This window comes from Saccopteryx leptura, chromosome 8, assembly GCF_036850995.1.
Source record: "Saccopteryx leptura isolate mSacLep1 chromosome 8, mSacLep1_pri_phased_curated, whole genome shotgun sequence".
In the NCBI taxonomy this organism is placed as follows: Eukaryota; Metazoa; Chordata; class Mammalia; order Chiroptera; family Emballonuridae; genus Saccopteryx; species Saccopteryx leptura.
Window position 1 is genome coordinate 41,680,450 of NC_089510.1, and position 72,089 is coordinate 41,752,538.

The 72,089-nt window shown below is 37.4% G+C and overlaps 1 protein-coding gene across 2 annotated transcripts; it reads right to left on the reverse strand.

The window, feature by feature from the left end:
- Positions 1-3,024: 3,024 nt before the first annotated feature.
- LOC136379605 (cell surface glycoprotein CD200 receptor 1-like) lies at positions 3,025-49,788 on the reverse strand. Of its 2 annotated transcripts, XM_066346999.1 has the most exons (8): positions 49,508-49,788; positions 20,839-20,916; positions 12,038-12,085; positions 8,368-8,682; positions 8,003-8,251; positions 6,398-6,503; positions 5,828-5,873; positions 3,025-4,363 (listed from the first exon to the last, which is right to left on the reverse strand). In XM_066346999.1, the coding sequence occupies exons 1-8, from the start codon at positions 49,572-49,574 to the stop codon at positions 4,238-4,240; spliced, it is 1,035 nt and encodes a 344-aa protein (XP_066203096.1). In that variant the 5' UTR covers positions 49,575-49,788; the 3' UTR covers positions 3,025-4,237. The 2 variants fall into 2 exon arrangements, with proteins under 2 accessions (XP_066203096.1, XP_066203097.1); XM_066347000.1 differs by lacking the exon at positions 12,038-12,085.
- Positions 49,789-72,089: the final 22,301 nt, after the last annotated feature.

A 72,089-nucleotide genomic window follows, 5' to 3' on the forward strand; every position in this document is an offset into this window, starting at 1 on the left:
GAAAATATAGTAAATGAGACATAAAATAAGATTGTAGAAATATTACCAAATGTAACTAATCACAACAAATATTCATGGTTTAAATTCTCTTATTAAAAGTTAAAAATTTTAAATAACTTATAAAAGTCAGCTATATCACCTTTGTAAAAAAAATTAAAAAGCTATAGTTTCCTTGTAAGTTGTGTCTAAAATAAAATGTCACAGAAAAGTTGAAAAGAAAGTGACAGATGATGACACAGTACAAAATACTAACCAGTCAAGGTGTTGAGAAAATAAGAACTAACCATTAAAAAAGAACTAATCATTTAGCTACAAGGAATGTAATTAGCAGACGGCCTCAAATTATTAATACCTTCAGGATCCATTTTAGCTTTTGAGTAGAGACCAAATTCTTCCCAGCCATTGACTAAGCATGAATATGTATCAGGATTTGACCATTTCTGCTCATGAAAATGACTCTTCTTAGAAGCAATCTTGGCCCTGGCTGGTTGACTCAGTGGTAGAGAGTCAGCGTGTGGATGTCCCAGGGTTCCATTCCCAGTCAGGGCACACAGGAGAAGTACCATCTGCTTCTTCACCCTTCCCCCTCTCCCATCTCTCTATCTCTCTCTCTTCCCCTCCGGCAGCCATGGCTTCACTAGAACAAGTTGGCCTGTGCACTGAGGCTGGCACCATGGCCTCAGCTCAGGTGCTAAAATGGCTCCAGTTGCAACAGAGCAACGACCCAGATGGGCAGAGCATTGCCCCCTAGAATGCTTGCCAGGTGAATCCCAGTCAGGCATATGCGGGAATCTGTCTCTCTGCCTCCCCGTTTCTCACTTAAAAAAAAAAAAATCAAAAGGTGAAGCAATCTTTTCTCCAGGGCTTGTCATTGGTTTGGCCAAGACTTTGCCCACTCTATATAGTGATCTTAGGCTTTCCCTCTTCTATCCTGCTTCTTCCCCTTTTTCCTTTCACAGGTTTTATTCAGATATGCATCATGGTCTGAAGGCTTTCCCTCATGTATCCTGCTTTCTGCCCCTGTAATCTCTCACAGGTGTTAACCTCTCTCCTATATTTAACCTTTATCATGCTTAACTAAGTCTATTAAGCCTCTGCGGGCTGGAGGACCTGATTCCCCTGGTCCAATCTCTAGATTTCTCTGATTCAGCACATCTAAAGTGGATTTGGGGGATCTGTAGATAGTAATCCCCCTTTTCTAAGGTTTTTCTTTCCTCTGTTTTAGTATCCATGGTCAACTGTGGTTCAAAAATATTAAATGGAAAACTCCAGAAATAAACAACTCATAAGTTTTAATGCACACTGTTCTGAATAACATGATGAAATTTTGCATTGTCCTGCTCCATCCCTCCTAAAACATCCCTTTTTCCAGTGTCTCTATGCTATATAGTCTATAGCCCACCTGCCTGTTAGTCACTTAGTAGCAGTTACTTTTCAGATCAGCTACCTTGGTACCACAGTGCCTGTGTTCAAGTAACATTTATTTTACTGAATAATAGGCCCGAAGCACAAGAGTAGCAATGCTCACAATGTAGATGCGCCAAAGAGAAGCCGTACAGTGTTTCCTTTACTTGAAAGGGTCTGTATGTGGAGGAAAAACATAGTGTATAGGGGATTCAGCACTGTCCACAGTTTTAGGCATCCACTGGGGTCTTAGAATATATCCCCACAGATAAAGAGACCACTGTAATATTTTATTTCCCTACATGATTCTGATGTACAACTGCATTAACACCCCTGTAGTGGAAGATTTTAATAATTCTCTTTTCTGTACAATGTAATTTAAAAACCACCATGGGCCCTGGCCAGTGGTTCAGTGAATTGAGTGTTGGCCCAGTGTATGGATATCCCGGGTTCATTTCCTGGTCAGGGCACACAGGAGAAGTGACCAACTGCTTCTCTACACTTCCCTCTTCCCTTTCTCTCATCTTCTCCTCCCACAGCCAGAGGTTTAATTGGTTCAGGCATGGCCCCAGGCACTGAGGATACTCCTCAGCATGTCAGCCTCAGGTGCTAAATACAGCTGGGTACTCAAGAACTGATCCCAGACAGGGTTGCTAGCTGTATCCCAGAGTCTGCCCTACTATCTCACCTCCTCTCACTTAAAAAGAAAAAAACAACACAGGACTATTTTGAAATCTTTCATATGGTATCATTTGACATGGCTGTTTTGACATTAAATTTAATTTTGTTTTCTTTTTAGTAATATTTAAACAGACATTTTTGTACCTAACTTTGAGCCTCATCCCAACTAAGGAGAATTAAGAAGAGGTCCAGGACCGAGGTATGATGTCTATTGTGCACACAGCTTCATAATTACATGGAATACTTAATGGATTGTTTATTTTGGCCAACTCAAAATAGTGTCAAAATGATTTGGTCAAATATTGTAGGGAAAAGCTGCAGTTAGGCTTGCTCTCTTGTTTTTAGCTGCAATCACTTGCATAATTAGTGATGTAAGCACTTGGCAGAAAGCCACTTCTGTGTGTGCCCGACGCCTGTATAAGGCTATGGGTACATTCCCTATGAGCAGTTTTCCCGTTTGCTCTCCTGCCGCAGCAAGAAGAGGTTTCCCCTGCTTGTTCACGCTCCTGCCGCCTCCTTGAGAATCCAGTAAATGGGAATGGCCCCACTGTTCTGTGGTCTGCCCAAGTCCAGTGTGAACCTCCCTGGCCTCAACCTCCTGTATTACAAACATCATGTACCAGGTGCTATTATATTAATTTTACATCCAAATATTTAAGAAAATTTTTTAAAGAAAAAGCCTAGAATAACTAAAATGTCTGGAGGGATGACAATATGTTAAGACAAAATAGCTGTCTTTAATGTTTCATATGCATAATTGAAGAATGAATATATTGTTTTAATTTCTATCATGATGAAAAATTTTAATGTTTTTCCTACTGTGGAGAAACAGGCTTATTTTTTCATAAATAAAATATATTTTAATAATGTTGAAAATGATTAAAATACATATTTTTAACATTTTATTCCATAGAAAATAGAAAAGAGAGTTCTCATTCCATGGCAATTCTCGTAGTACGTAGACCATATTTTACAGATTTCCAAGTCCTCTATAATGCATGTTTAGTTGCTTGTAGTCAATAAACATTTCTTGTTTGATAACTACAATGCAATTGAATGTATACTATAAAATACACATTTTTAATTAATATCTGCAAAATTCTTGAGCATTAGCTATCAGATCACAATCTCTTTAGAGATAAAATGAACTAAAGTCCTTATATATGTTCTCATTCTATTTCTGCCTTATCTCTCTCATAACATGACAAATGTAAATCTGGCTTATTAAACAGTATAATTCTTATTATAATTCTACATCATATTAGCTAACTGGTTGATTAAAAATAAACGGAATTTCGCAGATATTAAAATAACAGTATAGGGAAAGGCCCAAACACAGTTGGAGAGAATGTAAATAGATACAATTTGATAAATCAATCAATAATAAAAATGCACAAGCCCTTTGACCTGGAAATTCCACTCAAGGGAATTACTCTATAAATATACTCAAACAAATACAAGACTATGCACAAGAAACATTCTGTAGGATATTGTTTATAATAGCAAACATAAAAATAAAACAATATAATTCTCCATTCCTACAATTGTGGTTAATTAAATTACAACACAACCATACAATGAAATTTTTTGTAGCCATTAGAAAGAATGAGGTAGCTCTGTTTATGTTGATAAAAGATTCCCAAGATATACTGCAGTATTAGCTTTCTATAAGTACAGAACAGCACTGTAGCATTTTCTCATTTGTGTATTGTCAAGTACATGTGTATGTATATGTAAACAGACGTATAAATGTACACATAGGCCATGGATAGATAGATATGCCACAGACACATAGAAATTTTCTGAAAGAATACATAAAAACTCTTAATGATTGTTCCTTTTGCCGAATTATATCTTGAGAAAACCAGTTTTCATTATCTACTGTACTGAGCAATTTGAATATTTTATCATGACCATGTGATTTCTTTGTGACAATATCAGTTCTTCAGAAAACTAACTGGTAGCAGCTAATAATCTAAAATTTTAATTGTGTAAGAAAATGAATGCAAATCCTTTGGAATGTTTGTGTTTTCTAAGAATCTTTAAAAAGCTAATTTTAAAGCTAGGTTCTTCCATTCTAGAATTCTAAGTAATCAAAACAGGAACTCTATTGTAGCTTGGTTCATTTTTTCCAGGGCTAGATTCCAGAAACTTATAAATTATGGAGATTTGCCACATCAACTTCACTTGGTAACACCTGAGATGTCTTCACCGTCATTGTAGTATCATAGAGTGGGTTGCTCTTTTCTGTATAGCTGGCATAGGGCTGCATTTCATCCTAAAAAAAATTTCAAAGTTAAAATCAATTCAAAAAGGTAAAAAATTATAACAGAAATTACCTATGTTTTTGTAGCAGATGCCCACAGCGTTAGTGTCTATGAATAACTTATAGTGTGTCTCTCGGCTTACATGAACATAGAACAAGACTTTTTTCTGATGTTTCATCAAAAAATATTTATTAATTACATAAGTCTCAGTGCCCGATAATAAAGGTTGTATGAAAGCAGGAATGGATAAGAATGAAGTGATATAAGAAGTATGTCTCAGGAGAGGATCAAAAACTTAGCCTGACCAGGCAGTGGCGCAGTGGATAGAGCGTCGGAATAGGATCCAGAGGACCCAGTTTCGAGACCCCGAGGTCGCCAGCTTGAGTGTGGGCTCATCTGGTTGGAGCAAAAGTCTACCAGCTTGAACCCAAGGTCGCTGGGTCCAACAAGGGGTTACTCGGTCTGCTGAAGGCCCGCGGTCAAGGCATATATGAGAAAGCAATCAATGAACAACTAAGGTGTTACAAGCGCAATGAAAAACTAATGATTGATGCTTCTCATCTCTCTCCATTCCTGTCTGTATGTCCCTGTCTATCCCTCGCTCTGACTCACTTTCTGTCTCTGTAATAAATAAATAAAGAATAAAGACTTAAAAAAATACTTTAATAAAAAAAAATTTAAAAAAAAACCTTAGTAAGCTACTGGTTATATGAGATTAATGAGTAAGATAGGTCTTAAACTTGGGTAAGATGATATTAAAAAAGGAAAGTCAAGAATTAGAGATGGAGGCCCTGGCCGGTTGGCTCAGCGGTAGAGCGTCGGCCTAGCGTGCGGAGGACCCGGGTTCGATTCCCGGCCAGGGCACATAGGAGAAGCGCCCATTTGCTTCTACACCCCTCCGCCGCGCTTTCCTCTCTGTCTCTCTCTTCCCCTCCCGCAGCCGAGGCTCCATTGGAGCAAAGATGGCCCGGGCACTGGGGATGGCTCTGTGGCCTCCGCCTCAGACGCTAGAGTGGCTCTGGTCGCAATATGGCGACGCCCAGGATGGGCAGAGCATCGCCCCCTGGTGGGCATGCCGGGTGGATCCCGGTCAGGCGCATGCGGGAGTCTGTCTGACTGTCTCTCCCTGTTTCCAGCTTCAGAAAAATGGAAAGAAAAAAAAAAAAAAAGAATTAGAGATGGTTTTATGGGGGAATAAACACCCACTCTGTTTTCCCAAAGACTACAGTTTGAACAAAGCATTTTGTAAGATGCATTCATGAAACAAAAATATGGATTTAAGATGGTATGTAAATAATACTTGGTAGAGAATTAACAAAATAAGTGCACCTTACTATTAGCATTGAAAAATCAGAACTTACTTTTCAAATATTGATGTATTATAAATTATGTGGCTATATTTTCAAACTACATGGCTTAAAATCTGCAAATATTCTTTCAACATTTGGCAAATATTCTTTTAAGTATTATCTTACCTCCTCAATAACTGGAGTAGGTTCTGTTTTTTTCAAATTACATTTTCTGTAAAAATAAAAAGTTGGAGTAAATGGAGGAAATATTATTATTTAGATTGAAAATGGGAAAAGAAAAAATATGCTATTATTAGTTATGATTCATTTTAATAGAAGCCACAATAAACCAAAATGAACTATCAGAATGGAGTGAGGAATGCTGCTAGTTGTTAATGCACTCCAACAAGATAATTCTAGATTTTGAAAAAAGACATGAAATTATGCAACAGGAGCTTGCTGTAACAGAATACATGCAGTAACTCCTCTTTAGCACATGAAATGAATTATGGCAATTCTTTTCCCAAATAGTCAGTTAGCATGCACTGTCTCTCCCAAAATCCTATCCTCAATGGCCTAATTCACTGTGCTTGCATGCTGAGGTAAACTTGCAAAATCCTTATCATTCAGAGTAGTCTAACACATTCAGAATATGGGAGAAATGATCTTAATATCTTCATTTTACTCAGTCAAATCCTATTCCTGATCCCTTCCTAGCTCAAAAAAGCTGAAGAAGAAAAAAGTATCAGTCAATACCTGCAGCCAGTGATTTCCAAAAGCCAAATCAATCCCATGATGATCAAGATAATAAATATAGGGAGGATGATATAGACAATGGGTAAGATTTCTGGTGTTTTGGCACCTGTATATATAGACACAAAAATATATGCTTTAATATTATTTAGCACTAAAAATAAATGAGCTATTAAGCCATGAAATAGACATGGAGGAAACTTAAATGCCTATTACTAAATGCAAGAAGCCAATCCCAAAAGGTTACATACTGCATGATTCCAACCATATCTGGAAAAGGCAAAACCATGGAGAAGAAGGGTTGCTAGAGGTCAGGGTGAAGAGAGAAGTGACTGGGTAGAGCATAGAGAAATTTCAGGGCAATGAAACTGCTCTGTATAGAACTGTAATAGTAAATACATGTCCTTCGTACATTTGTTAAAACTTACAGAATGTATGCCTAGACTAAACCCTAATGTAAACTATTAACTTAGAATGACAATGGTGTATTCATGTAACTTCATCTATTATAACAAAGGTGCCACAGTGGTGTGGGGCATGCAGATAGAGGGCAAGCTCTGCATGCTTTGGGGTTGATGTAGCTGTATAGGAACTCTGTGATTTACACTCAATTTTGCTGTGAACTAAAACTACTCTAAAAATAAGAACTTATTTTTTTTAAGTACATATACATATATAAGGTTCAAGGATGTTTTACAGTACATGAAATTCATTTCTGTGATTTTATTTTAAATGCTTCTGACCTGTTAGTCATTAAAATAATTGTTATAATAAAATTGCTTTCTCAATTAAGACTTGAGGGTTTACAGCAGGACATCATCTTATCTCAGAATTTTGTTGCATTAAGGGTTCATGAATGGCGAATTACTATAGCAGAGATGTAAAATTTTGATCTCTGTTATAATAATAGCAGTGTTTCTCATTTCCAAGATTCAGAAAAAATAGAAAGTTATATGGGAGGTAGTTGGGAAATAAAAACACTAATTTTGAAGTCACTTCTTTACTAGGACATTGAAACTAAAATAAATGCATGACATCGATACTGAATTAGTTATTAATTGTTGGTAGCAATACAAAACTCAATCTGACAAAAGGATAAGTGAACAAAGGAAGTGCCAGGCAGTGGTTTTAAGACTGTGCTTCTGGTGGTGGGTGAATGTGGTGGGGGTCAGCAGAGGGAGGTGAAGTCAGAGCTGAGCAAGCTGGTAGCAGGTTGATCCCTGGTCAGGGTACATACAAGAACCAACCAATGAATTCATAAATAACTGGAACCATAAATCAATGTTTCTCTCTCTCTTTTTCTCTCTCTCTCTGAAATCAATGATTTTTTTAAAAGGTACACGACTCAAGACAATTTACTACCATATAGAAGTGAACATTGAATTCTTTTTATTTTAATTACTAAGGGATAAACCTCATTATAAAATATGGCTTCTTACAACAAATTTCTGCATTATTCTTCTAGATATACCTCTTAGTAAGAGAAGGAGATAACAGAGAGGATGGAGAGAACTTCCTTGAGTGAAATTCTCCGCACATGCCTTTTTTCCTTTGTACTACAATCCCCTGAAAGAATGAAAATATCAACCAAAAACTAGAATCACTTACCAGGATTTAGCTGTATGGACCGACTCCAGTTGCCAGTCTCGTGAGAGACAGAGCAGGACACAAGAGACACATTGCTCTCTGCCCAGCGGCACGTACTCTGGACAGTCACTGTGCCATTGCCCCATATTTCATGCTCAGAGACACACTCTCCCTCTGGGGTCCAGGAGATCTGGGCAGCCGGCTTCCCTGCAACTGCCTTGCACACCGCAGTTCTATTCTCGCTTTGAATCAGGGTCATCTCAGGGGCCACTGCAGAGAAGTAGGGAAAAACTTGAGTCTTAACACATTCGATATGGAATTTAAAGACATATCTTTCAGTCCCAAATCTCGTCATTTGAAACACCACAATGTACCATGTTCCTTACCTAACAATTGGAGGTTATATGCATAATGGAAGTTCCCATTAGGTGTTACCACTGTACACTCGTAAGACCTATTATGAGTGATGGCCACTGGATCAGTCTGAAGGGAAGAATTCTGGCCAGGTCTGTAGGGCCAGATTATTCTCTCATCAGTACAATTTCCTGCGGTCTCATTTTTATCTCTCCTGTAGGATCTGCTGCAGAGAAGCTTGTCTCCGAGGGTTATTTCCCATGTGATTAGAATCACATCTGTCAGTGGGGTAGTAGGGCAAGAAAGCTCAGCCTTTGTATTCACCAATACCTGCAGGGAAATGTTAACTGGACACACACACACACACGCACAAAGAATGATAAAATAAAAGCTCGGTAAGGAACTCAATCTGTGAAATTTTCCACAACATATTACTTAAAGTTGTACTAGAACATTACTCTGCTGGTGGTATTATTCCAAAAATATTAGACTTTATTTTTATTTATTAGACATTAAAAAATTAAACATTCACAAAATATATTTAACAGATTAAATCTAATCTAAAAAGTTAACTCATTCTCCCTTATATTATGTGTTATTAGGTAAGTAGTTTGTATTACATGTGTAAGACATTTTTTAAGTATTTTGAAATTATTTCAGGATTTCAATAAACAAGAAAACACTTCTTAAGTGAAAGACAAACAAAATGAATCTTTTGTTCAGAGACCATTATATTTATATATTTTATAAGTCATGCTCTTCGGAGTAGAAATGGCATAATTAGTGATGTGATTATGTCCTTCTAACTTTTGATGAGAGAGAATATATATATATAACCAATAGTATCAAATCTAAGTGCCTATCTCTATAGGTGGTACTTCAGACAAAAATAAATATGAAAGTAAATGGTATTAAATATAACTAAGATGGCATTCAGGTTGAGCAAGCTACAAATATTTGGAGAATCAGAAATATAGCAAAATAACAGATTTGCTTCCTTCTTTTTTCCTGTTCAGGTAAACACACTCCCAAAGAGTTCAACCGTAAACATTTCACACGGACTTTGTTCCCATACGATCACTCTAATTATGATCATTAAATATAGAAACCGATTCCTTTTGTCGATCTTTTAAAAAATTATTTCCATTGATTTAAAGAGTGGTGGCGTACAAGGAAAGAGAGAGCGAAAAGCATCAACTCCCAGTGCTGTCTACTTATTCTATTTAGTTGTGCACTCATACATTGCTTCTTCTCTGTGTCCTGACTAGGGAATGAACCCACAACATCAGTGTGCTGGGACTATGCTTCATCCACTTACCACCCACCCAAGGCCCTTCTGTCCATCTTTTAAAGTAAAAATTAAGCCCACCTACAAACTAGTATTTTCCAATATGGAAAATTTTGTCAATTTCCCCATAAGTTGACAAAATGTGTCCATTGCTGGTAAGTGTTTGCTGAGAAGTGACTAGGTCTATCTATGACAACTCACCTGTAACGGAGGTGTCAATAATTTCATCACTTTAACATGAGCAGAACCAACTATAGTGGACAAAATTTTTATGTGAATAAAGTGTGCTTGTGCTAAGTTCTGCATTTAATTTCTCTCCTCTCCTCTGTTGATGTCACCTGCCTTTTCTGTGATGTATTCAAGCCTTTGAATTTCACAGTCAAATTAAAATCACATAACCAGATGGAGAAAGAGGGCGGAATTTAAAATAGATCTGAGAGGCTGTTAAACCCATGCTCTTTCCACCACTCCATGTGGCATCCCCTAATAGAGTGAAACTCCAAATCAGCAAAGGCTTATAGGCAAGCAAGAACATAAGAACATGGCTTGTGGGAACAACTAGAGTTTGATGTTAGTTAGCATTCATGTGCACAAGGGAAAGGTGCTGCTAAGATAAGAATAGAAAGAACAGAGGCTGTGAGGAGGCAAGTTGTAAAGGCTCTCCAATATTCTTGGGTGTTTGAACTATATGGCCTTTACGTTTTTGCCTAATATTTATCCTCAGGATCTCATTCTTTTTTTTTTCTGAAGTGAGAAGCAGGGAGGCAGAAAGACTCCCACGTGCACCTGACCAGGATCCACCCAGCAAGCCCACTAGGAAGCGATGCTCTGCCCATCTGGGGTGTTGTTCCATTGCAACCAGAGCCATTCTAGCACCTGAAGAGGAGGCTGTGGAGCCATGCTCAGCGCCTGGGCCAACCTTGCTCCAATGGAGCCTTGGCAGTGGGAGGGGAAAAGAGAGACAGAGACAAAGTAGAGGAGGAAGGGGGAAGAAGTGGATGGGGGCCTCTCCTCTGTGCCCTGGCCAAGAATCAAACCTGGGACTTCCACACGCCAGGCCAACGCTCTACCACTGAGCCTACTGGCCATGTCCTGACTCTATTTTTCACAAAAGAAATTAACTAGCTAGTCATATGAACATGCATTTTAACAGGACTGCAGCATCCAGAGAAGTAACTCCAATGATGAGGAATCTAAGCACAGTGAATATTCTATATTCTTTCACCTTCCTCCATTCTATAACTTAGACTTAATTACCTCTCTCCTCTATAATAACAGTTCTTATGGAATTGCTATTATTTCATCCAGTCTTTGTCCTCCTTTTTTCTTTTTAATGTCTGTAGTGATTATTTACAATGTCCAGTCACTCCCTCACATTCATAGGGTTTAGCACCTAACACAACTCTTACACTCCTGTGATCAGCTAGGGTGATTTCTCCTCCTACATCACTGAAGAGATAGAGGGTAGAGACCCACTTTTGCTCCAGAATCAGCAGTCATAGCCCATCTTTTCTGAGTTTTTTGTTTATAAATATATCCGAGTTTCATCCAGCCTTATACACACAGACAAAGTCTAATTAGATTTTGAACATTTCCCTTCTTTTCACTACCATCTCCTGGTTTAGACCCCATTATCATGAACCTAAACATGGGAAAAACCTCCTAACTTCTGTTTTCTGTCTCAAAACTCTCCTGTCTTCAATTCATAACTTTACCTTACAACCAGGTACATCATTCTATAACACAGATGTAATTCACTCAACTCTAAGACCCTTCAGAGATTTCTCGCTGCCTGAAGAAAACATTAGATGTCTTTGTATTGTCTTTGAAAGCCCTCTTTTTCACATTGACTCACCTTTCCAATCCGATCACTCCCGACTTTGCTCCCACATTTCAGAAAGAAAACACCAAGCGTGATAGCATTTCTCTGTCTTTCCTCACATTGTTCTGTGGTCTGGTAAGCCCTGCACAATGCTCTTTGTCTAATATAACACCCCTTTTCCTTTAAGACCCAGTTCATGTGACGTATCCTCGTGAAGCCTTTTCTGAGCCTTGGTGCCAACAGCTCCCTCCTCTAGACTCCTGGTACATGGGATAGGATAGCTGTGTTTGTGTCTGTGTGCCCCTGAGCTCCCTGAGGGCCCTCTCATAGTCCTGCTCATCTTTGTGTTCCCTGTGAAGCCCAGCACCATGCCTGATAGAGAAAGCTCCATAGTTTTCAAATGGAATTCAGCTGCCTTGTGGAATGAGGAATAGATCATTCAGGTTCCCTCACACCACAGCATTCAGATCACCATATTCTTCTCCTGAGCACAAGGCTGGCCCTCAGACCAGACTATCAACTATGTTTCCCAGGCAGTTCAACATTCCATCCTTCATTACTGGCCTCTGGGGGGGTGGAGGGAGTAAATTACCTTCTGTAAGAGGTTTTGAGTGGTTCTGCTTTCCGTCCACAGGTAAAACTAGAAAAATATTCAGAGAAAACTAAATGAAATCAATTTCAGTTACTTAAACAAAATAGAAGATGCTATTTTTCCACCAAAACTTATGTACAATATGATAGAAAATCGGTTAACCATGACTAAATTACATTAAAAACCTTCTGGAACAAATTAGAATTATTCCATCATTAAATGGAAAAAAATATGTTAACGCTCTGTCCAGTTGGCTCAGCGGTAGAGCGTCGGCCTGGCGTGCGGGGGACCTGGGTTCGATTCCTGGACAAGGCACATAGGAGAAGCGCCCATTTGCTTCTACAACCCCCCCCTCCTTCCTCTCTGTCTCTCTCTTCCCCTCCCGCAGCCAAGGCTCCATTGGAGCAAAGATAGCCCTGGCGCTGGGGATGGCTCCTTGGCCTCTGCCCCAGGCGCTAGAGTGGCTTTGGTCAGGGCAGAGCGACGCCCCGGAGGGGCAGAGCATCGCCCCCTGGTGGGCAGAGCGTAGCCCCTGGTGGGTGTGCCGGGTGGATCCCAGTCGGGCGCATGCGGGAGTTTGTCTGTCTCTCCCCGTTTCCAGCTTCAGAAAAATACAAAAAAAGGGGGAAAAAATATGTTAACATTTGAAAATTATTCATAAGCTATTAATCAATAATTTCCTACTTAAACTTCTGGTCAAGATGGCCACATAGTTAAATGTGGTACTAAAATCCTCCCTCCACAACATCAAAATTACAACTAAACAATAGAACAACCGTAATTTAGAACCACCTGAAATCTAGCTAACTATAAATCCTAAAACTAGGGATTTAAAGAAGAAGCCACATTGAGACCAGTAGGACGGGCAGAGATGCAGAGTGAGCTGGTCCCAATCTCTCTTATGGTGGTTTAACATTGGGAAGACTATCTCAGCTGTGAAGGTTCCCCTGAGGAGCAATGAATTCCAGCCTCACACCAGGCCTCCAAGCCCAGGGTTCCAGAACCAGGAAGAGAAGCCCCCATAATTTCAGTCTGTAAAAACCAACATGTTTTGTGTCTTAGTGAGAGGGAGGGCTGTGGAAGTCCCAAGCAGCTCCTCTTAAAGGGCCCTCACACAGACTGACTCAAACTTAACCCCTCCGAGCTCCAGCACTGAGGCAGCAGCTTGAAAGGAACCAGGGACACACAGGGAGCGACTGGATTGTCTCACATCAGAATAAGAGCTGGGAGGTAGTTTTCTGTCATAAAAAATGTACTGGCAGAGGCCACTGTTCCTTTTCTAAAACCCCTCCTCCCAACAGAGCTGGGAGGTGTGAGCCTTACCTCAGTTTCCATCTGCCTGGCTCACACTATTCATTCTGTCTGGTGATCCCATTTCTAGTGCTCTTTCCATACAAATGCCTTCTCTTGTCACATGCCTCAGACTTTACTAAACTCTCTGAAACAAGCAGCATCTGGGCTCTGCTTACGCTGTACCTCTTGCTAAGTGGTCCCAGGCCTCGCACTAGCAGAAGCCTCCCTTGGTTCACAGCTTGGCCTCTCCTGAGCACCTCCCAGCCCAGCAAAGCAGCAGCCATCTGCACTTGCAGCTTGAGCCAGGTGGCTCCGGGCACAGCTCAGGTGATGGCTGACCTTGAACCTGCCAGGAGACCCCTGAGCCAGTGGGCAGCTTCAGACCATTCCAGGTTACAACCTCACCACCTCCATGAGTGACACTCTCAAGCGGAGGACTCAGTGGGCACCAAAGCCCTACTGAAGTTAGTCCTGCTCTGTAGGGGCGACTCCTGCACAGAGCTCCTCTACTGCAGTCACAGCCAGTCCTCGCAGTAAATCAGCATAGGAGTCAATTCCCCCCAGTGATGCCAACGACGATCAAGGCACAACTACAACAGCACAGTGCACACAGGGGCACCCCGGGAGTGCCCAGCTCGGGTGACAGGGAGGTAATGCCACTAGGCCCTATAAGACACCTACTTCACCAGGCCCTTCTACCAAGTCCAGGAAATGTAGCAGCTCTAACTAACACATAGAAACAAACATAGGAAAGCAGCAAAATGCAGAGAAAAAAACCCATATCCCAGATGAGAAAACAGAAGACATCTCCAGAAAAAACAAAATGGAAGCAAGCAAACTGTCAAATATAGAACTGAAGACAATGGTTATAAACTTGTTGAAGGAACTTAGTGAAGTCCTAAAAAAGAACCAATCAGAAAATGAAGGAGGCCCTAGCCGGTTGGCTCAGCGGTAGAGCGTCGGCCTGGCATGCGGGGGACCCTGGTTCGATTCCCGGCTAGGGCACATAGGAGAAGCGCCCATTTGCTTTTCCACCCCCCCCCCCTTCCTCTCTGTCTCTCTCTTCCCCTCCTGCAGCCAAGGCTCCATTGGAGCAAAGATGGCCTGGGCCCTGGGGATGGCTCCTTGTCCTCTGCCCCAGGCGCTAGAGTGGCTCTGGTTGCGACAGAGCGACGCCCCAGAGGGGCAGAGCATCGACCCCTGGTGGGCAGAGCGTCAACCCTGGTGGGCGTGCCGGGTGGATCCCGGTCGGGCACATGCGGGAGTCTGTCTGACTGTCTCTCCCCTTTCCAGCTTCAGAAAAATACAAAAAAAAAAGAAAATGAAGGAGCTACTAACTAAAATAAAAGAATAATTTGCAGAAACTTAAATAAAGAGCTTCCCAGACAAGAAATAGCTAAGAAGTTCATTATCACCAAACGGGTAGTACATGAAATGTTAAAGGTCTTCTTGGGAAAGAAGAAGAAAAATTAAAAATATGAACAATAAAATAGCAATGAATAAATATCTATCAACAATTGAATCTGCAAAACAAAATAAATGAACAAGCAGAACAGACAAAAACTCAGAGGCACAGATAGCATTTTGAGGGTTGCCAGATGGGAGGGGTGTTGGGGTGGGTGAAATAGGTGAGGGGATTAAGAAGTACAAAGTGGCAGTTACAGAATAGTTATGGGGATGTAGACTACAACAGAGGGATTAGAATTAATAATATTCTAACAACTATGTATGGTGTCAAATGGGTATGACACTTATCAGGATGATTACTTAGGAAGTTATATAATGTCTAATCACTGGGTTGCACACCTGAAACTAATGTAATATTGTATGTCAACTGTAATTGAAAAATAAGAAATGATTTTTTTAAAATCCACCATTGAGAAAATAAAAAGACAAACCATAGACCAGGGGGCAGGGATGTCCCATTAATGAGACAGTTTGTTCTGTGTGAGGTAACCTTGCCTCCACCCCTTCCCTAGCCACAGTGGATTGGCCCATCACTGGCACCGCACGTGAGCTGGGCTGATTACAGTACTTTCTCCAGATGACACCCCTGATTAAAGCTGTTTAGTCCAGCGGTGGGCACTCACCCAGCTGGACAAGTCAGAGTTTTTCTCAAAAAATTTGGAGCCAGATCTGAGAAGAACAGTTTATTCTTCTCCCTTCCCCATTTTTCCTACAGTGATGGTTAATGTTATATTATTCAGGCTGGGCCACAGTTCTTAGATATTGAGTCAAACATTATTCTAGATGTTTCTCTGAAGATATTTTTTAGAAGAAATAAACGTTTAATTCAGTGGACATTGAGTAAAACAAATTAGACTTCATAATATGGTGAGCCTCTTCCAATCAGTTGAAGGCCTTAATTAAAAAAATAAAAAGACTGACCTCCTGGGAAAGGGAATTCTGCCAGCAGACTGCTTTCAGACTTGAATTGCAACTCTCTCCTGGGTCTCAGGCTGCTGGACCACCCTGCAGGTTTTAGACTTGCCAAGCTTCTGTAATCACGAGAGCCAATTCCTTAAAATCTCTCTCTCTCTCTCTCTCTCTCTCTCTCTCTCTCTCTCTCTCCACACACACACACACATACACAATTCTATTGTCTTTCTCTGAGAAACCCCGACTAATACATCTAATACTCTGGGAAGAAGAAAGCAGAGCAGAGTGCGCAGAGAGGAAGAGAGAAAGACAGAAAGAGAGAGAGAGAAAGAGAGGGGTGACAGTCTTCACCTAGCTCAGATTTCTACTTCCATAGTTCCCAAGCCCCCCACCCCCATGCATCCCTTCCTTTGGGTTTTACAGAGTTTCTGGTTTCAAACAATCAAAGTAGTCCTAATCAACTGCAAGTTTAATTTCTGAAAAATGGCTGTTTTGTAGTATTTTTAAAACATAACAATGATTTTTAAAATATTTTTTTTTATTTAAGGGCCTAAAATGCTCTTCCTCTGGGTTTAACCATTCAATATGCATTTACAAGCTCTCTGCTTATAAAAATATACTTGCTCCCCATTCTGATTTTGCACCCAGTATATACCACATTAAGAAATAAAGGAATTTAGTAAAGGTCTTAGAAATAAGCGGCAAACAGACCTCTGAAATTACTTGGCTTTTCTAGGCAACTGTTATTGGCTTGGGATTGAAAGAAGGCAAAGAATGAGATTATAATTATTACATTTAGTTTATACAAGGCTCAAGAATCTACTCAAGAAACAGATAAGAAGTCAGAGCTGACCTCAGAGAGCTTATCCATTAAAGCTACGACTTAGATGTTCTAGAGTCTAAAGCTTTAAAATTCATAACACAAAATATAGCTTAGCCTTTCCAGATTTCTCTCATCCTACCACACCCAGCTTCAAAGTGTTCTGGGGTCTGTCAGTCTCTTCAATTGTCAAATTAACGACCAATCAAGACTGTGTTTGTAATGGAAGAAAATTTAGGATGTGTGTACTTTTGATTATGGTATTGTTGGAGTTTCCATTTAGAAGCATCAAGATGAAAATTTGAAGTTTTATTAAGATTAAGGGGTATAAGTAAGGTAGGGTTGGAGCTCTAGAAGAAAAAATCCAGGATCTGTAAACATTTTTCATAAAGGGCCAAAAAGTAAATATTTGAGATTTGGCAGTCCATATGATCTCTGTTGTAGGTATCCTTCTCTACTGTTGCATCAAGAAAGCAGCCATGTGTAATATTTAAACAAATAGGCATGGCCTTGTCCCATAAAATTTTATAAATATTTACAAAAATATGTGTCTGGCTAGATTTTGCCCATTGGCCATAGTTTGCTGACTCTTAATTTAAAATACAGGGTTTGGTTTGCTCTAATTTCTTGCATTAATCACAATTTAGAACAATAAACATCTATTGAGTATTCTATTTTCTTCTGCTTCCTTTACCATTTGAAAATAAGCTAAATCTCTACTAACAATTCCAAGTTCTCCCTCAAATTAAATGAATTTCTTATTCTGTTTTTACCATAACTAGAAACTTCTTTCTTTCTTTCTTTCTTTCTTTCTTTCTTTCTTTCTTTCTTTCTTTCTTTCTTTCTTTCTTTCTTTCTTTCTTTCTTTCTTTCTTTCCTTCCTTCCTTCCTTCCTTCCTTCCTTCCTTCCTTCCTTCCTTCCTTCCTTCCTTCCTTCCTTCCTTTCTTCCTTCCTATCTAGCAGGAACCTGAAGAATAGAAAAACAACAGATGGGCCATGGCCGGTTGGCTCAGCGGTAGAGCGTCGGCCTAGCGTGCAGAGGACCCGGGTTCGATTCCCGGCCAGGGCACACAGGAGAAGCGCACATTTGCTTCTCCACCCCTCCACCGTGCTTTCCTCTCTGTCTCTCTCTTCCCCTCCCGCAGCCAAGGCTCCATTGGAGCAAAGATGGCCCGGGCGCTGGGGATGGCTCTGTGGCCTCTGCCTCAGGCGCTAGAGTGGCTCTGGTCACAACATGGCGATGCCCAGGATGGGCAGAGCATCGCCCCCTGGTGGGCAGAGCGTCGCCCCATGGTGGGCGTGCCAGGTGGATCCCGGTCGGGCGCATGTGGGAGTCTGTCTGACTGTCTCTCCCTGTTTCCAGCTTCAGAAAAATGAAAAAAAAAAAAAGAAAAACAACAGATGGCAGCCATGACAGACAAAGGTTACTTCAGTCGATGAGGGCTTTTTGTTGTGAGCATTTTGGCCTCTACAGCACTGAGATTTCTCTCTGGTTCAAAGGTATAGGTTTTTGTCAATGCAAAGTTCAAAGGCACAGCATTGATTGATGCCTTTAAAAGGATAGTCAAAGGTTTTTTTTCTATGTTTGGATTTTACTTCATATGCCTCATAGAAATAGTTATTTTAGTGACAAAGCAAATATTTTTCATGCTCTAAACTATTAAATTGTTGCAATTTCGGTGGATTCTTATTTCTGCAAACTCTTCTGGGAATATTGGTAATTTGGCCACATCAGTCATTATTAGATATAACTAAATAAGTGTCTAGAAACTAACAAGATTATGTTAGAAACGCCTGGTCTTGAATTAAGCAGTGTCTTAAAAATTTACTTGAATGAAGTCTTCAAGCACTCTGGGTTTCAATGATCTCCCAGTGGTCTGAAATGTGGAAGAGACCTTCTACTTAATAAGAGTTTTCCAGTGAATGGAGACCCATGCAGAAATTGGCCTCTCAAACCGACACCAAATCCTCCTACAATCAAGCAAAATCCACCTTCTTCCAGACAATATCCTGAGAAGGAAAATCAATAAATTATCTCTGCAACTTCTCAAATCAGAGCGAAAACTAATAAAAGTTGAAATGTACTCTTCAGTGGCAAAAATGATTGTTTTTAGAAGAAACAAGTAATTATGCTTATTTTCACAAATAGTCCTCTGATTATTTTTATTATATTGGATACACTTTTTAAACTTTGCTAATTTTTAACATATGAGTCCTTTTGTTTTATTGTCTCAATTGGCAGCTGGTTGCTATAGAATGCCAATTGTATTGTATTTTAAGTATCGTGGCTTCATTGAAAATAGAATGTGGCCCTGGCCAGCTGGCTCACTGGTAGAGCACTGGCCCAGCGTGTGGAAGACACAGATTCAATTCCTGGTCAGAGCACACAGGAATCTGCTTCCCCACACCTCCCCCTTCCCATTTTCTCTCTCCTTCTCTCTCTCTCTTCCCCTCTCACAGCCATGGTTTGATTGATTCAGGGTCATCGGCCCAGTGCGCTGAGGATGGCTCCATGGCCTCCATATCAGGTGCTATTATATAAATAGCTCAGTTTTGAGCATAGCCCCAGATGGGGGTTGCTGGTTGGATCCCAGTGGGGGTGCGTGCAAGAGTCTGTCTCTCTATCTTCCCTCCCCTCACTTGGAAAAGAAGAAAAAAATAAATATTAAGAAGAAAAAGAAAGAAAATAGAACACATGCGGTCCTGGCCAGTGGCTCAGTGGATAAAACATCAGCCCAGTGTACGGAAGTCCTGGGTTTAATCCCCGGTCAGGGCACACTTGAAAAGCAACCATTTGCTTCTCTTCCCCTCCCTCTCCCACTTCTCTCTTTCTTCCCTTCTCACTGTGCCTCAGTTAGTCCAAGAGTTGTCATCAGGCGCTGAAGATAGCTCAGTTGATTCAAGCATCAGCCCAAGATAGGGGTTACTGTGTGGATCCTGGTTAGGGCGCATAAGGGAGTCTGTCTCACTATCTCCCTTCCTCTAATTTAAAAGAAAAAGAGCAAAAAAAGAATCCATCCTTCTTGCTCAGTCTTGCTAGAAGCTTTGTATAGAGTACCAAAGTAGTATAACAAACATTTAAAGCTTCTGATCAGTGCTTCTATGTTCTTTATTTAATTTCTTCATATGAAACCAAATTTTCTCTTAAATTTAGAAGGATTATAATTTTACATTATTAACCATCAAAATCTAATTTAACTTTTCACAATGTGTGTGTATATATATATATGTTGAAAAAATGTGAATTTTTTTAAAAACATATTTATAGTAAAAAAAAGTAACTTAATTACTTATTATATTCATTTTCTTGGACTGCCTTAATATATATAATTATAAACTTGGTAGCTTAAAACAATAGAAATTTATTCCTTCGTATTTCTATAAGCCAGGGTCTGATATCAAAGAATCTTTCCTTGCCTCTTTCAATTTTTGATTACTGCCAAGAATCCTGTACTTTAGCTTATGATGTATTGTTTTTATTTCTGCTTACAGCTTCATGTGACCTTCTTCCCTGTGTCTTCTCTCTAACGACACTAGCCATTGGATTTAGGGCCTTTTCTAATTTAGGATGATCACATCTCAAGAGCCTTTACTTAATTAATTCTTCAAAAATTCCTTTTCCAAATATAGTGACATTCACAAGTTCCAGGTATACCCATCTTTAGGGCGGTTGGGAGTAACCACCATTCAACTACTACATGATACATTATTAACACCCCTGAGAGTTATAGTTTATATGGTTATTTTACTTATTTTATTCTGTAGTTGACTATAAATATAATTTAAACTGTAATTTTCATAGTGAATAAATGAGTATAATTAAGAGGATATTTATTGAGTACAAGAATGTATTTTGAAATCATTGTAATGATTTTTCCATGAAATGCTTAATGCAACATATCACAGAAATAACATTTAAAATACAAAAAAAAAGTTAGCTATAATGGCAAACAAAAATTTGGGAGACCATAGAGCTGGCTGAAGGGGGTGGGGGTACAGAAAATAAATAATTAATATCTGCTAAGACCTATTTTAAAGATTATAGAATAATAACATGTTTCAAAAACTGAATGAAAATTTTTTTAAAAATTGGTTTCTTTAGTGATGATCATATTTTTTAAATAGTACTAAATAAGTACTGATGTAATTTCAGAATGAATAATTTCCCTTCAATCTTAAACATAAGCAGTATTTTTTAGACAATGCAATCTATAAATGCATATATGACAATTCAAAATCCTAAAATATAAAAACTATATAAGCACCAAGACTCTTGTATTAGAATCATCATTAAAAGATGAGCATTACCCAAACTGCTGTCCTTCCCCTTTTGCTGTGTTGAGTTGCTTGATGTAACAAGAACGTCCACTCCCGCACTTAAGCATGCTGAAATAGGGTGGAGAGAGAAATATGTATTAGTATTTGTGACTCCTAGTTAAAAACTTCATTTACTTCACATTCTTGAAGCCATTTTGGATTGTACAATAGTTGTCAACGAAAATACAAATTATGACAGGCAAGCAAAAGACTCAAACAAAAAAATTTGCTCCAATATGAAATTTTTCTCTTAAGTGTTTTTTTGTTGTTGTTGTTTTGTTTTAGAAAATTAAATTTAAGAGGATGGCACTGATTAATAAGAGTACACAGGTTTCAGGTAAACATTTCTATAGCATTTGAACTGTTGATTTCATTTGACCTGGTTTTCCTGCCTCTTTATTGTACTCCTACTTAAGTGCCAGAATGCCTCTCACTACTTCCTGTCTTAATATTCAAATCAAAGTATTTCTTCTCCCAGGCTTATCTGCATTTAGACCAAGGGTCCCCAAACTATGGCCCGCGAGCCACACGCGGCCCCTTAAGGCCATTTATCCGGCCCCTGCAGCACTTCCAAAAGGAGCACCTCTTTCATTGATGGTTAGTGAGAGGAGCATAGTTCCCATTGAAATACTGGTCAGTTTGTTGATTTAAATTTACTTGTTCTTTATTTTAAATATTGTATTTGTTCCCGTTTCATTTTTTTACTTTAAAATAAGATGTGTGCAGTGTGCATAGGGATTTGTTTATAGTTTATTTTATAGTCCAGCCCTCCAACGGTCTGAAGGACAGTGAACTGACGCCCTGTGTAAAAAGTTTGGGGACCCCTGATTTAGACTATCCCTGTGAAAGAGAAAGAAAGTGTTTAGCTATCTGTTCCAGACCCTTTAGGCACCAGTGCCTAGGCAGAGAAAGTTTAGAAGTACCTGTTCTGTATTGATTAGATGTTGAGGTAGAACAAAAAAATATTTTCCAAAACATTGTTGAAATAAACATTATATAGACAACTATCAATCCTATTCAGATTTTAAAAGGCAAATTCTAAGTGCAATTTCTATAAACATAATTTCAGTAGCAAATATTCGCAAATTATTCACTAGGCACAGGAACATTATCATAAACAACACCTCTTCTCTCTAAGAGCTTAACATCCAGATAAGGAGGCAGCTATGTAAAAAATTAGAATGTAAAGCTTTCAGTGAATGCTATTAGAAGTATGCATCACGTCCAGAAGTTAAAGGAAGAGCTGTGTAATCTAAGACTCCCTACAATATATGATACTTGAGCTGAATCTTAGTAAATGAGGCATTTTCCAGAAAGATGGAAGGAAAAAGAAAATTGCACACAGAAAGAATGGCATCTTGGAGAGGTATAAAATCACAAAAGATTTTCAAAGAAGTGAAAATAGTTCTGTACTAGCACAAGGTGAGAAAAATTGGATGTATGATAGGAATTGAGGCTAGATATTGTCAGGCTTTACCTGGGGAAGTCACAAAACTCCTAGAAAGTGTTCACAATGAAACAATAAACTTCTAATGCATCTGCAGTGAGAGTATCTGACCAGCAAACAGAGGCAGATTTAACTGTGGGCACACAGGGGACATGACCTGGGCCCCGACTTCTGAAGGACCCCGCAAAACCCCACCTTCACATCTTTTTCTAATGACGCCAAGTTTGGTTTCAATGTGTAATTTTAACATTAATACTACATAATATTTTTTACTTATTTAAATATGTGGTTAACATGTATTTTTATTTTCTCTGTCTCTTTCTTTTTTTTAAGAAGCCCAATATTTTCTTCTGCACCCAGGGCCTCAACCGACCTTAATCACCTCTGCCAGCAAAAGAAATATTTTATGGTAAATTTAATGCACAGTGTTTTATGGAGAAATTTTGAAACCAGTGCCCCTCTTGGTTGCCATCTTCTTCAATAAAATGTTCTTTTCAAATAATAATTTTGAACACTTACACTAGGAACAGAGAGTTGATAATTTGCATATGTTTTATATTTCAGTCTCTCCATCCTGGAAAGTATTATTATCTTTATTTTACAGGTCAAGAAATATAGACTCATGGTGATGAAACAATCTGGACAACTATCTAGCTCAAAAGCCGCTCCAGTAGCCCAATAATTCTTACACAGGTCGGTCTTACTACAGTGAACAGAAACAAAGATTTGGATCCTAAGAAATATACTAAGATAGATACATTATCTAAATTAACAGAAATTGAAGAATCTGATGAATCAAGTCCAAGCCATGTTTTTATGGGAACAATGAAAGACAAAAATCTGAAAAAGAACATCAAATGGTGAGTCCATAAAATCAGGATTGTAAAGGCATGTGGATTCTAGAATATGAATTCTGGATCAGAATGGGGAATAGTAAAGGTGAAAGAATTGAGGAAATTGTCAAAATTCATAGACCAAACTCATCATTGTCTCACAAAATTGTGAGCTCCTTAAGGGCAGGGATTTTTATTTGTGTTTCTTATTCTGCATTCTCAATGCTTAGAATGGTTTGCACAGCTCCCTGGAATGTGGCTATCTTAAGCTGAGTTAAAAATAAAGGTCTGGAACAGAACTGAGAACCCAGAAATAAATCCACACCTTTATGGACAATTGATATTTGACAAAGGAGGTAAGAGCATACAGTGGAGTAAGGACAGTCTCTTTAACAAATGGTGTTGGGAAAATTGGGCAGCTACCAGTAAAAATATGAAACTATACCACCAACTCACACCATTCATAAAAATAAACTGAAAATGATAAAAGACTTAAATGTAAGGTGTGAAACCATAAGCATAATATAAGAAAACATAGGCAGTAAGTTCACTGACATCTCTCACAGCAATATATTTGCTGATTTATCTCCATGGGCAAGTGAAATAGAAGACAGGATAAACAAATGGAAGTGTATCAAACCAAAATGCTTTTGTACAGCTAAGGACAATATGAACAGAATAAAAAGACAAACCACACAATGGGAGAACATATTTGACAATATGTCTGATAAGGGGTTAATAACCAAAATTTATATAAAGAACTTGTAAAACTCAACAACAGGAAGATAAACAATCCAATCAAAAATGGGCAAAAGAAATGAATAAACACTTCTCCAAAGAGGACATACAGATGGCCAATAGACAGGTGAATGTTTAACAAATGTTCAAAAAATGTTCAACATTACTTATCATTAGAGAAATGCAAATTAAAACCACAATGAGATATCAGCTCACACCAGTCAGAATGGTGCTGATTAACAATACAACACATGACATGATAGGTGCTGGTGAGGATGTGGAGAAAGGGGAACCCTCCTGCACTGCTGGTGGGAATGCAGACTGTTGCAGACACTATGGAAAACAGTGCGAAGATTCCTCAAAAAATTAAAAATTGAACTGCCTTTTGACCCAGCTATGCCACTTTTAGGAATATATCCCAAGGACACTATATCATTGATTAAAAAAAGAAATGCACCCCCATGTTTACTGCAGCATTGTTCACAATAGCAAAGATATGGAAACAGCCCAAGTGTCCATCAGTGGGCGAGTAGATTAAAAAGTTTATATATACATGTACATATATACAATGGAATACTATGGGGCCATGAAAAAAAATGAAATCTTACCTTTTGCAACAACATGGATGAACCTGAAAAATAATATGTTAAGTGAAATAGGCCAGGCAGAGAAAGAAAAATATCATATGACCTCACTCATTTGAGGAATCCAAGGAACAATGTGAACTGAGGCAGGATCAAAGGGACCAGAGGAAAAGAGGACAGATGGAAAGGTGGTGATAGGATGGGATATACCTGAAGGGAAGGGGGGAGGGCACTGTTGAGAGGGGGCAAGGGAGATGTTGAGGGAAATACGGGGACGGGGTCATGCATTCATGGTGACACTAGAATCTATGTAAACACAATAAATTAAATTTTAAATAAAGTTATACAATTTGGCGACAAGATGGTGATGGAGTAGGCGGATGTACCAACTTCTACCTCCCAGAACCAAAGTGGATTACAACTTAATTTTAAGAACCATCATCTGGAAAAACCAACTTTGGACTAAACTAAGAGGACCCTTCAACCAAGGAACACTGAAGAAGCAACACTGAGACTAAAAAAAAAGAGAAAATTGGACAAAGTAGAAAAAGCGGAAACACGAACAGGGCTTCCCACCTCCCGAGAGCGAACAGCAACCCAGAGAGACTCATGTGGTGGGAAGTGAGTTTAGCGGAGAGGAGAGAGTCCTTAGCCACAGGAACAAAGCCCCAGCCTGCAGCCCAGAGCCTAGAAGAGGTGTATGGACAGTATTTAGCTGTGAAACAAGTCAGGATACTGTTTGTGAGAAAGAGACAGATTTCTCAGACCCAGGATTTTTCTTAAAAGGACCATGCAGAACACCTCTCTCACAACCACTCACCGGGGGTTCTGTGGGACAGGGAGAGAGGAGAGGATAGGAGCAGCAGGAAGAGAGTGTAATCTAGGAGGTACAGGGAGAAACACTTTGAGGGACAGCCACCCTAACCCCTGGGCTGAGTCACTCCCCAAACCTGAAGTGAATATTTCACCTGGAAACAGCAATACCAGCAAAGGGAAGCAGGACACCAGCCAAAGAAACTCTCCTGTGGCACTCAGAGCAGAGTTGCTTAGAAGGAAGGAGCTTTCAGGACTATAGTATTGAGTGCTAGGGTCTGAGATGCAGCACCCCCACCCACACAGCTGAGGGTTCACTGGAGGGTGGGCTGCAGCGAGATGTGGAAGCACAGTTCCGTTGGCAAGGGCGGAAGCCAGCTGGCCATGACTGAGGCCCAGGTGTGAGTTCAGTCTTGCATGGCGGGGACAGGCGGAGGGGATGTGCAAAAGTGGTCAGGCCCAGCTACGGGCTGCCTGCAGTCCAGCCTGTGGGGGAAGGGTGGGAGCCCCAGAGGGGTGGAGACCCACCCACTGAGCAAGGGCTCAGGCATACAACCTCACCCAGCCCTCAGAACCGAGTTTTGTGGCCCGAAGCACGAGCTGGCTCCTCCGGCAGGGTGCAGGACAAAAGCCTGGAATTAGGCGGAGACCCACAGCTGAGCAAAGGTGCTCACCCCTGTCCTCAGGGCTGAGGCTTGCAACTGGGTTCAGCACATAACCCCACCTGTCAGGGTGAGACGAAGGCTGAGGCCACCAAAGCTTGTAGAACTGGACACGTGATCACAGCCCCTCCCATGGAGGAGAGGCGGAAACTACAGCAACAGCCCCAGGCTGGCAATGCCCATACCCCAACACCCTAGGAGGCAGCGGCAAAGGGGGTAACAAGCATACAGACAGACCACACCTAGGGAACACAGAGGCCACACCCAGTGGACTCCAGTTGTTAAAACCTTCATATACACAGAAAAAATGAGAAGGCTGAGAAATGCAGCACAAATGAACCAAGAAAAATCCCCAGACAAGGACCTGATTGAGTCAGATATAACCAAATTACAGATGCAGAGTTTAAAATAATGATTGTTAGGATGCTCAAAGATCTTAGAACAACAATAGATGGTCATTAAGAACACAAATAAAGAGATAGAAAATATAAAAAAGGACATTGAAATAATAAAAAAGAATCAGTCAGAAAAAACAAATACAATATCAGAAATGAAGAAAACAATGGAAGAAATTAAAAGCAGGATGGATGAAGCTGAGGATCAAATCAGCGAGTTAGAGGAGAAGATAAATGAAGACACAGAGGCAGAGCAGAGAAAAGAAAAGAGACTCAAAAAGTCTAAGGAAACTCTAAGAGAGCTCTGTGACAACATGAAGAGACATAACATCCACATCATAGGGGTTCCTGAAGAAGAGAAAGAACAAGGGACAGAGACTTTGTTCATCATAATATACATGAAAACTTCCCTAAATTAACTCTCACAAGTTCAAGAAACACAGAGAACTCTATTAGAGAGAAACCCAAAGAAATCTACACCAAGACATATCATAATTATAATACTAAAGCTAAGTGATAAAGAGAAAATATTAAAAGCTGCTAGAGAAAAAAGGGCTATCACCTACAAAGGATCCCCATAAAGATGACATCCGACTTCTCAACAGAAACACTTGAGGCCAGAAGGGAATGGCATGAAATATTCAAAGTAATGCAGAACAAGAGCCTAAAACCAAGACTACTTTATCCAGCAAGGCTATCGTTTAAAATTAAAGGAGAAATAAAACCCTTCCCAGGCAAAACAAAACAAAACAAAAAACAACAACAACAACAAAAAAAAAAAACCCTCAAGGAATTCACTACAACCAAACCAATGCTGCAAGAAATGCTAAGGGACCTATTGTAAACAGATCAAAGGGGAAAAATATATAACAAAAGAGGAATACAGTTTTAAAGAATAAAATGGCAATAAACAACTCTATATCAATAATAACCTTAAATGTAAATGGATTAAATGATCTGATCAAAAGACATAGGGTAGTTGCATGGATAAGAAAACAGGACCTTACATATGCTATCTACAAGAGACACACCTTAAAACAAAATATTCACATAGACTGAAGGTAAAAAGATGAAAAAAAATATTTCACGCAAATGGAAATGAAAAAAAAAAAGCTGGGGTAGCAATACTTATAACAGACAAAATGGACTTTAAAACAAAGGCTATAGTAAGAGATAAAGAAGGTCACTACATAATAATAAAGGGAGCAATCCAACAGGAAGGTATAACTGTTATAAATATCTCCGCACCTAACATAGGAGCACTTAAATATATAAAGCAGACTTTGATGAATATGAAGGGTGAGATCAACAGCAATACTATAAAAGTAGGGAATTTCAATACCCCACAAACATCACTAGATAGACCCTCAAGAAAGGAAATTAAGAAAGAAACAGCAGACATAAAGTATACACTAGATCAACTAGATTTAACAGATATCTTCAAATCCTTTCACCCTAAAACAGCAGAATATACATTCTTTTCAAGTGCTCATGGTACATTCTCTAGGATAGACCACATCCTAGAGCACAAAAGTGGTCTCAACAAATTTAAGAAGATTGAAATCATATCAAGCATTTTCTCTGATCACAATGGCATGAAACTAGAAATCAACCACAACAGAAAAACTGAAAAATACCCAAACACTTGGAAACTAAATAGCATGTTATTAAATAACAAGTGGGTTAACAATGAGATCAAAGAAGAAATTTAAAAATTCCTAGAAACAAATGATAATGAGCATACATCAACTCAAAATTTATGAGACACAACAAAAGCAGTCCTGAGAGGGAAGTTAATAGCATTAGAGGCATACCTCAAGAAGCTAGAAAAAGCTAAATAAACAACTTGACCATGCATCTAAAAGAACTAGAAAAGAACAGCAAGTAAAGCCCAGAGCTAGTAGAAGGAAGGAAATAATAAAGGTCAGATGGAAATAAATGACATAGAGGCTAAAGAAACAATACAGTGGATCAATGAAACCAGGAGCTGGTTTTTTGGAAAGGTAAACAAGATAAATAAACCTTTAACCAGACTCACCAAGAAAAAAAGAGACAGGACTCCAATAAATAAAATTTGAAATGAGAGTGGAGAAATAACAACTGACACAACAGAAATACAAAATATTGTAAGAAAATACTATGAAGAACTGTATGCCAAATAACTAGACAACCTAGATGAAATGGACAAATTCCTTGAAACATATAATCTTCCAAAAATATATCTGGAAGAATGAGAAAACCTAAATAGAGTGATTACAACAAATGAAATAGAAACAGTTATAAAAAAAAACTCCCAACAACAAAAAAAAATCCTGGGCCTGATGGCTTCACAAGTGAATTCTAGCAAATATTCAAAGAAGAACTAACTCCTATCCTTCTCAAGGTATTTCAGAAAATTCAAGAAGAGGGAAGACTTCCAAGCTCCGTTTATGTGGCGAGCATAATTCTGATTCCAAAACCAGGCAAAGATAACACAAAGAAAGAAAATTACAGGCCAATATCCCTGATGAATTTAGATGCTAAAATCCTCAACAAAATATTAGCAAACAAGATCCAGCAATATATGAAAAAAATCATACATCATGATCAAGTGGGATTTATTCTCAGGAGGCAAGGCTGGTACAATATTCACATATCAATCAATGTGATTCATCACATAAACAAAAGGAAGGAGGTAAACCACATGATAATTTTAAAAGATGCAGAAAAAGCATATGGTAAAATCCAGCACCCATTCATGATCAAAATTCTCAGCAAAGTGGGAATACAGGGAACATACCTCAACATGATAAAGACCATCTATGACAAACCCACAGCCAATATCATATTCAATGGGCAAAAATTAAAAGCAATCCCCTTAAGATCAGGAACAAGGAAGGGGTACCCTCTTTCACCACTCTTATTCAACATAGTTCTGGAAGTCCTAGCCACAGCAATCAGACAAGAAGAAGAAATAAAAGGCATACAAATTGGAAAAGAAGAAGTAAAATTATCATTATTTGCAGATGATATAATATTGTATTGATATATAAAAACCCCTAAAGTCTCAGTCAAAAAACTACTGGACCTGATAAATGAATTCAGCAAGGTGGCAGGATATAAAATTAATACTCAGAAATCAGAGGCATTTTTATACACTAACAATGAACTGTCTGAAAGAGAAATTAAGGAAGCAATCCCCTTCACTACTGCAACCAAAAAAAAAAAAAAATGTACCTAGGAGTAAATTTAACCAAGGAGATTAAAGACTTGTACTTAGAAAATTATAAAACATTGATAAAAGAAATCAAGGAAGATACAAACAAGTGGAAGCATATACTGTGCTCATGGTTAGGTAGAATAAACATCATTAAAATGTCTATATTACCCCAAACAATTTATAAATTCAATGCAATACCAATTAAAATACTAATGACATATTTCAATGATATAGAACACATATTCCAGAAATTTATATGGAACCAAAAAAGAACATGAATAGCCTCAGCAATCTTGAAAAGGAAGAATAAAGTGGGAGGTATCACACTTCCTGATATCAAGTTATGCTATAAGGCTATTTTACTCAAAACAGCCTGGTACTGGCATAAGAACAGGCATATAGATCAATGGAACAGAACAGAGAACCCAGAAATAAAACCACACCTTTATGGACAATTGATATTTGACAAAGGAGGTAAGAGCATACAATGGAGTAAAGACAGCCTCTTAAACAAATGGTGTTGGGAAAATTGGACAGCTACCTGCAAAAAAATGAAACTAGACCACCAACTTACACCATTCTAAAAATAAACTCAAAATGAATAAAAGACTTAAATGTAAGCCATGAAACCATAAGAATATCAGAAGAAAACAGGCAGTAAGCTCTCCGACATCTCTCGCAGCAATATATAATATTTGCCGATTTATCTCCACAGGCAAGTGAAATAAAAGACAGGATAAAAAAATGGGTCTATAGCAAACTAAAAAGCTTCTGCACAGCTAAAGACAATAAGAACAGAATAAAAAGACAAACTACACAATGGGAGAACATATTTGACAATACGTCTGATAAGGGGTTAATAACCAAAATTTATAAAGAACTTGTAAAACTCAACACCAGGAAGACAAACAATCTAATCAAAAAATGGGCAAAAGAAATGAATAGACACTTCTCCAAAGAGGACATACAGATGGCCAATAGGCATACAAAAAAATCTCAACATCACTAATCATTAGAAAAATACAAATTAAAACCACAATGAGATATCACCTCACACCAGTCAGAATGGCGCTCTTCAACAAAACAACACAGAATAAGTGCTGGTGAGGATGTGAGAAAAGGGAACCCTTTTGCACTGCTGGTGGGAATGCAGACTGTTGTAGCCACTGTGGAAAACAGTATGGAGATTCCTCAAAAAATTAAAAATCGAACTGCCTTTTGACCCAGCTATCCCACTTTTAGGAATATACCCCAAGAACACCACAGCACTGTTTCAAAAGGTGAAATACACCCCCATGATATGGCAGCATTGTTCACAATAGCAAAGATCTTGAAACAGTCCAAGTATCCATCAGAGGACAAGTGGGTTAAAAAGCTTTGGTACATATATACTATGGAATACTACTCAGTCATAAGAAATGATGACATCGGATCATTTACAACAACATGGATGGACCTTGATAACATTATACTGAGTGAAATAAGTAAATCAGAAAAAACTAAGAACTATATGATTCCATAACATAGGTGGGACATAAAAACGAGACTCAGAAACATGGACAAGAGTGTGGTAGTCATGGGGGTTGGGGGGGAAGGAGAGGGAGGGGTGGTGGGAGGGGGAGGGACACAAAGAAAACCAGATAGAAGGTGACAGAAGACAATTTGACCTTGGGTCATGGGAATGCAGCATAATTAAATGTCAAAATAATCTGGAGATGTTTTCTCTGAATATATGTACCCTGATTTATCAATGTCACCCATTAAAATTAATTTTAAAAAGTTATACAAGTATATTAGGGATTTCCAGTGTCTCTTAAAAAATAATAAACATAAAGGTCAAAATAACCATATAAACAAACTGGACTAACAATATGGGCAGTTAACTTACAGAAAAAAGTAAAAATATTTCTTAGTCATATAAAAAATGTTCATGCCATTCATGCTAGTAAAAAAGTGCAAATTATAACTCTATAGAAATACCATTTGTTACCTATAACATTGTCAAAATCAAAAATTTTTAACAACATATTCTATTTGCAAAGCTCTGGAGAGATGGGCATGCCAATAGACTAATGGTGAGAATGTAAAATGTTACAATTTCAATGAAGTAAAATTTGACAATATAGCAAAATTACATATTCATTTTCCTTTCTTCCAACAATAGCACTTCACAAAATCTATCCCAAAGCTACACAGGCAACAGCATGAAAAGAATATATACATGAGACTAGTCATTTAACATTGTAATAACAAGACTTTAGAAATAACCCAAATAGCCACCCATAGGGGAATAATTGTCCAAATTATGGTACAACCACAAAATAAAGTACAATGAAACTCTATAAAAGAATGGATAGCTCCATTAACTATTATGAAGTCATCTCCAGGATATATTATTAAGTGAAAGAAGTGAGATAGATAAAGCATACATAGTATGCTACTGTTAATCTAGGATATGATGGGAGGAATACAAGTGTGTGTGTGTGTGTGTGTGTGTGTTTTATTTCTTTTCTTGCTTATAATTTTAAAACTGAAAGGATAAAATTAACACAGAAATAGAAATAAGATATCTCTGACTGTACCTGATTTTGTAGATTTGACTTTGGCATCATGTAACCAGCTTACATAATTATAAAACCTAATCAAATTATTTGTAAACACTAAAACTATTAAGCAAAATGGCACAAATGAACCTAACTGAATGGAGCATTAGTTGCAGAACCATATATAAAGGAGCTAGTCAAGTAACTTTTAAAACATGATAATTTCACTGTCTCTAGTGAAATATAAAGTAATGAAAAAAATAATTACAAATACACAAACTACTTTCAATAATCATATTGTTGGTAGTAGTGTTTAGCATTTTTATTCTCAAACTACTCTATATGTTTTGAGAGATAAATCAAAGGCATTAATATGTTGGCGTCATTCAATTTTTCAATCTGGGAGAATAGATGTAAAAACGAATAAGTTTAAGTAGAAACCCTAGGTCCTAAATTTTAATCAAAAGTATCAGTATCAACTCATAATGTATTTTACCTTTTAAAATGCATATTCCCTAGCTGCTATTAATTTTTGAGGTAATTCAATACACAATTACAATAGACAATTATTAACATAACTAATTGATATTTTTGGAACTTTCTATCCAACATTTACAAAATATGCATTCTTTGCAAGTGCACATGGTATATTCACCAAGTTTTAACCACATTATGAGCCATAAAGCAAGTCTCAAAGACCTTTTAAAAAAAACTGAAATTGTACCAAAAATGTCCTATCAAAACAGGCTTATGTTGGAAAACAATAACAGTAAGATATTTAAGAAAACCAGAAGTATTTGGAAATTGAACATTTCTTTTCTTTTTTGTATTCTTAAGTGAGAGGAAGGAAGATAGTGAGACAGACTCCTGCATGTACCCGTCCTGGGATCCACTCTGCAACCCCGTCTGGGACTGATGATCAAATCAACCGAGCTATCCTCAGTGCCTGAGGCTGAGCTCAAACCAGTCAAGCCACTGGCTGCAAGAGTAAGGAAAGAGAATGGGGAGAGGGAGCGAAAAGAGAAGCAAATGGTCACTTCTCCTGTGTGACCTGACCCGGATCGAACTTGGGATGTTCATATGCTGGGCCAACACTCTATCCGATTAGCCATGACCAATTAAACATCTTTCTAAGTAACACTTTGTTCAAAGAAGAAACTTAAAAGGAAATTAGAGGCTATTCTGAACCAAATGATAGTAAAAATAAAACATACCAAAATTTGTGATTTGCAGCTAAAGCATTGTTTACATTAATAACTTTAAATGATATTTTAATAATGTCATTAAAATCCACCCAAAGAAGCTAAAACCAAAGGAAAAGGAAATAGTAAAAGTAAAAGCAGAAATAAAAAAAATAGAAAATAAGTAAGACAAACATTAATGAAATTAAAAGCTAGATCTTCAACATTTATAAACAAATAGCTAGACTTGCCAAGAAAAAAAAAGAACACAATTCTCTAATTTTAAGAATGAAACAATGGACATTAATATAGATACTACATTTATGAAAAAATAACAAAAAGTATTAACTATTTTATGCTAATCAACTTCAATAACTTAGATGAAATAGAAACATTTATTGAGAGATAGCTTTCAAAGCTCATTTGGGATTAAACAGATAAACTGAAGAGCTTTATATCTATTACAAAAAACTAAATTTGTGGACAAAAATCTCCCCACAAACTTAGCTTTCCTAACAAATTTAAACAAATATTTAAGGAAGAAGTATTATCAGTTCTACAAACAAATCCCTTCAGAAGATAGACAAGGAGGGAACACTTCCTTCTTTTATGAGGATAGAATTAACCATATACCAAAAGCAGATAAATATACACACACATATACAAATAGACCAATAACCCTTATAATCATAAGACACAAGAAATGTTCACAAAATAATTGCAAATAAAATCTAGTACTATATAAGAGGAATATTATAATAATCATATAAAATTTCTCCCAGAAATGCAGATTGATTGAACAACCAGAATATCAATGAAATTCACAATATTAGGAGTCTAAAGGGGGAAATAAACATAGGGTCAATTTAACCAATGTAGAAAAGGACTTCAGCCCTGGCTGGTTGGCTCAGCGGTAGAGCGTCGGCCTGGCGTGCGGGGGACCCGGGTTCGATTCCCCGCCAGGGCACATAGGAGAAGCGCCCATTTGCTTCTCCACACCCCCCCCTCCTTCCTCTCTGTCTCTCTCTTCCCCTCCCGCAGCCAAGGCTCCATTGGAACAAAGATGGCCCAGGCGCTGAGGATGGCTCCTTGGCCTCTGCCCCAGGTGCTAGAGTGGCTCTGGTCGCGGCAGAGCGATGCCCCGGAGGGGCAGAGCATCGCCCCCTAGTGGGCAGAGTGTCGCCCCTGGTGGGCGTGCCGGGTGGATCCCGGTCGGGCACATGCGGGAGTCTGTCTGACTGTCTCTCCCCGTTTCTAGCTTCAGAAAAATACAAAAAAAAAAAAAAAAGAAGAAGAAGAAAGAAAAGAAAAGGACTTCATGCCCTTGCCAGATAGCTTGGTTGGTTAGACCATCGTCCCAAAATGCAGCCTTTGCCAGTTCAATCCTCGATAAGGATGCATACAGGAACAGATTAATGTTCCTGTCTCTCTCTCTCCCTCCCTTGCTCTCTAAAATACATAAAATAAACATTAAAAAAGAAAAGAAAAAGCACTTGACAAAATTTAACATTCATTCATGATTTTTAAAACTCTAGGAACAGAAGAAAACTGCCACATCTATGAAAATCCTACAGCTAATATCATTCTTAATAATAAAATACTTCCTGTCTGAATTTAGGAACAAAGCAAAAATGTCTGCTCTTAGTACTTCTTTTTAATAATGTATTAGAGGCCCTAACCATTGCAATAAAGCAAGCAGAAAAAAGGCATATAGATCAGAAACAAAGATATAAAACTGTATTTTCAGATGATATGATTATTAGGACACTATAAAATAACTCCCAGAACTAACTGAATATAGCAAGTTCATAGTATAAAATGCTAATAATATTTTAAAGCAATTACATGTTTATATACTAGCAACAAAAAATTGGAAAATGAAGTTAAAAAAATAAATTTCATTTACAATAGTGCAAAAAAATCTTAAAAATAAATTTAAAAAAATTGTATATAGCCTATACACTGAAAACTACAAAACATTACTGAGCTAAATTAAAGAATATATATATATATATATGGAGATAAATATATTGTTCTTATACAGAACTACTCAATATTGTTAAGATGTTAGTTCTGTTCAAATTAGTATATAGATTCAGAACAATCATATTCACCTGGCTGGTGGTGGCACAGTGCTTAAAACGTCAACCTGTGACACAGAGGTCCCAGGTTTGAAACTCCAAAGTTGCTAATTAGAGTGCGTGCTCACCAACTTGAGCATGCGGTGCTGGCTTGAGTGTGGGGCCATCAATATGATTTCATGGTCGCTGGCTTAAGCCCAAAAGTCTCTAATTAGAAGCCCAAAGTCACTGGCTTGAGCCCATGGTCACTGGTTTGAGCAAGGGGTCATTCAGCTGTAGCCCACCGGCCAAGGCACATAGAGAAGCAATCATTGAACAACTATGGTGCTGCAACTATGAGTAGATGCTTCTCATTTCTCTCCCTTTCTGTCTCTGCTTCTCTCTTAAAAAAAAAAAAGTCTTAGTCAAAATCTGATATTCATTTCTTTAAAAATTGACAGGATGATTTTAAAATTTATCTGGGAATGTGAACTTAGAACAGCCAAAGCAATGTTTAAAACACAAATAAGATTGGAAGACTTTACTACCTAATTTCAAGCTTTATTCTGAAGCTACAAAAATCAAGGTGGTCTGGCACTGGCTAAAGGATACTCACATACTTCAATAGAACAAAATAGAGATCCTAGAAATAGACTCACACATATATGGTCTATCAGTTTTCAACTAAGGTGTTAAGGCAATTTAAGGGGAAAGCAAAGTGTTTTCAACAGGTGATAATGGAATAACTGGATATCCAAATTTAAAAAGAAAAAAGCTTTAATCCTTATTTAACACCATACACAAAAAATTACCTTAAATTGGATTATTGACTCTAATGTAAAGCTAAGACTATAATACTTCTAATATTTCTAGAAAAATATTAGGAGATCATCTCTGTGACTTCAGCATATATAAAAAGATTTTTTAGACTACAGAAACAAAATATGAAGTAAAATTTGATGAAATGGACATCAGAAACATCAGGTTTTTTTGTTTGTTTGTTTTTTTTTTTTTTTGTATTTTTCTGAAGCTAGAAACGGGGAGAGACAGACAGACTCCCGCATGCCCCGACCGGGATCCACCCGGCATGCCCACCAGGGGGCGATGCTCTGTTGTGACCAGAGCCACTCTAGCGCCTGGGGCAGAGGCCAAGGAGCCATCCCCAGCGCCCGGGCCATCTTTGCTCCAATGGAGCCTCGGCTGCGGGAGGGGAAGAGAGAGACAGAGAGGAAGGAGAGGGGGAGGGGTGGAGAAGCAGATGGGCGCTTCTCCTGTGTGCCCTGGCCGGGAATCGAACCCGGGACTTCTGCACGCCAGGCCGACGCTCTACCACTGAGCCAAACGGCCAGGGCCAGAAACATCAGATTTTAATACAAATACCATTAGAATATGCATCCACACCGAGAAAAAACCCAAAACAAAATATAAATACAAACAAAAGACCCTAAACAATGAAAAAAAATTTTTTTTCCTAAGTCAAAATCATCATTAGAAATAGGAATGTTTTGTGATTTTACTACTAATGAAACCTCTTACTCACTGGAAGCACCGAAAGTATCCTTTCCCGAATCATTGCTGTCATATGCATGATCAGGCGTATACCACCCACGCAGCATTGTCTAGGCATGACTGTGCAAACCCATACTCCCAAGGCTTCCCCCAGTAAGGGGAAAAAAGGTTCTCAGCAAAGCACATGGTTGTCTTGTGATGTGAAACTGTTCTTAGCTATTGTAAAATCCTGAGTTCTGCTATGCTCTACTAACTGAAAAAAGTTAGAGATAGGCTTTTCTGATATTCCACCATTCCCAATTAAAACCCTTTTGATTCAGTAACAGTTTTTAATGGAAATAGAACATAAATTATGCCATACTTTAAAAGTTAATATATGGTATTTGCTTAGATTTAGTTATTATTTATAATGCATAGAGATGAGAAACAAAAAAGTTAAAACTTTCCTGCCCTTTTATTCATGTTTGGAAGATACAAACCAAAGGAGTGAGGAGTTTGATAAATGAATTCTAAACTAAAAGAATCCTTAGTATGGACATAACTGTAGCATAAAGTATTGGGATACACTCTAATAAGATGACCATATAGCTGTAAAAAAGAATAATGTGGAATAGTTTTATTTTTACTTTTTTTTTTTTTTTGGTATTTCTCTCCAGGACTTGTGGCCACTATGCTAGTACTAAACTAATTGGAAGTCAATTCAAGGTTTTATTTAAAATGAATGCAACTTTAAGGCTGAGATCTTAATCACACAGACCCGGAAATTCAAATTAAGTTGCTGAAACAACCTTTAGTTAGCTACACTGAGCATATTGCTTTTTCTAATTACCGGTGTTGTAAAGTCAACACAGTGCAGAAAACTTTACTATAAATTTGTAGCTCCAGAAAGCTTAAAATATCAACCTTAGCATTTTAATGAAGGAAAGTTTGTACTGCATTTTAGTGAGTTTTAGAAACTATTATTTCCTGAAAGTTTTTAGAGCTATGAAAGGATTCAAACAAAAAGTTTCAGAAATAAACTGTCTCCTTTTTAAGAAGTCCTGAAAATAAGATGAATTGTAATCTAGATAAGCTATTATAGTTTGACTTCTGGTGCGGTGTATGTATTGTGACCTGGGAACTAATGGACGTCTGTGATAGTCAGAATATCCATGCACTTTGTAACTTTCAAGAAAGGGGGCCTAATTATTCATTTTATTTCTGCTATATAAGTATAAAGTAGTAATAATTGAAAGGATCATCAGTTTCTCCCAAATTCTGTTATTTTCTAAACAGAAAAGAGAAATTTTGGTTGGGATAACGGACACATGTGTTCTTTTTCTCTTCAAAAGCTACCCAAAGACTAATGCATTAATTTAATGATAAATACTGGAAGCAAAGGAAATGTTTTCTTTTCTGCTAAGATTATTTCCAGTTTCTCATTAGTACTTTTTATTCATATGCAACTGAGTGGAGACCTAGAACATATATTAGAGGATTCTAAATCATGTTTATTTCAGCACCAGAATTTTTCCAGAGTAAAATTTTTTTTTTTTTTTTTTTACCAAGACAGAGAGACAGTCAGAGAGAGAAATAGACAGGGACAGACAGACAGGAACGGAGAGAGATGAGAAGCATCAATCATCAGTTTTTTGTTGCGACACCTTAGTGGTTCATTGATTGCTTTCTCATATGTGCCTTAACCGTGGGACTACAGCAGACTGAGTGACCCTTGCTTGAGCCAGTGACCTTGGGCTCAAGCTGGTGAGTTTTGCTCAAACCAGATGATCCCGCGCTCAAGCTGGCGACCTCAGGGTCTCGAACCTGGGTCCTCCACATTCCAGTCTGACACTTTATCCACTGTGCCACCACCTGGTCAGGCTCCAGAAGAAAACATTTAAAATTAAGAATCTGTTGGAGGAAATGGAGTTAGCAGAAATGATGAAAAAAGTAAAAAGTAAATGCAGGTCCTTAACCAGGGAAAGAGGAGATTTTAGGGCAGGTATAATCTTGTGGGGAAAGTCTTCAAGTAAGAGTAAGAGGCTTTATGACTTGCTGACAAGATGGTGGTCAGAGAGGGTTAGGAGTTGTAAAAGAGTGGTATTGGAGCAGAGGGAGGAGCAGAACCAGATTACAAGGAGCCAAGAAGAAGCAAGTGTCAAATGCAGACTTGCTCTTTCAGAAGTTTTAAGCTAGAAAGTACTGGTGAATGAGACACTGGCTTTTCCCTTTCATGTCAAACCTGAAAGAGATGGGACAAATCTGGAACCATGAAGACTGACAGTGCATTTGAGATTAGAGAACAGCATATTTGCAGATAGAAAGAAAGTTATGAGAATGAAGAAAGCTATCTGGTAAAGCAGGACCCCAGGTACTAGAAGAAGATGAGACAAAAACAAAGTGAATGTTTGTTTTTGAAAAGACTGATACTGGCTCTCTGAGAGAGGAGCAGAAAGGAAAAGAGTGGCTACAGACACAACAGATATTTTGAGGGTGGTTTTTGTTTTTGTTTTCTCATTGATTTGAGAGAGAGAGGAAGAGGGAGTAGGAAGGAAGGAGAGAGAAAAAGAAACATCAACTTGTTCCACTCAGTTGTTCCATTTTTCGTTGTGCAGTCATTGGTTGCTTCTCTCTTACTGGAAACAAACTCACAATCTCTGTGCGTTGGGTGGACACTTTATCCATTGAGCCACCCAGACAGGGCAAAGCAACAGACATTTTAAAGCAATTCAGGTTGACAAATGTTTTCTGAGTGTATACCTAATTAGCATCAGGTAGCTATGCAGAGCTTTGGGAATAGTGGGAGGAATGAGGCAAGGTAAATGCCCTTAGAAATCTCTTCATCTGGGATTAAGATGTCCACACTGGATGATGGATAAATCTAAAGGCGAGAAACCATGTGCTAAGTAAGAGGAACAACAGGAAGAGTTTGGGTGATAAAGACTCAAGACAGTGTTCTTAACCCTGGCTCCCATTAGAATCATCTGCAAAGATTTGTCAAAGTCCAGATGCCCAGATTCTATAGCCTGCAAAGTCTAATTAAGTAGGCTTGAGCTTGCACCACAATATACTACTTTAGGTTTTACAGGCAACTCTGTCTGTTAACTTGCTTTAAATTACTGATTTAAAGCAACCCCTGGAAAGGGAGCCAATAAAAGATAAGGTAGAATAATTTTCTGGAGAATAAAAATAATTAGATTTCATTATTTCATATCTACCAATATTTACTACTTGGATTTTTTTTTAAATTATCAATAGTCAAAATGCATCATATAATGAAATATTCATATATTACCTAATAGGTAAACCTTTGGGGAAAAATAGTGTTTAATGATAAATTAACAAAATGGCAAATATCAAGAAAAATCACTGAATTTAAAGCTACATATGTATACACCTTGTTTGGAAAACATATGGTTAGCAAATCACTGAATGTTCTCAAATGATACTTTTTGAAAACACTCAGGTTTTCCCCTATGTTGATAAGGGAATAAATCAGATGCTGCTTTCTCATTCTAGCTATCCTTTACCTTTTCTTTGCTGCCAACTTTCTAATATTCAGTGGTCTATGCCCACAGCCTCAAGTTCCTCCCCACCCAATCTCTCCTTGATATCAGCAATCTTGTGGCTCCCACACCCTTCCATTCAAACCACAGTTGTGAAGGGGTACAATCAAACTTCTGGTCTTTCTTCATGGCTTGTGCACCTGAATTCCTTGGCATATTCTTATGCTATTAACCATTTCTTCCCCTAAAACCCATTCCTTCACGACTACCACTATCCTATCCTTTTCATTTTTGTCTCTTCTCTGCAAGCCTGCCTGTTCCCTCAGGCACCTTAGTGTGGTGTTCCCCGAATTCTCACTTGCCATTCTCTCTCTTTACGCCTTGTTTCATCATTCTCCCAACCCCAAGAACTTCACATGGGCCTCTACACAGTTGATTTCTCCTTGTTTTACCACTTCAGTCACAATTGAACTCCCTCTGCCCTTCCTATAGGGTGTTTGGTCATGAATGTTCATCTCCCCAACACTTCTTGCTGTTTTCTGTTCATCTTCAGCTTCAACATCATTTCCACAAGAATGTCTTCCTTAGCCCTCAGAATAGATTAGCTATACAATTATATATTTCTATGTCATCCTCTATTTCTCCCTATACCTTATGTATTATTTAATTATTTGTAATGATTTATTTAATATCTATCTTTTCCTACCAGATTCTGAGCTCCATGAGAGCAGGCTCTATGTCTGTCTTGTCCAAGTATACCCAGCATGAAGCACAGTGTCTGATATGTGAGAAACACTTCCTTCCTTATTGACTAATAAAAAAACTGACCCACATTTAACTTTGACCTGTTTTTCCTAAATATGAAATTCAACTCTATACCTGCTACAACTGGGGAAATGTATGCTATATTACAGATTTAGTGATCTTAGTCTAGATAGCCATAAAATAGAGCTAAATAGGAATGTACTAACAAAGTAAGCTTATAAAAGAATTTCTATAAAATGTTAAATCCAGTTTGTTACTCTTATAGCCATGATTCAATATCACTAGTATAGTGATCAGAGCTATCTATTCGGAAACCAATCAAAAAGTATCTAATCAATCCTGTACTTTAACCTCTGGCCAAGTTCTCATTACAATTAAAAGCCTGTTTCCCTCTGGTTGCCACACATCAAAAGTTAGCATCTGAGCAAGAATAATAAACATAAGTGAGAACTATATGCATCTCATCTCCCCACCCCCTTCTCCTCACTCCACCAGGCTGAGGCTTGTAGTTCTGGTTCTTATTCAAGGCCAAGAGGACAACCTGACCATGGGAATGTGTGCAAACCTGCTACATAGAATAATAACCCTAATTTATAAGTTACTTGCTAGCTTTAATTCCTATAATAACCAAAGAAGCAAACTGTGACCTTCAGATAAGTCAGCTGTGGGAGATGTGCTGACTTTCAGTCAGTTATCTGAACACACTGACTGGGTTTACATATAACCCATCTCAGCAAGGCACTCTCAAATCCTTCCTCTTTAGATCCCTTGTTCTAATTTTTATTTCCCCCTGTTCCCCTCCCTGTAAAACCCTGGCTGCACCAAAAGACAAGATGGGTTTTTGAAGATAGAAGTCCCCCCTCTTTTCAGGTGGCCAGTATTTGAATAAACTTTTTCTCACCAGCACTTGTGTCACAAGTTTGGCTTCTGTGGACAGAAGGCAGTTGGACCTGTGACACTGCTGTTTTTTCCATCCCAGTGGCTGCTGTCATTTCAAGTGCATCACATCTAAAAATCATAGATTGTCCCACATATACTTGCCACCTCTCTCTTTCCTGTTATTTTTGCCGCTATGAAGGAATTTCATAGGGCTTTATTGGCCTGTGTACAAAATGAAAGTTTTCAATTTGAAGGTTTCTAAACAGTTTTTCGGAGAGCTCTCTACTTCTCAATAGTTTCATACATTTCCTTCACTTTACAAATGAGGAAAAGAGAGTAAGCAATTTCTTAAGATGACACTGTTAGTGGTTAAAATTACATCTCATGACATGCTCCTAAACACAACAAAGGCATATATAAGAATCTAAAAATAGGAAAAGAGGGATGAAATTTTATTGAGGAAGTGAAAAACACCAAAACAGTCAATGCAGGAATTAAATTTAAAGAGCAAAAAGGCATTTAATGATATAATGCATTCAATCTCAATGTCCAAAGATGGTATAATCAACCAAATCAATATTGGTTGGTAAAAGCCCAATGATATTAAAAATACATGGATTTAAAGATAATCTCACTTCTTTTAATGCAAAATTAGCTTTTACATATAACAACTATAAATTCTGGTCAAAATATAAAAATGAAACTATATGAAGTCACTGAAAAGTGAAAAAAAGCAAGAAGATTCTTGAAGAAAGTCAATCCTTGGAAGAAGGTGAACCCATTTTTAACACTTTTAGTCTCAGGAAAGTCTGTAATTGGAACCACACTGAACAACAAAGAACTCTAAAGAAACCCACAGTTTTCTGATGAATATGAGAACAAATTTTGAGGCCTCCTTGGTCTGTGGATATAGAGAGAGGGAGAGAGGGAGAAAAGGAGTTCCAAATTTTGTGTGTAAACCCTATCAACATATATCTGGCTGACTCTAAGCCACATATGGGAGGGTACACTTGAAGCCAACTAGCTAAAGGAAAAAGCACTTCAATTTAAGACACTTCCCTGGGGACGTCTTAGCCATTTGAGTCCAACCAAGTTAAATATTTTCTGGGGGAATAAATCAAAAGCAATACAGCAAAATCCAGAGTTTCTTTCTTTTTTTTTTTTTCTTAAGTTGGAAACGGGGAAGCAGTCAGACAGACTCCCACAATGCGCCCGACTGGGATCCACCCGGCACGCCCACCAGAGGACGATGCTCTGCCCATCTGGGGCGTTGCTCTGCCTCAATCAGAGCCATTTTAGCACCTGCGGCAGAGGCCACAGAGCCATCCCCAGTGCCCCGGCCAACTTTGCTCCAATGGAGCCTCGGCTGCGGGAGGGGAAGAGAGAGACAGAGAGGAAGGAGAGGGGGAGGGGTGGAGAAGCAGATGGGTGCTTCTCCTGTGTGCCCTGGCCGGGAATTGAACCTGGGACTCCCACAGGCCAGGCTGATGCTCTACCACTGAGATAACCAGCCAGGGCCTCCAGAGTTTCTATAATGCAATATTCAATACCTAAATAAAATTGTTATATACACAGAACTAGGGAAATGTGGTTTATTATGGGAGAAAACATTAAAAGGATACCAAACTTAAGGTGACACAGATGTTGGAATTATCAGTCAAGGACCTTAAAGCAGATATTAAATTATGCTCAGTGATGTAAAGGAAAATATGCTCACAATAATAAGACAGAGAAATCACAATAGAGAAAATTAAATTGGTTAAAAGATAAATTAAAATTCTAAAATTAAAAATACAACATCTAAAATAAAACCTTCCCTGGATAGGCTTAACAGATAAATGCAGATGAGATTAAAATTTTTTGCAAACTTGAAATATATCAATAGAAATTATCCAATCTGATAAAAGAGAAAAAAAGAGATTTAAATTAATAATATCCACAGAAACCAGTAATTAAGTAGCAAAAGTTCTTTTGAACATATGTATAACTTGAGTTCTAGAAGAAGAAGAGAGAGAAAGTTGTCAGAAAATTTATTTAAAGAAATAGTAATTGAAAATTTTCTAAAATTTGTTGAAAATAACAAATTTATAGATTCAAGGCCCTGGTTGATGGCTCAGTGGATAGAGCATTGACTTGGTATATGGATGTTCTGGGTTTAATTCCCAGTCAGGGCACACAAAAGAAGCAACCATCTGCTTCTCTCTTCCTCCCACTCCCCTTATCTCTTTTTTTCCCCTCCCATACCCAGTGGCTCAATTGGTTCAAGCAACACCCTCGGTACTGAGGATAGTTTGGTTGGTCCAAAGTCAGACTTGGGTGCTAAAAATAGCATGATTGATTCAAAGATCAGCCCCAGATAGGGATTGACAGGTAGATCCCGGTTGGGGCACATGCAGGATTCTGTCTCTCTATCTTCCATCCTCTCATAAATAATCAATAAATAAATAAATAAGCAGATTTAAGAATCTAAGTAATCTCCAAACAGGATAAATATTAAAATAACCATACACAGACAAATAATATACACTAAAACATAACAACAGTAAAGAGAAAATCTTAAAAACCATCAGAGAAAAATGACTGATTATTTTAAGAGAAACAATAATTTGAGTGTTTGCTGACTTCTCATTAGAAATGGTGCTGAAAAATAGAAGTCAACCCCAAATTCCATATCCAGCAAAAATATGCTTCAAGAACTAGGCATTTTTAGATATAAGAAAGCTGGAAGAATTCCTCACCAGCAGGCCTGTAGTACTAATAAAGAAATTATTTAAGCTGAAGGAAAATAATACCAGACAAACTCATAAATTTAGGAAAGCATAAAGAGCGTGGAAATAACAGTGATGGTGGAGATAGTATATGCACTCAGAATCTCCTTCAAGTAATAACTTTCTGCTGTTACTACTAGGAGCACTATCTGCAGACAGCCTTCAGTTCTCAGCATCTTCGGAGATCAACTCAATTACTTTGCCCAAAATCATGCACTTCTCAGGGCATCCCACATTCAATGACTGATTGAGATGAAGGTAGAAAGGCCTAACCATGTTCATTCAATGAAGGGCCTCTCTTAGATCATTTTAACTCCACGGCTCCCCATGGGGATCACATGAAGACATCAAGGGTTGAGATTGCAGATGGAATTGGTTGCAAACTTGCCCTTCCTTCCAGGTGTTTCTTCCAACAGTCCTCCTTAATAAACATTCTCTACTCAAAACTCTATCTCAGAGTCTGATTCCTGGAGGGCCTCCAACAGCATCAGCAACTCAAAAAAACAGATAGTTTTAAAGGAAACAGTTTGCTTCTAAAACCTTCCAGTCCTGTTTCTGTTACTTTCTATACTGCTTTACTTAAACACAAATAAGATTTTGATCTTAAGATTGTTTCTAGGTGTTTTGAACAGACAGGGCAGATAAACTCTAGCTAGGAAAACTTCAAAATTGATTGCTTAGTGTTCGTGCATGAAAAACGTTGTTTCTTCCTGGAAATAATTAACGAATTGTGACACTTACATGAATTGTTTTACAACATCCAAACCTATTTAATAACCATAGATCTTCTCTCTAATCTTGTTCAAAGTTATCAAACATGTCACTGATAACAAGGAGGAAAGTGTATCACCAATGGTTACTGAAATTCTGTCACTGTGCAGACTGATTTTTCAGATACAACATAAAACCAAATGACAACTAAGTTTATTTTGTTAACTAGCATCATTAACTGAAATATTCAGGACCTTATTGGGAGGCAGTTTATCTACTGTGGAACTATTTCATCTCATTTCTATTCTCAACCTATTAACATCCCTATATCTAACTTCTCATCTTATTCCTCAATTTCAGAAAAGATTTCCTCTTCTTATTTAAGGCTAGAAACTCTCCTCCCTTCTTTTTTCACATCTTACTCTCTATTATTGAGAGGAGAGACATAATTATTGCTCCTAGGACCAAATACAAAAATATCTGGTGCTTATTCTACTATTTTTATCTCTATGAGGCCCCTCTTTGTAGGATCCTCCACTCTATGAATGATTCATACATCCCAGGTTGTGCTGTATTTCCAGGTACTTATAAGAATTCTCTTGCTAGTTTTCCTCCTTCCCTGTACTGAATTTAATATCTTCCTCTGCAAAGAAATGCCCCTTCTCAGCCACCAAAGTCTCACAGCAGAATCAAGAGACTTTCTAAAATGGAAACCCAAGGGTAAGAGCTCTTGAATCTTCTTGCAAAATAAATCTTTTACTAAGTGCCACTTCCACAACAGGGAACACTGCTGCATTGTTAGTCTCTAAACATACTGCTTTAGTATATTATTCTCTTATTCACAAAACTGCTGATGGCTTCTCAATGCCTACTGCACGGTATTCAAGTTCCTTTGTTTAGCTATCTAGAATTCCCAAAATTCAGCCTTATTTCTTCTGATCATATAACACACAATCTCCATTCCTTCAGGTGAGAGTTCTTTCTCTCCCAAACCACCTTGATTTTGTTCTTGCTGCACATCTGCTCTTCCCTGTTGTACCTCTTCCATTCCCCATCGACTCAAACCTATCATGTAAGGCCCTCCTCATGACTCATCTCCTCCATAAAGCCTTTGACAACTCCACCCTACTGTAATTTATCCCATCTTTGGATTTTTACTAGATTCATAGGCAATTTCAAGGCTGACTGATGTAAAATGTTCTCATAAGTTGTCATTTTAACTTGATTTCCCTGATTTAGTTTGCTAACAACTTTTAGGCACTGTTCACAGACACACATCACCTATACACACCCAGTGTTCTTAACACTGACTTTTGAATAACTTATTCATTGCTTAAGCACAGATATTTAGAGAAAACACATCTAAAATTACTATAAAATGTATATTCGCTACTAGCACAAACTAGAAAAGGAATTGAGGACTGAAATTAATAAGGGCAAACCCCTTCTTTTTCACAACTGCTTTTTTTAATGCCATATGATTTCACAATTGCTTTTACTCTGTTCATCTTCTGCTAATTTGCTGCAGCTACTGAAAGCCCTGTCTTGATTTTATCTGCTCTTCCTGTTACTGCCCGCCCCCTAGTGGAACATAGTGATAAATGGTCAAAATTAGCCCAAGGGACAAAAATAAAGTGGAGAATTCCTTTTCAGTAACTAATCCGTAATTTCAGCATCAGTGACATTTATCAAAGGTAGAATCATAGTGATAGAAATAGCAAAATATAATTTGAACACACACACAAGAAAAATCCTGGAAGATAATTGGTTAAAATAAGGAGGAAGAAGTGGTGTGGGTGAAGGGACTACAGAGAATGGAGACCAGACACAGAGGTGCGAGCTGGCTCTGCGGAGGACCACTTAACATGTTTTCATCTTTCCCTTCAGGGTTTTCAGAATAAATTTTATCTACCAACTACCTCACTGCTTGAATTTATAAACAAATGACTAAAGATAGAGTAAATACATTTCTTTAAGTGCTATGTTTTACATTGAAGACATTAGCTCCCTTGCTTATTTGTGTTTCTCTTATACATTAAAGTGAGTTATTTATGTTTGGCAATATTAATAACAAAGCAGTACTAGTAATGAAGACAAATTCATGCTCCAGGTGGCTTGCTTCTCGTTGTTCTAAATTATTTCATGGTAAATTTTTTATGCCAAATCACTTCATGTAATTTGCTTTCCTGTATCTTGATTCCAAACATTTTGATAACTTTATACTAATATAAGCAGACTTCAGAGCTTTGATATACATAGTTTACCTTATTTGTGTTTAAAAATAGTTTTAAATTTCAAACCTTTAAATCATTAAAATTTGAAATTATTAATTATGTTTTAATCTCTTGGGGGAATGAAATATTTAATATATAGCTAGCAGACACTATTATATCAGTGTCAGGTGTACAGCATAGTGATTTGACACTTGCATGTCTTACAGTGCGTTCACACACTAAGTATAGTGACAATCTGTCACCATGCAAAGTCATCACACTATTACTGACTATGTTTTCATCTTGATGGTATTTCCTTTATTCAAGTGCAAGTTGACATAAATGGCTTCCATGCCGAGTTGAGTCTTGCACAAGTTTCTGTACGAGCTTTCCTCAACGAGATCTCAACTACTGAAAGATTCAGATCATTGGATAATTTTTTTATATTATTTAAAAAATTATCTTTAACACAGTGACATTCATCAATAAGAGTACATAGATTTCAGGTAAACATTTCTATAGCATTTGAACTGTTGATTATGTTGTATACCCATCACCCAAAGTCAAATCATTTTCTGTCACCTTATATTTGTCCCTCTTTACACCCTTCCCCACCCGGTCCCCATCCCCCTTACCCAAGTCCCTCTCCCCCTGGTATTCAGTTTACTTGTATCTATGACTGGATCACTTTTTATGAGTAAATATTCCACTGTTTATAACCAATATAGGCTTAACAATTTTTTTCAGTGCTGCAACAGTGGTTCTCTTTAGTGAAAATATAATGCCTAAATATTGAAGAAAACTACCTATAAAGTGTTTAGTGATGCTTAAAGATGTGCCCTGGTGTGACTCTGCCACATACTGGTAGTGTTGGACCAATCATTTCACCTCTCTATACCTCAGTTTCTACCTTTGTAAAATGGAGAAATGTCTGTGCCTGTTTCACTGGGCTGCTGTGCAGATCATGGGAGAAAAAGTATGTGAAAATTTTTCACAGAAAGGTGCAGTAGTATAACATGGTCATTTTGTGTGTGCTCACCAGTAAGATTATCAGGTGAAAAGACACTTTTTGTTGGAAGACAGGTAATATTTTTAAGTCATTCATATGAGAAAAAATATATACCTTTTCTTTTTTCAGTTATCAGATTATAAATTTTAAAACAAACTACACATTTTCCTTGCGACTGCTCCCATTTACTAAAAGTGAAACCTGAAAACGCCCTCCTACATCAACTCCTACAACCCTCTATAGTGAAACCAGGACACCCCCACAATAGTCCCACATTCTCTACAACACCTACAGGAATCTAGACATCAAAGACTCTGTCCTCTAACACAGAGAGCATCTTTTTACAGTCTGCACATCTTAAAAGTCAAGACAGACATATATCAGAGATGCACCACCAAACTCTGAGTGTATTATACTTTAAAAAACAGATAGTCATAGAAAGTGGTAAAAACCAATCAACTTTCTTAATTTAAGCTGTTAACAGTATGGACCTATATGGGTTGGGGTTATTATTTGAATTTTTTAAAAAGGGAGAATAAGATAAAGAGAACCCAGATGACTTGGGTTGCTACTAGATATTATTAAATTTATTCTCATTCAAAAAGGGTGGAGAAGGGGAAATAAGGAAGCAAGGCAAATCATCCAGATGAGAATTCTGTAGTAGGATACAAAGTAAAATAAGTAGGACAAAGAGGTAAACAGGATAACAAAGTGAAACAAATCTGGGAGTAGCCCCATCTCCAACACCTTTGACAGCGTTATCCTGTATTGCTCCATAAGAAAGGCAAAGAAGGCTAAAAAGACCCGAGACCAGGTTTCTCACCAGTCCTCCTCTCTTCACTTTCTCAATTCAAATTCAGACTTACCAGCCACCAAGATGACAGTCAAGATCAGTGGTAGCTGTAGGTCAGAAGCTCTCCAAGAGCAGGGCATTTCTGTTCTCTTGTTTTCTGCCCTTCACTCAGTCCTCCTCCTCACAGGTAGAAAAAAGGCTGGGGACATGGTGAGCCTGTCTCTTGTTGATTTCTCCGTGCTGAACCCTCTTAGCCCATCAGCAGCGGGACGCTCCTTTCTTCCTGGCCCCTTCCTTCAACTCTATGTGTTTCAGACTGATTAGTAACTTGGAACAGAAGAAAGTCTTCTCTGGAACTTGACACAGCAATAGATTTCCTGTATGAAGCACTGAAGCAAAGACGGAGGAAGTGGATTGATTGAGTTATCTTCTAGCTCATTGGTCCTCCTCTCACTTCTGCTGTACACAGATAAACTGTACAACAAGGCACTGAACATGCCCAAGATCAACAGATAGATATGTTTCAACTTAGATTAAAAAGCAGAACAGAATATTTATCTATTTTTGGCCTATCCCTTTAAACTTCCCAGTCGTGATAACTTTTAGAACCTTTCTCTAGGTGGAAGGGGTGGGCAGCCTCAGTAATAAAGTCTATAATAAAATATTTTTTCTTGAAAATTCTTACATGAAACTCCTGTCCATAATATTTACAACTCTAGAGGCATCATAACTTTATTACTTTCTTATTGCTACTGTAACAAATTACCACATACCCGTGACTTAAAACAACACAAATGAATCTTATAGTTTTAGAGGTCAGAATTTTACAATAGATGCTATGGGGCTAAAATCAAAGTGTTGGGAGGGCTATGTTCTTTCTGAGCACATGGAGAGAGTCTGTCCATTGATTTTCCCAGCTTCTAGAAGCCACCAGTATTCCTTCCGTTGAAGCTACATCATTCCCATCCCCTCTTCTGATGTAAGATTCTCTGATTGCAACTCTCCTTCTTCCCTCTTATAAAGACCCTTGTGATTATATTGGATCATCCAGATAATCCAGGATGATCTCCCTATCTCAGAATCCCTTTCCCTTGTAAATTTACTTATTTACACATTTCAAAGGTTAAGTCAGAGACTCTCCGTAGGGGATGCATTACTCTGTTAGAGCTTAGCACGTATTTCCACTCATTTTTACTTTTGAACAGCTAGCTAGGCTGATCGTTTGTACCAAATTCTAAACATTCATCTTTTGTTGTCACAGAGCCTATAATTGAGACATACAAAAAACAAAAACATCACCATCAACAAAAAAACCTTTGCCTTAATGGACTTTTTCATGTGAATTTAGATTATTTGGGGAAGGAAAGAAATCTTCTGTGTGCTAAGAATTTCATACCCCTAGGCAAAACTCTCCAGGAAGGGGAAGAAAATATTGCAAACAGGAAAACGACTAATCAACATGTATTTTTTTCTTCTAAGTTAGCAGTTTCATCTTTCCTCTTGCCAAACAGTAACCTACATATATATATTTAACTATATATATATAAAAAAACTGTAAGCTATATACATAAACTATATATATATATTCTTCTCCAGCCTTCCTTTCAGTGACTTAATTTATTAACAGTAAAATGAAGTGCTTGAGGACATGGAATATTTGAAGATATGAGCTATGTGACAATGGTGGACTAGAGCAAAACCAACTTCCCTGCTGTCTAATCTTGTACCAGGTGTTACAGAATCAATGATGAGATGTCATTTGAAACATAACATTCTGGTTTCCACCACACTGATGTTAAGCTTAACAGTAGTTGGGAGGATGAGTTTGATAACGGATGGATCTAGCTTGATTCTCTGCTGGGCAATTAGTAGTCTGATGACACTAGGCAAGTTTCTTAATCAGCCCAGTAGCCTGTGTTTTCCATTTATATTATATTTACATGAGCGTTTTCTTATATCATCAAAACTTCTTGGTGATTATTTATTTTAATGTCTGTGCAATAACAGCCAACACTAAAGCTCAGAAGGGACACAGGACCTGCTTAATGTCACAAAATGACTCAGTGACACAGCAGGGAGTAAAACTCACGTTTTATATTTGCTAGCTTGTGTTATTTTCACTCCTCTGGTTTGAAATTTCAGGCAACAACTTTCATAGAAATACTCCCATGCACTCGTCTCAGATCAGACCACAATCTGCAATCAGCAGTTTAAGAATCAAATGAGTGGTGTCAAAAACCATAGAATTCTCAAAGTAGATCCAGCAAGATGAGAATTCCTCCCCCCATCCTTTATTGATTCCACCTCAACTGCACTCCCACAACCTCTCGACTCCTACTGTTACTTCTTAAGGAAAGTGGGTGTTTGGAAGAATAATAAAGGAATAAAGAATTTGTTAGCATAAGCATCCACCAAAGATACCTTATGAAAATTAATATAATAGGAGACAAAGATGATTGTCTAGTAAGTGCACACCTCTGAAAATTCTAAAGGACCCCGGTTCTCCTTAGCTGTGCACTTTGGGTTACTTGGACCCAAAAAGGCAGAGCAGAAGAGCAAAACAAGACTAAGAGAAAGGGGCAGTTCGAACCAGAAATCCAAAACATTACTCCACCAGTCTTTCAAATGCTCTTCAATACTACCAATTAAGAATCTGCACACATGCATGTAATAGTGTATGCAGCCTTGCGTAACCTACAGAAAAGTCATCACTAAAATATTTTCTCATTTTACTCTTTATAGCCACGTGTATTCCTCTACCCTGGACCCTGGAAACCACTATTAAATTCTTCAGGTTGTTTTGCTATTTTTTAATGCTACATAAATTAAATTAAACAGTAAAAAAAATCAGTACACACAAAAAAATAACAGAACGATCTTATTGCTGGTTACTATTTTGGTGGCCAAAATAAAAAGGGTTGGTAAGCTTTAGTCAGCTTTTAGTAAGTTAGAGCTGCTTTAAGACATAATGCCCCCAATTTGCAGTAGATGTACTCAAAAATTGAATAATCTACCTATAAATGCTCTTGATGTACAATGTTTTCCGGTCAGGTGTATTTCTTTGTCTCCAATGTCAGATTCAGACTTAGCCACAACCTCAAAACAGTTCAAAAACACTGCTCTCTTGTCATTGATATGCCCCCTCCTCTTTATGTAGTTTTGTGTGGATCTTGAATATTTACTGCACAGACACTAATGACCTTTCATTCCTGACCTCTTGTTCTCCATTGCCTGTTCTTTCTCCTCCTAAATTTGAGTCTTGATTGCCTAGAACTCAAGTACTTGCCTGCCTCTAATACCTTAGCTAAATTTTCTGGATGTATATCTCTGCAAAAATGGGCCAATACCTACTTGCCTTGTCATTTTTACTTTCTGTGAACTCTCTTAGGCTTTTGGCTTGACTTCTCTTCCATAGCATGCATACATATGCATATTGACACAAACACACAGCTAAACACTTGTCCCAAGTCCCTCAATCCACCCCATCCTACTGCTGCACAAGTACTAATGTAATGAGTTCAAAGAGGTGGAAGAATAAACGCCTAACAGTGTGAAGAATTTCAATGAACTCACATTCTACAACACTCCACTCTTTGTTTTACTTTCTTTCCTGCATTCATTGCACAATGATTAGAAATATGAGGCTAATGATTTACCACAGAAACACCTAATTCAATGACTGCATAAAACAGCTGCTCTCCTGGCCATGTCCTATATTCCTATTCTCCAATTCACTTCTTTACAATCTTCATAGACCCAAATTCTGAAGACTCATCTGAAATCCTGGATCTCCTTCCATACACAATTTCTAAGTGTACTAATGAGTGATGTAAAAGAACCTCACAAAATGGATGTATATCTATTTTTTTACCGACTATATAAATTATAATTATCTTGAATTTTTTGCTTTTAGTATATATAATACTTAATGCTATGTCACCTTTATAATTCTCCTTTTAGAGTTAGACAAAATATATATTAGATGACAGTTAATTATTATTTTTCAACATAAATTCACAGATTGTGAAAAACAAACAATTTAAAAATAGATGTTTGAAAACAAAATGTGTTTGATAGCAAATAAAAAGAAAATCCAGGGCAGAGAAATTTAATAACAACATTTTTTATTTCACTAAATATTAATTTTAGATCTCAGTGGTCATATCCATAGTAAATAGTCAAACCTGTATCTTAACACGCAGGCCTGTTCTAAGCACTTTACAAATATAGCCTCATTTAATTCTCTCAAGAAATATATGAATATATTGTTATCTCCATTTTACAGTTGAGGAAACTGAAGCCAGAGAAATTAAGTCAGTTGACCAATCACACAGCTAATAAGTGATGGAGACAGGATTCAAGCCCAAGAAATCTCATTCCAAAGTCTGTTTTTGGAATGTGTCTAAATTACTAAGTATTTGTTATCTCTGTCTTGTCTCCAATGTATATTCCACACTCCGCATCCCTCCTAAATCTATTCATTTAGTTACTCACTCTTCTTCCAGTGGGGCACTCTTACAACTTCATGGTTTGTCTGTTTTAAATAGAGAGAGACAGACAGAGAGAAAGAGAAAAAGAAACTGCACATCTCTGATCACATTTGCCTTAAAAGCATTCTTTGCTGCCCCCTAGAGATAATCTGGTGAAACCAAAACTAATGTTCTCAAAACTCATTTAGCACTTTGAGAATTTGATCACAATGTATGCCAGCATGTTAAATATTGCACATTTATTTATATATTTTTAAATTAGTTAACCATAACAAATGGCTACCTGATGGATAGTACTGATAATATAACCTGAAGAAATATTACTGAAAAGAAGAATGATGAATCTTCCGAGATGCCAGGATGGCTTAGTAAAACAGTAAAGAGATAGACAGATGGATGGATAGATGGATGGATGGATGGATGGATGGATGGATGGATGGATGGATGGATGGATGGATGGTTAGATGGATGAATGGATAGATAAGTAGATGGACTAATGATGAAAAATAGATTTAATACCTCATTCCAGAGAAATTTTAAGTAGATTGTCATAGGTTGGGTGTCCTGGGATGCAAATACTTGAAATAGAGTTTACTGTGAAGGATGGCTATTAAAGAGTAACCTTGGGTCATTCCTTATAGAATTGAAGAGACAGAAACCAGTGCGGGCAGAAGGAAAAGCAAACTTCTGTAAGGTTGGCCCACAACAGGCTCAGCTAACCCCATAGGGAGATCTTCAGTTTGAACTACCCTTTAAGGATGTCCTCCATTGAGATGAAGTAGCCATCTCTTAATACTCCTGAATCTATCAGTCATTAGATACAGCTCAGGAAAGGAGCATGACCTGGTGTGAAGCAATCCATAGAAGTCATTCTGAACTGCTGACAACACTATCAACATTGGAACAATAAAATCCTTCATTGAAAGGTGACAGGTGGTACTTCATAGCATCTTCTATGTGGATAAATATTGGGAAATTAGCTACTCTAATTCTAGTCTCAAGTACAGTTATATCCCAATCAACCAATTGTTTTTCATTCCTAAGAAATCAAATTAATAATAGAAATATTTTTAAACATTTAAAGCTGGAGGAGTTCTGCATTAAAATGAATCAGAAAATGGGAACCTCATGTTTCCACTCAAGCACACATCATCCTCTTGGAGCCCACCCACACTACATCCTCTTCCTATATCCCTCAACCTCACTCCACCAACAAAGAAACTGGGCATGGCAGAGGGGGAGCCATGCTGGCCAGAGAAGATGCTTTTCCAGTAGCATCTGAAAGGGGAACGACAGCTGGGAATTCCACCACCTATTTCCTCTCCCTAAACTTATGACCAGCCTCGTAATCAGTGTTTGAACTTCCTCATTAGCCTACAGACCACCTCTCCCCCAACACACACACACAGACACACACAGACAGACAGACACACACACACTGAATCTTTGGTGGTGATTTTGGCAACTTCAGTAATAAATGGCAATTATTTCTCTCACTCTCTCTCTCTCTCTCACACACACACACATACACACCACTTGAAAGGTAGCTGTGTTATTTATACCTATGAGTGACAACTTGGAAAGGAGAAGTCTAGAAAAATACAGAAATGAATTGAAAAGAATGAAAAGCAAAGTAATATACCTTAGCTAAAAACTAACATCCAAGCAAGTATTCTGAAAAGAGACAGGTACCATCTGCTTTCCAAAATGCCTTAATTACTAGAGTTAAGAAGAAAATTTGAAAAAGAAATAGCCAAATGGAATCACATTAAATAAATAAAATATTTTGGGGGGGTAACTTTCTAGTTAAAGAATATGAAACATAAAAATTATATCCATCATAGAAATTATCTACAATTTTCAGTGGACATTTTTTAGGGAAATGACAAATATTCCGTTGCACTGTTATCATTTTATTATATCAGTGGCTTAACATTCTTGTTCACAAATTATATATAAATATTTGACCATGTTGTCTATCTTTTAAAGATCATGTGTATTTATAATAAATAACTCAAAAGTAGTTTAATTTGGTTGAGATCTAATTAAATTTGAAAGTTTAACAATACTACAATTTTTTCCCAGTTTTGCAAGTAGCTGTTAACATTATTGTCTTAATAGTTGAGCTTCCTGGGTTCAAACTTAGGTTCTGACTCATAGGTTTTGGTTATTATACATATATATTTTTTTGTTCTAGACTATTTGATTCATTTTTCAAATCTGCTGTCATTTTTATAATTTCTAGTGTTCCATCAAAATGTTTGCCTTTGTCTTTTGTCTTCCTGAACATTAGAAGATCATTTTATAGTTTATCCAATAATTTCAATATTTAAAGTAGTTGTGACTAAATATTTACTATTGTTTCTATTGGTTCTTTTTTTTTTTTTTTTTCCATTTTTCTGAAGCTGGAAACAGGGAGAGACAGTCAGACAGACTCCCGCATGCGCCCGACCGGGATCCACCCGGCACGCCCACCAGGGGGCGACGCTCTGCCCACCAGGAGGCGACGCTCTGCCCATCCTGGGCATCGCCATATTGCGACCAGAGCCACTCTAGCACCTGGGGCAGAGGCCAAGGAGCCATCCCCAGCGCCCGGGCCATCTTTGCTCCAATGGAGCCTTGGCTGCGGGAGGGGAAGAGAGAGACAGAGAGGAAAGCGCGGCGGAGGAGTGGAGAAGCAAATGGGCGCTTCTCCTGTGTGCCCTGGCCGGGAATCGAACCCGGGTCCTCCACACGCTAGGCCGACGCTCTACCGCTGTCTATTGGTTTTTTATATGAATTCTGGTTTTCTCTTGTACCAAGCATTGTGTTTAGTTTTTCAAATTACAGAAATAATTTGAGGCCTTTATGATTTTCTTTTTCTCCAGAGAAGATTTTCATTACTTCTGCCAGGAATCTGTGAACCTTAGCAATCTGGGATCACTTTAATCCAATCTTAAGGACAGAACTTTTAAGCAGCTACTTACCTGGAACCAAGGTTGCTGTCTATGTGAGGAATGGTTTTATTTTCTCCCCTTTCTTCCCACCTCTCCCCACCTTGAGAAATGGTAAGAACACTAATTAGCCTTTCAGCCAGCTCTTCCAGATCAACAACTATCCCCAAGGTTAAAGAAGTTCCAAGTGCCAGCCTCACATGGCCAAGTAATTCTTCATTACCACGAGAGTCCTCTGGCATCTTACAGCAGACATTAGTATTAGTATTATTAGTATTTCTAGCCTCTCTACTTGTCTTCAGTGGGAGAATTGGTCCAAGTTTTTATCTGATTTAAAAGTCTCATCTTTTGATTCTTTACTTTTCCTCATCCTTCACAACCCATCAACAAATCTTTCTGGTTCCTCCTTTAAAATACTTCCTACACTTGATCATTCCACTGTATTGGATTTAAATATATATATATATATGATTTCAAAAGCATGATTTTAAAATAAATCACTAAGACATTTAATTTGTGGGCACCAGCAAAAAGATAAACAGATACCAAAAGATGAAGAACCATTGAATTTGGTAGCTGCTTCTTTTAATAACAATTTTCTTCCATCTGTTCTATTAAAATCCTTGTTTATGTAGGTAGGACTGATTATATTAATAAAACATAAAAGCTCAGACAGTCCAAACATTAAATTTAAGAATTTTAAAAGTCAGAAGTCCAACATTAACCTATTTTTCTTTGAGATAGTTTATGCTGATTAATAGCTTTCAAAATTATGTTTCTGTGACTATTTTCCTATTAGTGATCTTTCTTTCCTGTATATTTTAATTCTCCTTACTTATTTAACATGCTGCTAATAATTTTGGAGTGGCTTAATATGATGTGAAATTGTGTCTAGGGGAAACTTGAAAAGAATACTCTTATGATTATTTTCCCTTTGGGAAAGAAAATGGGTGGTGAGACTTAAAAATGTTAAGATGATCGATGCTCTGTATTGAGAAAAAAAATAGATAATATATTTTTTATTTAGTTTTTCAATATTTTACTTGGCTGAACATGATAAAGCAATCAAACCTGTAAGAAGTAGTGCCTGCTTCTAAAAAATTAGTCCTAAGAATAAAAAGCCAGTTTTGACTGAACTCCTGTTGATGATGTAGCAACTTTGAGGAGAATGAACCAGAAATGAGCTTGTATCATAATCTGATCTGTAAACCCCAATTCTTCAAAAGGAGAACCCCAGAACCAATGGCAAGAGGAATACTAGCAGCCATGCCTCCAGACACTTTGCTTGGAGCAATGGGTGCACAATGCAGCTTGCAGATGATGTTTTATTGAGTTGTACACGTGAAACCGCTATGGTTTTATAAACCACTGTCACCCCAATTAATTCAAGTTTTAAAAAACTGAATCACTATCTCAGTCCTGGCCAGCTGGCTCAATGGATAGAGCGCCAGCCCAGCATATTGATGTCCTGGATTCAAGAACCGCTCAGTACACACAAGAGAGACGACTGTCTATTTCTCTCCTCTTCCTTCTACGCCTTCTCTCCCTCTTCCCCTCCCACAGCTAGAGGCTCTGTTTGTTCAAGAGTTGGCCCCAGACATTGAGGATAGCACAGATGGGTGTTGCTGAGTAAATCCTGGTTGGGGCACATGTGGAAATCTGTCTGTCTCCTCTCCTCTCACTTAAAAACATCACTATTGCAGAACACCTCTCTCCAGAGGGAGGACACCAGACCATTAGAATGTCTTAGGAGATACTTTTGGGGAAGGAATGTGGGCAGCCATGTGAAGAGTAGGTTACTTTTATCTTTGTCCATTGAATATGTATTAAATAATCTCTATTTTAAAACACATGTGTTTTATGACTGCTTATATTTTGTTTCCTAATATAAGAAGCTCAGGAAAAGAGGGCAATAACTATTACTACTGCCCAAAAACTTAAGTTCTCCTGGGAATATGTCATCAAGTATTTAACTGAATATTTGCCTTAGGTCTATTTGAAAGCAGATAACAATTTAACTCCTTGGCCCCTGGGAGATCACGGTTAATGGATAGGACTCGGTTAATGATCAGATTGGAAAGTTTTTTGAAAGTGACATAATGAAATACTTCCTGGGCTTTTTTTGGAACTATTTATAGGTTTTTATTCCACATTTATACTTTCAAAGGATTTCCCTTTATTCAAATGCAAATATTATGTAACATTGTTATGTTCTGTATTCACCAGAACTTCAGTATGTAACTCATTATAGCAAACTGGATTATAAACCTAATTGTATAAAAATACTAAAAATCTTCTAGAATAAAGCAGAATTAAAAGACTTTTTTACCTTGGCTTAGAAAAAAATTTTCTCAGAAAAACATTAATAAATTGGTCATCAAAATAAAAAATATTCTCTTAAAAATAAATAAAACAAAGAACAAAAACACCTCCTCTTCAGAAAATAATGTGCATTGTAAAGAGATTTAAAAGGACTTGTATTTAAAATAAAGAATTCTCAATAAAATATATACTACCCAGTTTTTTTTTAAATGGGTGAAATATGTGGGCATTTACCAAAGAAGATATATGAGTGGTAAATAAGTATAAGACAGTCAACATCATTAGTCTTTAAGGCAATACACATTAAAACCACGACGAGAGAGCAATACATATCTATTAAAATTCTAAAATTAAGAAGACTGATCATACTATATGCTGGTAAGGATATGGAAGAACTGGAAATCTCATACACTGGTTGGAGGAAATGTAAAATAGTACAACCACTTAGAAAAACCGTTTTGCAACTTTTTTAAAAATTAAACATCCGCCTACCACATGATCCAGCTAAACCACTCAAAGGCTTTTTCCCAGGAAAAATAAAAGCACATGTCCATAAAAATACTTGCACAAGAATGTTTGCAGCTTTCTTTATGATGATCTAAAACTGGAAACAACTCAAATGTCTATCAATGAATAAGTGTATAAACAAACCATAGCATATCCATACAATTAAATATCATTTAGCAATAAAAATAGCAAACTATTAATGTGTAGATGTATCTCAAAATGATTATATTTAATAAAAGAAGCCAGATAAAAAAAATACTACACATTGTATAATCACACTCGGATAAAAATCTAGAAAATGTAAATTAATATATACTTAAAGAACGCAGGTCAGTCGTTGCCTGGAAAGGGAAGAGAACAAATGTTTGGGAACAGGATTACAAAAAAGCATAAGAAAATTTTTTCATGTCTTAACTAGGCTGATGGTTTACAGGTGTAAAACTATGTCCAAACAACAAATTGTATACTGTTGGAGGAAAGCCAAAGCACCATGTGACTTTCGGTTCCCATCCTGAGGAAGTAAAGGTTGAGACCAAGCATACATGACTGAAGGCAGTTGTGCGGCCAGGGAAGGCCTCAAGGATGCAAGGCTTGGCCCTGCTGGAGCTTTCTGCAGGTCAGGAATCAGACAGCAGATTGTGTGTTTTTATGTCTCAGAAAGAGCATAGAAATCTAATCAATTTTGCAAAACTAAATAATAAAATTGTACATTGTATTCTGCTTGTTAGTTTCTCATATACGGTGTCATGTTTCTGCTTAATAAATTGGATAGCTGATCTCTCCAAGGCACCTCAATGCTGGAGAGATTGGGGTCCTCCACTTGCATTATTGTTGCTGCCTCATTCCTTTGCAGCTCCTCTTTATGAAACCCTAATTACTAACAACAAATGGCACCCGAACAGGGATGTGATGAGGAAATAAGTCTTCGAGACCATTTTTGGTTTTCAGCCCAAGGAAACGAGAGAAATTTGTGCAGAAGGTTATGTCCCTTCTCTGGGATAGTGGAGCAATGGGGAATTCCCCATCAGGCCACTACGAAGCTTATGCCTATTTGCAGTTGCTTAAGACATTGTTATATAATTCCAAAAACAAAGTTAAGAAAGAAACTTTAGACAAACTATCGTATTTAGTTAAAAGGCATTGTTATTGGTTTACTCCCACAAGAAAAAATTTACCTAATTTAGGACAGTAGAGATTAATAATGAAATCTTGCCAGAGAGCCCATCAAAGCAGAGAAATCATTCCTTTAAAAGGCTGGTCCAATGGTAGTGGGTTATCAGACCTTATTAACTTAGTTTGCCCATCAGCTGGAATTGGGATGGAGGAGAAGTCTCAACATTGTCAACCTAAACTGCCATTTGCAGCAGCTATAGAATTTGAGAATGGATAGAATATTCAGATATTAAGGAAGTTGCAGCTTTTCCTGTAATGGTCTGATTTTCTTTGATATTTTAGCTACAATACTCTGAACTATCATTTTGTTTCTTTCTTATTCTTTGCCTGGAAATTTAGATGGGGGACTCTTAATGGATCCGATTACAAAATCTCTTTATGGCTACTGAGTTTTATTTTCTTCTCAAAGAGATTTAGATTAGTCTCATCCATCCTTATTCTCTGTCAGAAAATGTCCTGAGTAAAATCAGGCCGGCAACTTTCTAGTCTGATTGTGCTCTAAAATCCTGATTTCTTTCTGGCTTCTCTGATTTGCCTGATTCTAGTTTCTGTTTAATTTTTGTTTGATGTTGTCTAAAGTATGATTTTTAAGGCCTAAATTAAATTCTTGCATACAAAAATTGGAAATGCTGGCTCTTATATTAAAAAAATAGTTTCATCCCTACATTTTCTGCTTTAGAATTAAAACTTGCAAGGAGCGCTCATTTAAATTTAAATTGAATAGAATATAGATCCATAAGACTTGCTAATTTGGTTAATGCACTTTAAGGTATATTCAAAGTTAAAAATCAAATAGGTCATTCAAATATTAAAATTAATCAAAGTTATATATTATACTAGTGTTTCTGTACTGAAAATTATTGTTTCTGTGTAACAACGTGCTCAGGTCTGTGAAACAATAAAATTAAACAAAATTAAACAGGGCCCAGATCAGTCATTTCAAGATTTGTCTCAAGCTGCTTCAGGGAGTTGGCTGCTTGTCAGGCCACATCCTGCAAAAGGGACCCCAAAGAAATTGGGAATGTGGCCTCTAATAAAGAAAAACATTTATCTTCTAAAAAATTAAAGGAGCAATATTTTTAATTACAATCTAAAGTTTCTGACACGGAGATTTGACATAAAACTAACCCTTTTAAAACTGACCAAGATAATTGGCCTCCACCTTCTTCTGTTGTTGGGAGATGTTAACTAGGACTGTTCTTTCAAAAGCAAAATATTTACAATTTATGACTTGGTAAAAGAATCAGGCTCGTATTCAAGTTAATCAGAGTGCTAAAGCTAATACTTCTGTTAATATTACACAAAATGAGCTTTTTGGACAGGGACAGTTTGCTAATTTACAACAGCAATGTGGAATGAGTGATTGTATTGTGGAACAAGTTAAACTATGCTACAAAAATGCTTGGCAAAAAAATAGCTACCCCAGGGAAGAAAACACCTTCATTTATTAATGTTACACAAGAAGTCTCTGAGCCTTATGTTGATTTTCTTGCAAAACTCTGTAATATGTTAGCTAAAATAATTCCACAAATGGGACTCAGAGGCATGTTACTTCCGATAATTGCTTTTGACAATACTAATGCCAAATGTCAGAGGGCCTTATGTCCCATTCATGCCAGTGACGGTAATATAACAGACTATTAAGGCTTGTGCTAATATTGGCATCCCTTATATAATATAAATCTTTTGACTGCAGCAATTAAGGAAACTAGTCCCTATGAATCAAAGACTAAGTGTTTTAATTGTGGAAAATTAGGGCATATGAAAAAAGATTGTCACTAGAGTCTGCAAAAACAAGAAACTAATATATCTTATCAAAATAAATCAAATCAAAATTCTAAACCAAACCTCCTAATCTGTATCCTCAGTGCCAAAAGAGATTTCACTGGGTTCATGAATATAGGTCTCAATTTCATAAGAATAATTAGTCTTTATAAAATTTGAAAAACTACCAGATAGTCTCAACTCGGGACCCGACAAACAATGCAAGCATATATCCAGTCAGCAATGGGTTAATGCAGGGGTCTCAAACTCAACTCAGCATGTGGGCAGCAGAGCAAGATCACAGCCATTCGGCAGGAACGCACTAGGTCTACAAAAGGCAATTGTTATGCAACACTTTTCTCACTGCAGTTGAAAACAAAAAAAAAATCAGTACAACAAGCACAATCCTACATGCAGTTTACTTAGTGTCACAAAATGACCAGAAACTGTAGTTCGCATCACAACTGCTGTTAACTAAGCTAATATCTAGCTAGGATGCTAGAGAAATGAAAAATACAAGTAGGCCCCTAGGCTTACTTAATTTTATCCAAAATATTTTGAACTTCGTGGATTAGTCTGTGGGCCGCACAAAATTGTTCGGCGGGCCGCATGCGGCCCGCGGGCCGCGAGTTTGAGACCCCTGGGTTAATGCATCAGCAGCCTCAAGAAAGTGGGTCTCCCACCTCCATCATACAACTGAGAGTGCAGCCTTAGATCTATTGGCACTAAACCCTGTTATGTTACATCCATCTATAAAAGTAGTTAAAATAAAACAAATTTATAGACCAAAAGGAATTTTGTTTACAAAAAGAAACAATAGGACTTCTAATAGAAAGAAACAGTTTGACTTCTCAAAGAATTCAAGTACATCCTGATATAATAGAGAGTGATTATAAAAAGAAATTTAAATAATAATGTCTATAAATGCTTCTTATACTATTACTCCTGAAAATAAGATAGCTCAATTACTTATTCTGCCTTATATTAAAAGACATGCTAAACCCATTCAGAAAGAAGGGAAATTTGGACGAGAAAGAAAATTTATTGGCAAACCTTCATTAAAAATTAAAGACCAAAAATTACTATAAAAATATCAAGAAACTTTTAGACACAGGAGCTGATGTTACCATATCTCTTCTCATTACTATTCAAAAAATTGGCCTCTTATAAATATCAATACAGTATTTACTGGCGTTATATATTAGCAAATATTCAAGGCAGTACAAAAGTTTTTAAATGTCAAGGACCAGAAGGTCAACAGACAAGACTGCAATCCTATATTACGAACATTTCCATTAATTTGTGAAAGAGATTTATTACAACAATGGAAAGGTTACTTTCCTATACCTTAAATATTTCCTCAGACAAAAAACCATTATGAATAATATAGAATATAGTTTCTATACTACACTTGGAAAAAACAACCCCAATTCCACTAAAATTACTCAGACATAACTAAAATTAAATCGAACCAGGATTGGATTTCCACATTTAGACCAATGGCCACTGTTCAAGAAGAAGCCTCCTCCCTATGTACGTTACCCATAAAATGGTTAACAGACAAGTTAGTATGAATAAAACAATGGCCTTTATCGAAAAAAAATTGAAAGCACTTAAACAACTGACCAAAAAACAACTAAAAAGAAGCCATATAAAACCTCTACTAGTCCTTGAAACTCTCCTATATTTGCTAAAAGAAAATAAATAAATAAAGTCAGGAAAATGAAGAATGCTAATATAGTGGTACCTCGAGATACGAGCAGACTAACATACAAATTTTTTAAAGATATGAGCTGCGACTTGGTTTGTAATTTTGTTCTAGATCCGAGCGAAATTCCAAGATATGAGTCATGATTCAGGAAGCTGTGCTAGTTGTCATGTTAGCACTCAGGTCAGGTCTCGGCAGCACAACATCAGCATCTCGTTCTTTCTCACATGTTGCCAGCAAAATCAAGTTGAATCTCGTGGACTGTGATCGTTCTTGCATCATTTTTGCATTTTTTACTAACTTTTTTTGTGGCTATCATGGGGTTGAGGAAAGTGAGTGTAAAGGACAGTGGTGAGAAGAAGAAGAGAATGATGTCAATAGAAGTAAAGCAAGAAATAATAGAAAAACATGAGCGTGGTGTACGAGTGATTGAACTGGCAAGGCTGTACGACTGCAGTACATCTACAATTTGTACCATCCTTAAACAAAAGGATGCCATCAAAAGCGCAAATCCAGTGAAAGAAGCTACAGTCTGTCCCAGTTAATAACAAATATCCATGAAGAAATGGAGAAGCTTCTGCTGATGTGGGTGAAAGAGAAAGAGCTGGCAGGAGATACAGTGACGGAGACTGTAATATGCGAAAAGGCACATATTGTTTACGATAACCTGAAGAAGAAAGATCCTTAAAAGAGGCAGCAGAAGATACATTTAAGGCAAGTCATGACTGGTTTGAAAATTTCAAGAAGAGATCTGGCATCCACTCGGTGGTGAGGCATGGTGAAGCTGCGAGTGCTGACGTTAAGGTAGCTGAGAAGTACATCGCACGTTTTGCTGCGCTTATCGCAAAGGAAGGCTACATCCCCCAACAAGTGTTCATCTGTGATGAAACAGGATTGTTTTGGAAAAAATGCCCTGGAGGAATTTCATCACCACAGAGGAAAAGAAACTGCCAGGCCATAAACCCATGAAGGACCCTCCAACCCTTGCATTGTGTGAAAATGTTAGTAGTGACTGTAATATAAAGCCACTGCTAGTGTATCATCCCAAAATCCTCGAGCCTTTAAGACTCACAAGATTCTTAAAAGAAAAACTGCAGGTTATGTGGCACGCCAATGCTAGGGCCTGGGTTACACGGCAGTTTTTTATTGAATGGGTAAATCTCATCTTTAGTCCTGCAGTGAAGAAATATCTTCAAGAAAATAAACTCCCGATGAAAGCATTACTAATCTTGATAATGCTCCAGCCCACCCACCTGGTCTTGAAGATGACATTCTCAATGAGTTCAAATTTGTGAAAGTCCTCTACCTCCCACCCAACATGACTTCAATCTTTCAACCTATGGATCAGCAGGTCATTTCCACCTTTAAAAAGCTTTACACAAAGCACTTGTTCCGTCGCTGCTTTGAGGTGATTGAGAATACAAATCTAACCCTTCGAGAGTTTTGGAAAGATCACTACATCGTGATATGTTTACACATTATTGACTTGGCATGGCAAGAGGTTACAAGAAGAACCTTGAACTTGGCATGGAAAAAGTTATCGCCTGATGTTGTTGCTGACAGGGACTTCGAAGGATTCAAACTACAGACCGAGACCGAGGTAAAAGCATTGGAAGAGATTGTGTCCCTCGAAAAGTCAGTGGGTCTGGAGGTAGATGAGGTTTGACGTAAATAAGCTCATCGAGGAACATGAGGAGGAAGTCTCAACTAGGAGTTGAAGGAACTACAGATGATGCAACATACAGAGCTTCTGCAAGAGATTAGTAGTGAGGAGGAGGTAGAGTCAGAGGAAGCAATTTCTACAAGTGACATTAAAGACATGCTGGCAATGTGGGAGAAGCTTTCATGTTTCATTGGAAAAAAACACCCAGAAAAAGTTTCAACTGATTATACTTCAGCACTTTTTAATGGCACATGTTTGTCATATTTCCATAACATTTTAAAAGGCAGGCAAAAGCAAACTTCTTTGGATAGATATTTATTCAAAAGTCCTGCAAGTGAAAATGCCGAAAGTGCAGCCAAAAAGGCAAAATCAGGTGATGATTAAAGGAAAAATACGTAATGTTAAGCTTAGGTTAAGTTTAAAGTTAAGAAAGTGCTTTTTTTTACAATTAAGTCTTTTTGCTTTCATTTTAAGTAAAGAAAGTGCAGTTTTAGTTTTGTTTAAAGTAAAGAAAATGCAGTTTTAGTTTACATTTAGTGTTAAGAAAGTGCAGTTTTAGTTTACGTGTCTACAGTGCCTGCATCCCTTCTTCCCTCCCTCCTCCTCCATCATTCACCTCCATTAGCCGCACTCATCTGTCTCTAAGGTAAGAATACAGTACTAAATTACACATTTTTCTTTTATTTTATATATTCTGTTTTGCATTAGGAAAGTATACATATGTGCTTCTTAATTATATACATGTCTTTTTTCATAATTTAGGATGGTTTGGGGATGTTTTACAGTGCTGGAACAGATTAAATCTATTTCAGTTATTTTAAATGGGAGAAATTTCTTTGATATACGAGTTGACTGACTTATGAGCTCAGTTACAAAATGAATTAAACTCATATCTCAAGGTACCACTGTAAATTTAAAAACTATAAATAAAATAGTTCAACCTATAGAAGCATTACAACCTAGACTTCCTGTCTCCTCAGCCATACCTAAAAATTAGCTTCTTAGTATAATTAATCTAAAAAATTGCTTTCTTACAATTCCTTTCAAGCCCCAAAATAGAAAAAAAATTGCCTTTACTATACCTTCTCTAAATCACCAAACTCCAACAAAAAGGTATCAATAAAAAATACTTTCCCCCATAATAATTAATAGCCCAACTTTGTATCAAGCTTTTAAAAATCAACCCTTAAAAAAATTTAAAAAACAGTTTCTATCCTCTATAATAATACATTATATAAATGACATTTTATTTGCCACTTATACACCAAAAAACTCCACTATTCTTACAAGCTAAAAAAAAATTTAACTTAATTTAATAATTACAAAAAAATTCAAAAAATATTTTCTGTTCAATATTTAAATAATATTAATAAAAATATTATAATTCCTCAAAAAATTCAAATTCAAAAAATACATTATCTACATTAAACAATTTTCAAAAACTATTAAAAAACATTAATTCACTTCATCCCATAATAAATAACCCCACTTATCAATTGACTCATTTATTTAATATATTAAAAAATAAATCTAATTTAAATAGTCAAAAACAATTAACATCTAAAACTTTACAAAAATTACAATAAATTAAGAAATGAATTTTTTAATATTCAAATCAACATATAAATACTACTTTACCCACACCATGCCCACACCACATTCCTCTACAAAAATAAACTATATTTTACTCTGTATAATGTTATCAAGATCCATCCATGTTGTTGTAAATGATCCGATGTCATCATTATTTATGGCTGAGTAGTATTCCATAGTGTATATGTACCACATTTTCTTTATCCAGTCTTCTATTGAAGGGTTTTTTGGTTGATTCCATGTCTTGGCCACGGTGAACAATGCTGCAATGAACATGGGGTTGCATGTGTCTTTATGTACCAATGTTTTTGAGTTTTGGGGATATATACCCAATAAAGGGATTGCTGGGTCATATGGTAGTTCTATTTTTAGTTTTTTGAGGAACCACCATACTTTCTTCCATAATAGTTGTATTACTTTACATTTCCACCAACAGTGGATGAGGGTTCCTTTTTCTCCACAGCCTCTCCAATATTTGCTATTACCTGTCTTGTTGATAATAACTGATCTAATAGGTGTGAGGTGGTATCTCATTGTAGTTTTGATTTGCATTTCTCTAATAACTAATGAAGATGAGCATCTTTTCATATATCTGTTGGCCATTTGTATTTCTTCCTGGGAGAAGTGTCTGTTCATGTCCTCTTCCCATTTTTTTATTGGATTGTTTGTTTGTTGTTGAGTTTTATGAGTTCTTTGTATATTTTGGATATTAGGCCCTTATCTGAGCTGTTGTTTGAAAGTATCATCTCCCATTTAGTTGGCTGTCTGTTTGTTTTGTTGTCATACATAGGTAGGACATAAAAACGAGACTAAGAGACATGGACAAGAGTGTGGTGGTTAGGGGGGGAAGGAGGAAAGGGAGGAAGAGGGGGAGGGGAGAGGCACAAAGAAAACCAGATAGAAGGTGACAGAAGACAATTAGACTTTGGGTGATGGGTATGCAACATAATTAAATGTCAAAATAACCTGGAGATGTTTTCTCTGAACATATGTACCCTGACTTATTAATGTCACCCCATTAAAATTAATAAAAAAATAAAAATATAAAATAAAATAAAAAAACAAACTATAAATTTTTTGACCCCATAAAAATACCAAGTGCCTACAAACTTATTTAAATATAATTGACTTAATAATATTTCAGGGATATAAATGTCTTCAAAAAATTATAGCTCAAAAACCAACTATTATTATTGTTCCTCTAAATAATACTCAAAATAACTTTTAAACAAAACCTTAAATAACAATTAAATATTACTGTTTATAAAACAAATTGACAATCATTATCCCAAATCTAAACTCATTAATTTTCTTTAAAAAACTACTTTTATTCTACCAAAAATTGTTAAAAATTCTCCGAGTCAAAATAACACTTATTTCACTAATACAACTATTAAAAGCACCACCTAAAACAGTTTTTAAATATTATATCACAACCCATTTATTAAAAAAATAATAATAAACAAAAAAGACAGATTATATCAAATTATACTATAGACTCAAATGGGTTACTTGTTTGTATAAATGCAGAAAATCATTACTTAAAAATAAAATCACAGAATTAATTATCTACTATACAAAATCACCTTATTTTATATATATTACAAAAGTAAACCTTTCATACTTATGTATGCCTACCTTGTATGTTCATAATTAATTCTGTGTTCTGAAATAAACCAATTAATCTCATTACCTGTATGAATTGTTCTTTTTATACATGTCTCAATTCCTCTATTAATTAAAATCAATCTGTTAATTCTATGTATATACTTAAAATTAGAACAAAAATCAGAATCCCTGTTTATGTACATAGACAATTACAAAACTCACCTAAAATATATTTAATAAATAAGACTCTAAAAAATATATTGATATATCACTTTCAAAAAAAACTGAAATTACTTTCTAATACACCTTCATTAAATAATATACCTAATAAATTATTTAAACTAAACCCTGTTAAACATTTACAATTACAGTATTAGAAACTTCTACAATAAGTACATTGTCATTGCTATTTTATGTTTTTGTATTTGCTTAGTCTAAAAAAAAAGCAACAGGCCCTGGCTGGTTGGCTCAGTGGTAGAGCGTCAGCCTGGTGTGCGGAAGTCCCGGGTTCGATTCCCGGCCAGGGCACACAGGAGAGGTGCCCGTCTGCTTCTCCGTCCCTCCCCCTCTCCTTCCTCTCTGTCTCTCTCTTCCCCTCCAGCAGCCGAGGCTCCATCGGAGCAAAAGATGGCTGGGACGCTGGGGATGGCTCCTTGGCCTCTGCCCCAGGCGATAGAGTGGCTCTGGTCGCAACAGAGCGAAGCCCTGGATGGGCAGAGCATCGCCCCCTGGTGGGCGTGCCGGGTGGATCCCGGTCGGGCGCATGCGGGAGTCTGTCTGACTGCCTCCCCGTTTCCAGCTTTGGAAAAATACAAAAAAAAAAAAAAAAAGCAACAACGACGAGCCTCCTTGTACACCATAATGTTACAGAATAAACTAAAGAAAAAGGGGGGAGATGTAAAAGAAAAGCCAAAGCACCGTGTGACGTTCTGTTCTCATCTTGAGGAAGTAAAAGTTGAGACCAAGCATACATGACTGAAGGCAGTCGCACATCCAGGGAAGGCCTCAAGGATTCAATACTTGGCCCTGCTGGAGCTTTCTGCAGGTCAGGAATCAGACAGCAAATGGTGAAATGTTATGTCTCAAAAAGGGCAAGAAAAATCTAATCAATTTTGCAACACTAAATAATAAAATTGTACACTGTATTCTACTTATTAGATTCTCACACATGATGTCATGTTTCTGCTTAATAAATTAAGTAGCTAATCTCTCCAAGACACCTCAATCCTGGAGAGATTGGGGTCCTCCACCTACAATAGTGTTGCTGCCTCATTCTTTTCCAGCTCCTTGTCATAAAACCCTAATTACTAACAACAGTATACTTTAAATATGTGCAAAATTTAACAAATTCTGCATCTTAAATGTATCAGTTATGCTACAACAAAGCTGATTTTAGGTATTTCTAAATAAAGCATAACCTCTAATATGTTATTACAATGGATAACTGTTAAACTACTACAGGTGAAAGAAAGAAAAGAAATTAATCATTCCAGCAAAGCAGAGTAAAAGAAAAGATAAAACAGGGTGGGGGTAGAAAATATAGTAAATGAGACATAAAAAAGCTTGTAGAAATATTACCGAATGTAAGTAATCACAACAAATGTTCATGGTTTAAATTCTCTTATTAAAAGTTAAAATTTTTAAATAAGTAATAAAAGTCAACTATATCACCTTTTTAAAAATATTAAAAAGTAATAGTTTCCTTGTAAAGGTGTGCCTAAAATAAAATGTCATGGAAATGTTGAAAATAAAGAGACAGATGATGACACAGTAGGAAATTACTAACCAGCCAGGGTGTTGAGAAAATAGGAACTAACCATCAAAAAAAAAACAAACAAACAAAAATACTAATCATTTAGCTACAAGGAATGTAAATAGCAGATGGTTTTAAATTATTAATACCTTCAGGATCCATTTTAGATTTTGAATAGAGACCAAATTCTTCCCAGCCATTGACTGAGCATGACTATGTATCAGGATTTGGCCATTTTTGCTCATGAAAAAGACTCTTCTAAGAAGCAATCTTGGCCCTGTCCGGTTGGCTCAGTGGTAGAAAGTCGGCCAGGCATGTGGATGTCCCAGGGTTCCATTCCCAGTCAGGGCACACAGGAGAAGTGACCATCTGCTTCTTTACCCTTCCCACTTTCCCTTCTCTCTATCTCTCTCTTCCCCTCCTGCAGCAAAGGCCTCACAGGAACAAGTTGGCCTGTGTTCTGAGGCTGGCATCATGGCCTCAGCTCAGGTGCTAAAATGGCTCCAGTTGCAACAGAGCAACAGCTCCAGATGGGGAGAGCATCGCCCCCTAGTGGGCTTGCTGGGTGGATCCCGGTTGGGCACATGCAGGAGTCTGTCTCTGCCTCCCTGCTTCTCACTTAAGAAAAATCAAAAGATGAAGCAATCTTTGCTCCAGCGCTTGTCATTGGTTTGGCCCAGACTTTGCCCACTCTACATAGTGATCTTGGGCTTTCCCTCTTCTATCCTGCTTCTTCCCTTTTTCCTTTCACAGGTTTTATTCAGATATGCATCATGGTCTGAAGGCTTTCCCTCCTGTATCCTACTTTCTGCCCCTGTAATCTCTCACAGGTGTTAACCTCTCTCCTATATTTAACCTTTATCATGTCTAAACTAAGTCCATCAAGCCTCTGCGGGCTGGAGGACCTAAATGATACCCCTGGTCCAATCTCTAGATTTCTCTGATTCAGCACATCTAAAGTGGATTTGGGGAATCTGTAGATAGTAATCCCCCTTGTCTAAGGTTTTGCTTTCCTCTGTTTTACTTACCCATGGTCAACTGTGGTTCAAAAATATTAAATGGGCCCTGGCCGGTTGGCTCAGTGGAAGAGCATTGGCCTGGCATGCAGGAGTCCTGGATTCGATTCCCGGCCAGGGCACAC

Bases quoted from the DNA above. Each gene is read 5' to 3' on its own strand.
- LOC136379605 (XM_066346999.1), bottom strand. From the start codon at position 49,574: ATGCCCTGCTCTTGGAGAGCTTCTGACCTACAGCTACCACTGATCTTG. The intron at 8,252-8,367 runs GTAAGGAACATG...ACTTCTCTGCAG, and splicing joins ATATAACCTCCAATTGTTAG to TGGCCCCTGAGATGACCCTG. The intron at 4,364-5,827 runs GTAAGATAATAC...AATTTTTTTTAG, and splicing joins CTACTCCAGTTATTGAGGAG to GATGAAATGCAGCCCTATGC.